The 72089-nt window shown below is 45.9% G+C and overlaps 2 protein-coding genes across 3 annotated transcripts; one reads left to right on the plus strand and one right to left on the minus strand.

Moving 5' to 3' along the window:
• The first annotated feature begins 29518 nt into the window (after window positions 1-29518).
• On the plus strand, window positions 29519-37361 carry LOC133918721 (phosphoenolpyruvate carboxylase 1-like). Its single transcript, XM_062362740.1, has 10 exons — window positions 29519-29882; window positions 29968-30359; window positions 30468-30552; window positions 32164-32386; window positions 32707-32810; window positions 32899-32986; window positions 33932-34086; window positions 34166-35164; window positions 35729-36115; window positions 36837-37361. Exons 1-10 carry the CDS (start codon window positions 29712-29714, stop codon window positions 37128-37130), a joined length of 2898 nt encoding a protein of 965 aa, XP_062218724.1. The 5' UTR covers window positions 29519-29711; the 3' UTR covers window positions 37131-37361.
• A 3498-nt stretch (window positions 37362-40859) lies between these two features.
• On the minus strand, window positions 40860-45453 carry LOC133918722 (polyadenylate-binding protein-interacting protein 8-like). 2 transcript variants are annotated; one of them, XM_062362741.1, is made up of 10 exons: window positions 44854-45453; window positions 43905-44015; window positions 43780-43824; window positions 43522-43594; window positions 43327-43439; window positions 43159-43218; window positions 42665-42712; window positions 42507-42575; window positions 41303-41364; window positions 40860-41221 (listed from the first exon to the last, which is right to left on the minus strand). In XM_062362741.1, exons 1-10 carry the CDS (start codon window positions 45235-45237, stop codon window positions 41164-41166), a joined length of 1023 nt encoding a protein of 340 aa, XP_062218725.1. In that variant the 5' UTR covers window positions 45238-45453; the 3' UTR covers window positions 40860-41163. The 2 variants fall into 2 exon arrangements, with proteins under 2 accessions (XP_062218725.1, XP_062218726.1); XM_062362742.1 differs by lacking the exon at window positions 43159-43218.
• Window positions 45454-72089: the final 26636 nt, after the last annotated feature.

The raw sequence follows: 72089 nt of genomic DNA on the forward strand, positions 1-72089 counted from the left end.
GCGAGATGGTTGTCACAAATTTGATCGACGTGATCAATTTGTGGCAGCCCGCACACCATCTCCCCCTGCGCCAGCTTCCTCAGCCCCTGAAAACCCAAGTGCCCGTACCTCGCGTGCCATTGCCAGGCAATCTTAGAGCTTTGTGTGGCGAGGCACACCGGCTTGACGATGGCAAGGTTGAGGACGTAGAGGTAGCTTAGCGAGCGCTTCACCTTCGCGAGTAATCACCGCCTCTAATCCTAGATAAGCAGTACGCCGTCCTCGATCATGATCTTGCAATTGACCTCATCAAGCTGCCCCAGACTGACGATGTTCGCTGTCAATCTGGGGATGTGGTAAACTCCTGTCAGCACTCGATACTCACCGTCCTTGCAAGTGAACAGCACCGTCCCCCATCCCTCGATGTCGACTATGCATCCATCTCCGAACCTGACGGTGCCATGGATCCCCGTGTTGAGCTCGGAGAAGGCGGAGCGCACACCCGTCATATGATTTTGGCGCCCGTGTTGAGGATCCAATGTGCGCAATCGCCATCCTTATTGTCTCCCAGCTGGACGAAGAGCTTGTCCTCCTGGAGGTGGACTGGCGAGGGAGCCGTCGGCGGCGCAGAGCTTGGGGGCAGCGACGGTGTGGATGAGTCGTCGTCGACAAACGCCACTGCCACTAAGGGAGTGCCCTTCGGATCCTCCTCGACTTGGGCCGCGTGAGCCTGTGCGTCATGCTTCTTCTTGCGGCATTAGCGGGCCCAATACCCTTCTTGCCACAGTAACGGCACTCATCGCGTTCTACTTGGCTGCCGCCGGCGCCGTTCTCCTTAGTTGCCTTGCTATTACCGCGGTTGCCACCCTCCTTGCCGCGACACTGATTCGAAGCCGAGCCCTTGTTCTGCTCCGAGGAACCCTCGCTGGAGAGGCGCAGCCGCGACGTTAAGCGCGCGAGCCACTCCTCCTCCGAGAAGTGTAGCTTGCTGTTGTTGTTGCCGGAGTTGCTCCCGCCACCGAGGTCGTGGCGTTCTTCCACCGCCTTGAACCGACCGATTAGCTCCTCGACAGAGAGAGTGTCCAGATCCAGCAGGGTCTCAATTGACATGGCAATTTGAGAGTACCTAAGCGGGACAGCCTGCAGGAACTTGCGGACGATCATCTCCTTACTGTAGACGTCGCCGAGAATCGCAAGTTGGTTGGAGATGCCGGTAATCCTCATCCCGAACTCGTCGACCATCTCTTCGTCCCGGAATGACAGGGCATCGAATTCCCAACGAAGCGTGTGCGCTTTCGCCTTGCGCACGAGCTCAACGCCGACGTTCATTGTCTTGATCGCCTCCCATGCGGCTTTGGCGTTTTCCTTCACGGCAAGATTGCCCACCATCTCTGTCGGGACAGCCTTGCAGATGGCCTCGAGAGCCATCTTGTCCTGCGTGAACTCGACGTTGCCATTATTGACCGCCGTCCACAGGCCCCATGCCTGCAGCATGACGCGCATCAACACTACCCAGTCGCCGTAGTTCGTCTTGGTAAGAATCGGGTATGACGCGCCGCCGCTGACCTCCTTGACGACACGGTGTACCACCAGCTCGTGCTCAGCCGCGCTCCCGCCGCTACGCCTAGTGCGGCCGCCAGAGCCTGGAGATGACGAACACCGCCGCCATGGTGGCGACGATGAGCTCGCACGCGGCATGAGCGTGTACTCGATGGTTCGATCCCTCACCCAGAAGCGGTAACCTGCTCTGGTAGCAATTGACGTCGCCGTGGATGCTTTGACTTGTTGCAGAATGTCAACACCGGACAATCCGGCGGGCTGTAGGTCTGCGAGAGTTCACGCGTACTGTGGGGAAGCTAGTACTGTGGAGATGCAAAACGCGAACACAGATGAACCAAAGCTGATTTTGGTGCCGCAAAAACGCGACGTTTTCTTGACTCTATTGCATACTTATAGGAAAACAAAACAACTTCGTGGCCACACACACCACGACGTGCGCGCACCATGATCCGAACAAACCGCGCCATCCCCTGGCTCTGGATCATGCCACGTGCCATGGACGCCAACGACTCGTTCTAGCGAGTACAAGTAATTTGAACCGAAAACAATGCTAAGAGCTTGACGATCAGGAGCTGTGAACGTGCCAGGATTAAGTAACAGGACATTCTGTAACAGGGTCCATATAAGGAGTATGCCACCATTGGCAAACACATATAACTTGTCTGCTGTGCTGACCAGTTTTGCGCCCAGCTGATATCCTGTAGTGCTTTATAGACCGTCTTTCCTTCTATTCGCTAAACTGTAGATCGATGGCGCGATGACTTCACGGGTTTGCCTCATGAGCCATCTGTTCTCCCAGAAAATTGTCTTGCTGCCATGGCCTAGCTGAATTTCTGTAGATGCATCGAAAAGATCTCATATTTTTTATCCCAAGGGACTGATATAATAAGATGGGGTGTTCAGAGCAGCTGGAGCCATCTCAATCTTGCTTAGTGATTTGACCAAAATAATTGCAGTTTAACTAGTGATACATGCTATTGTGATAATTCTGGGTGAACATTCGTGGAGTTTAAGTAAACATGCTTTGCAATAACTAGTCGTTATAAGTTTGATCTAGTTTAGTGATTTGACCCTGTGCACATATCATAGCTGAAGTTCCATGAATTAGGCCATGACAGGGTAAATGCTGTACGGAAGGGGTCAGCCAGGAGCCCAGCATTGTCTGAATGGTATGAGAAAGCGTACAGCGAGAGGTGGATTGAGACTTCGGTCTATTTGTTTGAGTTTTTGCTTTTAAGATTTTCTGAAAAATTATGTTTTTGATTTATTTAAAGAAGCTAGAAGCCTGCTTCTGAAGAAAATAAATTAAAGCTGATAAGCTCGCTAAGAGATATTTTTCTGAGAAGCTAGGTGCTGAGAAGCTAAAAAATTATTGTAAAAACCAACAGACTATTTTTAAAAGCAACTTTTCAAACCAACCAAAATTTAACTTTTCAAAAAAACTTAAAAACAAAAGCTCAAACAAACATACCCTTAGTCGGAGGAGATCCTTTTGGAGAGAAAACAGAGAAGATGGCATGGCTAGGAGAAAGACCTTTGCAGAGAGATGGCATGACCTCTTTATTTATTAGGGGCTCGTAACAGATTCGATCCAAAAACGTGGAGAGACCGACCTATAAGCTCCGATCTCAAATCAATCCAATGTCAAGGAAGTAAGGCTCCGCTTGAAATGCATAATTTTTCCTTGCTCTTGCTGGAATTGAATTGTCTCCTTCGAAATTCCTTAGAAATTACTTCCAGTCATCCATTGTTTCAAACAGGCCCTAAACTAATATCTTGCTGAATATACTATGTGGATAGAAAATGCACAGCCGCAGTACTTGTTCGATTGACATAAAATTGGCTTTTCTCGAACCGTATATAATGTTTGATGGTCCAAAGTGTCCAAACATGACAACTATGTCTGTGAACCCTTTTGGGCGAAGCAAGGGCAAGTTTCGCTTGAATCATAAAGGAGATCACGTCTGGACGACTTAGTTGCACGTTTGGTATCTTGCGAGCGTTGATGATTTAGTACTGGATTGATAGTTCGGCTCGCGCTCAGCCTCCGGAATGTCATTCTGGGTTTTCTCACGTGTGCAGGTTTGCCCTGCATGCAAATTGTGTAGAATGCATCGTTTGGACTTTGGACTGCCACCATTTCTGTGCTAGCAAAAACATCCTGACATGGGCTTCGTTTCCCAGTCGCCAGTCAGGTGAACGGATTCTTGCAATTCTTTGCAATGCTGTATGTTCCTGTGCCGACCGGCAACGGCCGGCTCAATCCGCCCAAGCGATACCAGCCAGATGGTGAGGCCGTCAGAACACCGAGGGGCTGTTTGGTTCTCACCTCTAATAAGTTAAGCCAAATTTGGTCATATTAAAATTGAGGTTATGTTAAAATTTGGTTATGACAATTAGTGTTTGGTTTGAGATAAAGCTAAAATTTTAACTGGCTAAAAATCAAGATGGTCATTTTGAACATCAAAATCTTAAAAAAAAAAAAAAAAAAAAAAAATTGGCCAGCCAAATTTTTCGAGATGCGGTCAAATTTTGGCTTGGTTTCTGCTGATACCATTTTCGATCTGCTGATTGGAGGTGCAGTGCGCTGATACCGCGGCTCCTCCTCGTCATCGTCCTCCTCTTGGGATCAAACGCCTGCAGGAAAGCAGATTGGAGGTGCAGTGTGCTGTATGCCTGGGACCGTGTTGGTGCCATGGCGTAGCATCTGCTTTAGCGCCGGTAGGAATTGGGAATGAGCAAGAAGAATTGGCAGACCAGGTAGAATGCTGATGTGCATGGTGCGCTTACCTGAATCTGAATGAAAACGTCTCCATCTGCTTTATAGAACCGACAGTCTTTACCTCTTGAGTTCCCTTTGTCTTGTCAGTGAGGTCAGCTGAAACACTGAAAGTATGTTGAGATGGAAAACACCTCAGGCTGCTGCTACCCTCCCCTATTTCTGTTGAGATGTATGCCATCCGATTTGACATCGCATGATTTTTTGCAGCAGTGACCAGAAACACTTTGTGGCAGTAAACTTGTTGGCACATTGACACTGTAGGAATTCTTTGAGCATCGTTTGGGTAATTATTTCGTTTGCAGTACAGGATGAGCCCAGTACTTATTTTTAGAGCTTTTTTATGGTGGTTTATACTATATATAGGTAGGAGGTAGTATAAATTTAATCCGACGATCCACGTAATTGGATATTTTGGTAATTATGATAATTTTATTAAAATTACCCATCATGTTTTTGCTAATAGAAAGATCGACGCCGCAAACGCCGGATCGCTAACTCTAGCCGATGGGTAGCAAATGAACTCTCATGCCGAATGTAGATTAAAATGTTAAAATGGCAATGAAATATTACCCTATTTAGAGATATATAACTGCAGTTAATTACTTTCATACTACGTATTTTTCTCCACAAAATAACCTTAATATTATCATACTACTCACATATACTACCTATACTACCGGTAAAAAATAAGTAGTATCCTAACTAATCTAGATCATTGAACTTTAAAAATAGATCTCATACTAATTTTGAACCATCGTAAAATTTCTCTACTTTTATGGGCTGCCCTGCAGTCTTCCTTCCTGACATGTTTTTATGGGCCTGGAAGAAGAGGCCTCCAGATCTCAGCAGAGTCACCCTTTCATGAGAAGACCCTAGTGACTAGTTATTGCTATCTTATTATCTAACTAATGATCCTGATTTGCTTATATAAGTTGGTATAAATGTTTATGTAAAAACCTACTCGCTACTTAAGCAAATAACCCCATTTATAGTTACTGTTTTCATTTTGGTACTCCAGATATCACATGGCATCGCTACTCTTTTCCAAAGCGGCAGATGGCAACACGGGGAAAGGCACACCACGGGAACTGGAACAGCGCTGCCCCTGCTTTTGCTTTGTTTAGCAACTTGGTCAGGTTCTTTTTCCTGCTTTTCTTCCAAAGGCGCATCCTGATCGTTGCAGACAGTGCAAAGGCTGTGGTGTGCCCCAATGAAGCATACCAGGAGTGTCAATTGCTGAACCTGATCCCCATGTGATGCACAACTATCAAATTGGAAATAGGAAAGTTGTTCACAAGAAGGTCTGTCTGTGTCCATTCGTTTCTGCATCATTATGGACAGCTCTTACTAATTTTTTGTGATTTAATTGTGGCTATGACTAATGCAGTAGGCTTTGGTCCAGCTCCAGTCTTACAATGTTTTATATTTCTCTTTCATTTATTTAACCGGCTAGAAGCGAAAAAAAATACAATTGTATCAGCTTGATGAAACGTTGAGAGTTAATAAAGTTTTCATTATCGAAATTTTTTTACCGGGAGTAAGAGTTATTTAACCGAGAGTATGTCAGAAGTGAAAAAAAATTATAGTTATATCAGTTTGATGAAACGTTGAGAGTTAATAAAGTTTCTATTATTGTATTTTTTTTACCGAGAGTAAGAGCCTGTCAACCATTTTAAAAGGTGAATATATCAAGTTGTGTATTTCTTCCCATAGGAATTGCTATTAGTATATTCAGTGCATATATGATACCATGAGAGTGCAACGAAGCCAATGGAGCTGCTGTGACGAGCGAAGGCGATGGGAGAAGAGCATCGATCACCACTTCACCAGCTCACCACTTAGGCAGCTACGAGGGAATGACAGGGAAAGACGACGATGACGCATAGAAGCATGCTCCTTGCAACTGACAACCAGAATTCCAACTCACCTTTCCTTTTCATCCTCTGAATATCCTTTTTTTTTACGAGGGGACGACAGGGAAAGCCGTCTCTTTCCCTCTTGCACATCCGAGTAACAGGGGACAATGACATCTGCATGCATCTTCCGATCCTCTTGCCAAATTTCTCACCTTCGTTTTTTTTAAGGATTACAGTGGGGGAAGCACTGTTGTATTTATTAATATAGATAGCAAAATAAAGCTTAAAAACTATACAGATCTCAAGAACTGGGAAACGAGAGATCCACATACTATACAAAGGAAAGCGAGCTAAAAATGGAGAGAGCACTATACAAGAGTGGAAAGTCAAGCCGAGATAAAAGCAGCCAAGGTGGAATTCGTTCTATTTAGATAGAGATTGACTGACTCCATAAAGTTTGATTTCTAACTGTTGAAGTTTGTCGCCGAACCCTGAAACATCTTAGCATTCCTTTGCTTCGAGATTTCCCATGACACAATCATGGAAAAAATTTCGCCCACGTTGATCCGAACAGTAATCTTTCCAATCACACCCGATGCTCTGAACATGGAGAAAAACCAAACCGGATAGAGTCTTCAGAGAACGGGGCCACCGAGCAGAAAGTCGAGTGGCGTGAGAGAACAACAGGTTGTCGCTGCGGATCACACAGAGAAGAGAAAGGCGAAAAGGATCCTTCCTCCTCTCAATATTTTATGTTCTACGATTGGTGACACCGATGTAAGTTGGTCATTGTTGTCATCTCTTGAATGATTATATACTTTAATAGTCAGCAAAAGTATCGCTGTGAGGTTACTGTTGGAAGCACGCGTCATGCAAACACATGGAGGCATGTGTTGCATCCACCTGCTACCAGATGGACTAGAATTTCATTTCGTTTCACGGGTGCAGACTGCAGATGTATGGGCTGGATAGTCGATATCTATGAGAGAGGCAAAGCATGCTTTACCAAAGGCTGCGAACTTGGCTGGGTTTGGCCACCTTTTGGTTCGATGGTGCCAGAATTCCCGTGAAGACATCACAGGTCCTTAAAAAGGGTATCGCCTAAATTGGCAGGCACTATTAGTAGCATTGCTCATTTGTTGCCAATTTGGTCACGCCGATTGTGGTACACGTTGAAAATTTGTTTCGTTCTCATGTGCTCAATTTTTCTTGAGAGAATCCACAATTTACTATTGAAAAAGTCCCTAATACACGATTTTCCACGTAATAAGTTTAATTTCTTTCTGTACCATTGAGACTCTAATTTTGTTCCTTATATACCATCGCTATCACACGACTGTTAGTTAGGCGTTGTAAAAAGACTCATGTTTCAACGCGATTCACGCTGGCAGCCTCCACCATTAGCACACTAGGAAGCACAAGTCCGCCCTACATGGCCCCAGTGGCGCCTCTCAGCGTGCATCCGTCACCCAACCAAGTGGAGGAGGCAGTGTTGGGGTTTTTCACAGTGGCCGGATGCGGTGGAGGCCGTCCTGTTGCCCAGCCCTACGCTACGGCTACCCATAGAAGGTGGTTTAACAGTTAGGAAGTCATTAGTGGCAAGATGTGTGCACTATGTGAAAAATAGATAAAAGAGATACGAAATGAGTGATGAGTCATCTTAAATCAGATGTAGGTGATGGATTATAGTTGTGACCTGTCACTTATTACGACTTATAAGTGACGGGTCATTTTAAGTAGTCATTGGTGACGGATTAAGTTATGACCCATCACCAATAACTTGATCAATACATAGAACTATCATTTTATATATTATGTATATATATATACTCGTAAATATTCATACATATATATATATACACAACATTTTTCTCTATACAAAAGTGCATATATATATATAGTCATATATATTAGTAGGCCAAAAAATTATTTTTCTCTTATATTTTTCTCACCTCAGCAGCACTAGAATAGGAATTATTGTTCAATTTTGCTCAAGTTTGATGTAAGGGGTGGCAGCTATGGACACAAACGCGCATTCTGAAAACGGTGTAGAAACTTTCAGGGGCCTGAACTCAATCTTTCAAACCATTTTTAGCCTAAAAAATTCTCCAAACCCGACAAAGTGGGAAAGGAATGGATGTAACTTTTTCTGTAGATGTTCGTAGAGTAAAAAAAAAACATCGAAATCGAGTCCTATGCAAAAGTTATGCTATTTTTACTAAAAACACTCCGGGTCACCTATTTTATTTGTCAAAATAAAAATCAATCATCGGTGACGGATCACTGTTACGACCCGTTACCAATGACCTTCGGCAAAAAAAAGTTAAAATAATGACATATCGGCTTCCTTCAGAATGCACGCGAGCGTGAGGTCATAAGGGCGCTACATGTGTGAGGCAGGTCGCAGGTTCGATTCCATTGGAATGCAAGGTATCAAAACAATATGAAAAATCGCCTATGACACGTGGCCAGTAGTGATGACCTTATGTTGGGATTGGCTCGGGTGAATGTTTTTTTATTTTTTTCGTGTAAAAAACAGAAAAAACGTTCATTAGTTATAAATGATGGGTAAGGATCCGTCACTTATGACTAGTTATCAGTGACGTGTTTGGAGTGACGAGTGCGGTATCCATCATCCATTACGTTTATGACCTGTCACTTTTAAGTTTTTTCACATAGTGGTGGCAAACGTAGCGCGGCCAGCGGCTGCAGCCGAATGAGACGCAATGGCAATGATGGGAGGCAATCGGGAAGGTTGGCTCATAGTGGCGACTATAGGAAGGGGATGATGGTTGGACAAGGGCATTTTTGTCATTTACAAAACTCTAATATGCTAAGAACTAAGCACAGTTGACTATGATCCTACTGTGAGATCTTGCCTATTGTTCGAGACTTAGGCCCTGTTTGTTTCCTACTTCTGGTTCTGGTTCTGCTACTGGTAGAAGCCAGAACAAACGGGGTTTTGAAGAAGTCTGTTTATGAGAAAAATGAACTAAAGCTAAGAAGCTCGCTGAGATATGTTTTTCTGAGAAGCTATGTGCTGAGAAGCCAAAAATTTATTGTAGAAGCCAACATCCTATTTCCAAAAACACCTTTTCAGACAAGCCAAAAGCACAGCTTTTCAGAAAAATTCAAAAACAAAAGCTCAAACAAACAGGCCATTAGACTCGATACGGGTGCTCAATTTCTTTTAAAATTAAATTTTATATAAAAAATAGTATATATATATATATGAGTGTGTTTAGTGGTAAAGCTGGTGCTCACGGAAGGGTGGAACTTCTTTTTTTTTTTGGGCCGCATGTCGTCATACCGTGGAATATCTATGGTGTACTGTGCACTGGATTTCTTTTTAAGAGAAATAGACAGGAGGGTAAAATACAGAGTTATAAAAAATAAAAAAATAAAAAAAAATCTAAACTAAGAAGAGAAAGAAAAGAAACTTTTAGCTCCCGCTATGGTTGACAAGAGGATTGGCAGGGGAGGAAGAATCACTCGTGCACAGACGCCTGGCGGTGGAGGCGCCCCATAGGCGAACGCCAGCGGCGGCTGCCAGCTGCCCTGCAGGGTGCGGGTGGTAGATCCAGTCGAGATTCCTCTCAGATCCCCCCACGAGGGCGGCCCATTGGAACGTCAAGCTCTGGAGTCTGGAATTCTTGATTATAAGGACACCCTTTTGCACATAAGCCCTCGTAAATTCTGAAACTTCTTGCAAGTTCTTGTGTACAATTAATCAATTACGGCTTAATCATAACCTAAAAAAAATTAGAACTGCGAACTATGGTTCTAAAACTTTTCACGAAGTCCTAACGGTTTTACTTGCTAGGATCACCGTGAGGAACCAATAGCATTAGTTGTTGCAGTGATGAACTCATGTTATGACTATAGGTACATATGATATCGGTTAAAATTTTGTTTTCTAGTGATACAGCATATATAACAATTCATATGATATGTTTTAGCCTAACAAATAGGACACGCTGATCCTTAGCATGCAAATTCAGAACATCTTTTTTTTTTCTAGACCGCCACTGGTTGCTTAGTTTGATAGATTAAGATATCCGTTTGAGATGGTGACGAATTGTTGCCTACAATATGCTTTGGACGGTGCCAACTTGAATACTAGTTGAGTTCATATTAAAGAAATATGAGTGGCCGGGATGAAGTGTCCCAAAGAGAATTTCGTTTTAAGTGCTTTTGAGGAGGCTTTCTTATGTCACCTAAATTAATAGTAATGGCTTGGCATGCCATTTGACGCCATCTTAATTGTATGGTCCACCAGCGGCGGAAATCTGGGGTCGTGCAAAAGAAAAATCAAGGAGAAAGAACGAACAAATTCCTCCACGTACGACGTGATGTAGGCTCCATTTTGAAACTAAAATTGTTTTATCGTATTTTACACAGCTGTACTTAGTGTGGTAGTCCACTTGACCTAGTGGTTTGCTATGGCGACAATCATTAGCTCAGAAAAAAGGGCAGTAATCAGCTGGTTACTGAATATTGGTTTCTGCAAAACAAACACTAACAACACCTCGTACTGAATTTTCCTTAGAAGCAACACATCAATTGTCGACTATTAGTAAAATTAATTATACAGATACTTATATAAAATAAGGATAATTGATCTTTAATTGTGAGTATCGAAGAAATAGACATAATATTTTATATAGGTTCAGAACTTTATTAGGATAACAATCCTAAATCATATTACAACGGAGATATATCTAGATATAATCTTAAGGATCTCAGCGAGTTCTCTCGTGTTATAAATTCTAAAGCTCTTATCGGATAAATCTCATCGTGATATGACTCTGTTACAGATCTCAATAGGTTATCTTTGCTCCAATCCAACTAAGCTCGCTCTGTATTTATCTGGCTCCTTGTTGGGAATTTGATTTAGCTTGCGATTTTTGGTTTGGGATCCCGGCATCGGCCCCTTTGACATACCCCTTCCCCCTCCTTCTATAGTTGGGACGGAGGAGTTATACCATACTCGAAAACTTTGAATATAACCTTACTAGATTGTATTAATTCCAAATATTTGAAAGACTACTTTCTAATATTGGGATGGTTTTCATGTAGAATATGGTGAACTATTTGGAATATAGGCACATGTCTTATTTATCCGATGATAATTGCGAAATCTATTGTATCGTGTTAAGTGCATATGTATGATAAATTCTAGTTCTTAGAATATATCATATTTATATTAAATATATATAATCATTAATTATGTATTACTCGTCACAAACGATAATGTTGCAGCTTCTGTTTGATCATCCCTGATTTGCCTGAAGGCTTGTTAACAACTTCTGATTACAGGCGATGATGTTGCAGGGTGCCATTAGGATTTGCATAGACCAAATGGGAAGATGATTGGACAAACTACCTCCAATTATTCAACACATCTACGCACCCAATCACGCGATGCATCCTTCAAGATTGACAGGCGCATTGCAGGTAAGTATTTTTCTCTGCATCACCGTGCTGACTTTTGCACGAAGGTGTCTGGAATACAACGTCACGTCGAACAAAAATTAGAGAACCGCTTAATACAGTTTTGGCTCTGTTTGAAGCGAATGAAATACGGAGGAAATTCGTAGGTTTTGAATCATGCAGAAAGGTTTGCTGCGTGTGCCCTTTTGGAACAAGGAATCCATCTCTAAAATTCCTATGGAATGGATCAACTTATAGGAGCTCATATCACCGTTTGAACACATGCATGTTTGTTGATAAAGGGTTAATATCACCGTTTCAATTTCTTTTTGCACATTTGAAATTATAGACTTATATTTGTGAAAAAGTAATACTAATGCAGGCAAGTAATCTATGGTCTGTGTGTCCCCGCGTCGCTCTTGAGGGGTGTCCTTAAACCCCAAAACCGCCGTCCCTCCCCCACCACTCCTCCTGCCTCACCGTCGCCCGAGTGCGCCGCTGGAAGTCCACGAGGCCGCAAGGATGGCGGCAGCGGGGCTTCCCCTCCTAAGGTTGGTGCCCTCGTGGCTAGATTTGGGCGAGCCCGGTGAGGCGCTTGCAGTGCGATAGCGCGAGTTTGGTTGGCACGTGCATGTGCAGGTGCTTTGCCTGTGGTCAAGCGTAGCTGAGTACGCTGATCGAGCGGGCTGACACGTGTGCGAGGCAAGGACAAAGGTGATCAGGCACTTGCGCTAGTGAGGACAGGGGTAGAGCAATGGAGGAGCATGAGCCCTGTGGCTCCGACACCCCTCCACATGCAGTTGACGAGATCCGAGTGCCAGAGGGTTGGATCCACGTGGGGGCAGCCAGTTCCACACGGGGGTGGCTAGTTTCGCCACGCAGCAGGCGGGATTTGTGTGGGGGCATCGCGACATGGTGGCCAATGCGATGGCCGTGGTGTTCGAGTGTGAAGCATCTAGGCCCCTAATTCGTGTTTTGATAATTAATGGCAATATGTATTTTGTGGACTAACATGTTTAAATGAGTTATGAAAAGATTAGTCATAAAGATGTTACGGAGCTAGAAGATACATGAGTGAAAAATATGTAAATGGCTAGTTCAAAACAAAGGTATAATTGTAGGGTTTTTTTTCTAGTAAAATGAGATTAGAAAAGAGAAATTGACCGAATTGATAGGATAAGTATCGTACTATTAAGAAGGATTGATATGCGTTTATTTGAGATATCTATAATGTCACAATTGCTCAAAGTTGTTTTTTATATAGAGTGAGAAATTTAGTTTGAGAGAAACTGAGGAAATGCTGTCTTTGGGATGTTTCTAAATTGTGGTGGTCTGACCGTCGGAGAGGTCGGTCTGACTACTGTATAAACTTGGTCAATGATTAGTAGAACTCAGTCCCGGTCTGACCGAAGAGTGTGTCGGTCTGACCGTAAAGGAACAGAGGGGTTCGGACCCTCTGGTTGGCTGGCAGTCTGGTTGCCGGAATGTCTGGTCTAACCGCCCTAGGAACAAAGAGTTTTGGCACTCTGTTCCCTGCTCATGGTCTGATCGCTCTGAAAATAGAGAGTTTTGGCACTCTAATCCCTTCTTGTGGTCTGACCGTGAGGGTCGCGGTCTAATCGCCAGACGTGTATCAGAGTCATCATTACGTCTTTTATAGTCGTTGTATTTGCGTCGGTCCGACCGTCATTTGAGCTGCGGTCTGACCATCCACTGCGCAAAGATGTCAGATCAACAACAACGACTATATTCTTGAGTGTGGATTATAAATAAGAGCTTTACTGGTTCAAGGAAGCTCTCTAGCACTTCACTACAACTCATTAGAGCTCTTGCCTTCCTCCTCTCCCTCTCGTGGCTTAGTGGTTGTATTTTTTGAGAATGTGAGAGCATCTAGTGCATAACTTTGAAGAGTTTGAGCATTAGGACACTAGTGATCATTCAAGCAAGCATCATCGACTTGTTACTCTTGGAGGTTGCCGCCTCCTAGATAGCTTGGAAGTTGTTGCGCTGTTGAGCCCTTCAAAGAAAATTGTGAAGGAGCCACAACGCTGACTGTGAGAGACTTTGAGCACGCATTGCGGGAGAGGCTAAGTACTACTCTAGTGGAATTAAGGTTGTCGGTGTATTTAGAACCAGGGGTCCCTAAGTCCCGAGGCCAGGCCGGTCATCCACCACATGTCACCACCCTGCAAGGTAGGTAGAAGCTAAGTCCCGGGAGAAGGTGCTCGGGGCCGCCGCTTCTGGTTCCCGAGCACCCTAGTTCCCCGATGATCCGCAGAGCCCAAATACCAAGAAGGAAGTGCTCGGGAGAGAGTGCTCGGGGCTGCACGTGGCAGCTCCCGAAGACTCGGTGCCCCGAAGGTCCCACCGAAGTGCTCGGGAGAGAGTGCTCGGGGCTGCACGTGGCAGCCCCCGAGGACTCGGTGCCCCGAAGGTCCCACCGAAGTGCTCGGGAGAGAGTGCTCGGGGCTGCACGTGGCAGCCCCCGAGGACTCGGTGCCCCGAAGGTCCCACCGAAGTGCTCGGGAGAGAGTGCTCGGGGCTGCACGTGGCAGCCCCCGAGGACTCGGTGCCCCGAAGGTCCCACCGAAGTGCTCGGGAGAGAGTGCTCGGGGCTGCACGTGGCAGCCCCCGAGGACTCGGTGCCCCGAAGGTCCCACCGAAGTGCTCGGGAGAGAGTGCTCGGGGCTGCACGTGGTAGCCCCCGAGGACTCGGTGCCCCGAAGGTCCCACCGAAGTGCTCGGGAGAGAGTGCTCGGGGCTGCACGTGGCAGCCCCCGAGGACTCGGTTCCCCGAAGGTTCGCGCAAGATCATTCAACGACCCGAAGGGTCCCGTCGTCAGGGTGTCATCCAGTCAAAGGCCCAATGCCGCATTTAATAGGCACGTGCGGTCTGACATCCTGACATTCTCAGCTGCCCACGCCCCAGTGTCAGACCCTGCCATGCACTGGCAGGGGGCCGTGGGTCCATTAAATGCACGGGTCCCGTCCCGTTTCATCCAGGTGCCTCGGGATAACGTTGCCAGAATCGAAGCGCTCCGCCTGCCACCCTGCCCTGGCAGAAGAACAAGACAGGGTGGGCGCACTGGGCACCTCTGAGGCTGCCCGGTGGGCCCCTTTTATGGCGCCCCGAGGCTTCCGCAGCGGCTGGTGGTCGAATGCGCGCCGCATTTCTCCACCGCCCCTGTCACTTCGCCAAGATGAAATGATTACGCCTTTCTCCGTGGCACCTTGGCATTCGCGTCCCCTCTTTCCCATTCAGGATATGTTGAGGTCGGCGCGCCTATAAAAGGAAAGGATGGAGAACACTAAAAGAAAAGAGCAAGAGCCCCCGACCACAAGACGACCAAGAGACCAGACAACCAACAATCTCCGGCGAACCAGGCCAAAGATAGATCGACAGACACTCGAACCAGCTCAAGTTAAGCTAGAACAGAAGAGCCTCAAGCTCTTTGTAAACAGTTCTCCCCTTAGAACCAGATATCTCCTTGAAGAATCCCCTTCAAGGATAAATATAGTGCTCATACAGGAGTAGGGTGTTACGCCTCCGAGCGGCCCGAACCTGTCTAAAACCCGGCGTACCCACTTTTCCTTGCATTAGGGTGATCGTCTCCCACCAGCCATCGCATTTATTTCCGTTCCCGATTATTTCCCACACAAAGCTTTTCTAGGATCATCCCCCCGGCTGAATCTCTAAAAAGGGGTCTCTCGGGATCCCTGCGACAGGAGTTCACTCTCCGACAGCTGGCGCGCCAGGTAGGGGGGAATATCCCTGGATTGTTTGTTTCACTTTTTTCTCCACAGGAAAAATGGCCGGTGGGCACCGTCTCCAGCGTTCCGGCTCCACTTCCAGTAGCGGAACGCTGCCCCACGAAGAAAGCCCCGTCGCTGCTGCGTACCCGCGGCAGCCGCCATCCACGCGTGCGGTTTTTCCCGCCCAAGGGGATCAAGGCGCTGGGCCCATCAGTGCCGCCGCCGCTGCCGACGTACTTTCCGACCCCCAGCAGGTGGTCGGGACCCCGGCCGCCAGGTCTGCCTCTGGACCACGTCGGGTGCCGCCTCGGCGCAGGCTCGCTTTCAGTGAGGCCAGCCCAGGGAGCACGTTGCTTGCGGCACAAGCTCTCCTCAGACACCCGCCCATTCAGGCCACGCCAAACACTCCGGAAGGGGTTGGGGCAGAGGACCAGGCTTCCTCTCTCCCGGCCCATGACCACCGGGGATCCCCGGCTCGCCGCTTCTCGCCACCGAGAACCCCCGCTCGTGCTGCGGGGTACGGCACCGGTTGCCGTGCCTTCACCACCGAGCTCCGCCGGGTGAGGTGGCCTTCCAAGTTCCGCCCCGAGCTGCCGGAGAAATACGACGGGTCCATCGACCCCGTCGAGTTCCTCCAGATCTACACGACGGCCGTCCAAGCGGCCGGAGGCAGCGAAAAGGTGATGGTAAACTATTTTCATGTTGCCTTGAGGGGTTCCGCCCGCTCTTGGCTTATGAACTTACCCCCAGGATCCATCAGCTCCTGGGATGACCTGTGCCACCAATTCGTGGCCAACTTTCAGGGCACGTTCGCACGTCCCGGTTTGGAGTGCGACCTCCACGCCGTCCAACAGCAGGAAGGGGAGACGCTACGGTGATTTATACAGCGTTTCAGCCAGGTTCGCAACACTATTCCGCGAGTGGCCCCCCATGCTGTTATTGTTGCTTTCCGGCAGGGCGTCCGTGATGAGCGGATGCTCGAGAAGCTAGGTACGCACGAGATCGAGACCCCTGCGGAACTTTTCGCACTGGCCGATAAGTGCGCCAAGGCTGCGGAGGCCAGGGCGTGGCATGCTCCTCGCCCCGCTCCCGATCAGCCAAGTTCTTCCCGCTTTGATAAGCGGGAAAAGAAAAAGAGAAGGAAGCGCGAGGCAGCTCCCGTCGAGCCAGCCCAAGTCCCCGCTCACAGGGTACCGCAAGAGCTCGATCACCGGCAAGAGCGTCAGCCGGGTGTCGATCGGCGCCCCGTCAAGGCCCCTGCTCGGGCTCCTCCTCGGGCCTCTGTGCCCGCGAGGGCCCCGGCACCGTCTAGGGCGCCAGCTCCAGCAAGAGCCCCGGCCCCTGGCCGAGCTCCTATTCCAGCAAGGGCCCCCGCTCCCGCGGGGCCCGAGCCAGGTAAATGGTGTCCCATACACCTGACCAGATGGCACGACCTCACGGAGTGTCGTACGGTCAAAGGACTCGTGGAGCAGCGCCAGAGGGAGCGCGACGAGTCCCGCGGAGGAGGCGATACCGAGGTCGTCCCCAACAACGCCGAGCTCGGCTTCCAGGAGCCCGAGCATGCGGTCGCCTTCATCGACGGGGGCGCTTACACACCCTGCTCGCGCCGTGGCATCAAGGTCATGCGGCGCGAAGTGTGCTCGGCAACCCCGAGCGAGGAGGCCACAAGACCCCTGAGGTGGTCGGATGCTCCGATCACGTTCAGCATGGCTGATCACCCCGTCAGTACTGCAGCCGTGGGACGACTACCTCTGGTAGTGTCTCCCACTATCTGCAATGTTAAGGTCGGCAGAGTGCTGATCGACGGTGGTGCCGGCCTCAACCTCCTTTCCAAAGAGGCTTTTGAGAAGCTGCAAGTATCTTCCCGACGCCTAAAGCCGTCCCTCCCCTTCTGTGGAGTAACTCCCGGGCACTCCCTGCCCCTCGGGCAGGTTGAGTTGCCTGTCACATTCGGGAGCCGGGACAACTTCCGCACGGAGTGCGTCCTCTTCGATGTTGCGGAGCTCCCTCTCCCCTACAACGCCATCCTCGGGCGCCCGACGCTCGCCAAGTTTATGATGGCCGTGCATTATGCATACCTTACGGTTAAGATGCCCGGCCCCGCAGGCTCTATCTCCGTGATCGCCGACTCCGGCGGCGCTGTCTCCTGCGCCGAACAATCATACATGGCTCTGGTCTCAGCGCAGGCCGAGGTTGATGGCTCTTCAGGGGGCCCGGGACCCTCTTCATCTAGACCCCGACTCGCCGCCGACACCTCTGTTCCAACGAAGGAGGTCGAGGTGGGCGAAGATGCTACCCAGGTTGTCCGTATCGGCAGCAACCTGGGCAGCAAATAGGAAAGCGCGCTCGTCGCCTTCCTCCGGGCTAACGTGGACGTGTTTGCCTGGCAACCGTCCGACATGCCCGGGATCCCTAGGGAGGTGATCGAGCATCACTTGGCTGTGCGTCCGGACGCCCGCCCAGTGAAGCAGAAGGTCCGGCGGCAGGCGCCAGAGCGCCAGGAGTTTATCCGCGAGCAGGTCCGCCAGCTCCTCGACGCCGGATTCATCCGAGAAGTCCTCCACCCTGACTGGCTAGCAAACCCAGTCATCGTCCCGAAGGCCAACGGCAAGCTTCGCATGTGCGTGGACTACACCGACCTTAACAAGGCTTGTCCTAAAGATCCCTTCCCCTTACCTCGCATTGATCAAATCGTAGATTCAACTGCGGGATGTGATCTTTTGTGCTTCCTAGATGCAAACTCTGGGTATCACCAGATTCGCATGGCCGTAGGGGACGAGGAAAAAACTGCTTTTACTACCCCGGTGGGGACTTATTGCTACATGTCAATGCCTTTCGGCCTGCGCAACGCTGGATCATCCTTCCAGCGTGCCATTCGTATCACTCTTAACTCGCAGGTTGGCCGCAACGTCGAGGCTTACATCGACGATCTCGTGGTCAAATCCCGAGATCGTGCCACCCTGCTCAAGGACCTTGCCGAGACTTTCAATAGTCTCCGCTCTACCCGCCTCAAGCTCAACCCGGAGAAATGTGTCTTCGGGGTGCCGGCGGGCAAGCTCCTTGGTTTCTTGGTCTCTGGCCGAGGAATCGAGGTCAATCCGGAGAAGATCCGGGCCATCGAGCAGATGCGACCCCCGGTTCGACTCAAGGAGGTCCAGCGCCTCGCCGGCTGCATGGCTGCCCTCGGGCGCTTCATCTCCAAGCTCGGGGAGCGACGGCTCCCCCTCTTCAAGCTTTTGAAGAAATCCGGTCGTTTTGACTGGACGTCGGAAGCCGAGCAGGCCTTCCACGACTTAAAAAAGTACCTTACCTCGCCACCCGTTTTGGTGGCTCCCTCCCAAGGTGAGCCCCTACTACTTTATGTTTCGGCCACTCCTCAGGTCGTGAGCATAGTGCTGGTGGTGGAGCGTGACGAATGTTCGGGGCCGGGTGCTGGGTCCCAGCTCCCAGAGGCCCTCGACCGTTCACTTATCCTCGCGGCTCCCCCTGGGCAAGGGGTCGAGCCCGAACACACTGCTCTTCCTAGCCAAGGAATCGAGCCCGAGTGCCCGGCTAGCCCCGACCATACCACCGACCCTGGGGGCTGTGGCAGCCCCCCGGGTGGGGCCACCATCCGGGCCCGTCGGGTACAGCGACCGGTGTACTTCATCAGCGAGGTCCTCCGGGAGGCCAAGACAAGGTATCCCCAGGCGCAGAAGCTACTCTATGCCGTGCTCGTCGCCTCCCGGAAGCTGCGCCACTACTTCCAGGCGCACAAGATCTCGGTGGTTACCACTTATCCACTGGGACCCATTCTCCGGAACCGGGAGGGCACCGGGCGCATTGTCAAATGGGCGGTTGAGTTGGCGGAGTTCGACCTACACTTCGTCTGTCGCCAGGCAATCAAAAGCCAGGCACTCTCCGACTTCTTGGCAGAATGGACGCCCGTCCCCTGCGTCATCCCAGAAGAGATCTCTGCCTATCCTGGGCACGACGCGCCCGGGTACTGGGTTATGCACTTCGATGGCTCCCTCTCGCTGAAAGGCGCAGGGGCCGGAGTGGTTCTCACCTCCCCAACAGGTGAAGAGCTCCGGTACGTCGTACAGTTGCAGTTCCGCGCATCCAACAACATGGCGGAGTATGAAGGTCTCATCGCCGGCCTCCGGGCTGCGGTGGGGCTCGGGATTCGTCGCCTCCTGGTCAAAGGGGACTCCCAACTGGTCGTCAACCAGGTTTCCAAGGAGTACCAGTGCACGGATCCTCAAATGGCAGCGTACGTGGATGCAGTCAGAAAGCTCGAGAGACGCTTCGACGGCCTCGAATTGCGGCATATCCCTCGCCGCGACAATGCTCCGGCCGACGAGCTCTCTCGCCTGGCCTCCTCACGTGCGCGTGCCCCTGCCGGAGTCTTTGAAGAAAGACTCGCACGGCCTTCCGTCCTGCCTGCCGAACAGGATGAAGGGGAAACCTCGAACTCAATTCAGGGGACCCCGGCGGTACCCTCAGTGGGAAGCCCCGTCAGGGCGCCGCCGTCCGGCGAGTGCGCTATGCTCGCCGAATGTCCTCAAGATGCCTCGTGGATGTCTGACATCCGAGGGTACTTGAAAGAAAAGTTCCTACCTGGGGATGAGGCGTCTGCCGAAAGGGTTGCTCGGCAGTCCAAACGCTATGCCATAGTAGATGGGGATCTCTACCGACGTAGCGCAGGAGGTGTCCTCCTGAAATGCATCTCTCGGGCAGAAGGCGGCGATCTTCTCGCTGAGGTCCACGAGGGCGAGTGCGGTGGCCATTCATCGTTCCGTACGCTGGTCGGGAAAGCCTTCCGGCAAGGTTTCTACTGGCCTACAGCTCTCCAGGATGCTTCCGAGCTGGTTCGGCGCTGCAGGGCATGCCAGTTCCATGCAAAGCAGATTCACCAGCCAGCTCAGGCTCTCCATACCATTCCCCTGTCATGGCCTTTCGCGGTCTGGGGTTTGGACATTCTGGGTCCGTTCCCCCGAGCAGTCGGGGGCTATGCATACCTATATGTCGCTATCGACAAATTCACTAAGTGGCCGGAGGCGGTCCCAGTCGTCAAGGTGACCAAAAACACGGCGCTCCAGTTTATCCGCGGCATCACCAGCCGCTTCGGTGTCCCCAATCGAATCATCACCGACAACGGCACCCAGTTCACTAGTGCCTTGTTCGGGGACTATTGCGAAGATCTCGGCATCAAGCTTTGCTTCGCTTCCGTCGCTCATCCCCGGAGTAACGGGCAGGTCGAGCGCGCCAATGCGGAGATACTGAAGGGCCTCAAAACCCGGACCTATACCGTACTCGCTAAGCACGGAAAGGGATGGGTAGACGAGCTGCCAGCCGTGCTATGGGCCAATCAGACTACGCCAAGCCGCGCCACCGGGGAGACTCCGTTCTTCCTCGTCTACGGCGCCGAAGCAGTCCTCCCCTCCGAGCTCACTCTGGGCTCCCCTCGAGTGCATGCATACTCTGAGGGTGAGCAGGAGCATCAAAGGCGCGACGACGTGGACTACCTGGAAGAGCGCCGACGGCTTGCTGCTGTCCGAGCGGCTCAGTACCAGCAGAGTCTGCGGTGTTATCATCTGCGCCATGTCCGGGCCCGGTCTCTCGAGGTGGGGGACCTAGTTCTCCGACGCATCCAGTCGCGCGAAGGAATGAATAAGTTGTCCCCTGTGTGGGAAGGTCCCTTCACCGTGATCGCGGTCCCCTGGGCAGGTTCTTTCAGGTTGGCGACGGAGGAAGGACAGCCACTCCCGAATCCGTGGAACATCGAGCATCTTCGACGCTTCTACCCGTAGATTGTCGTGTTCACGGTTCAGGTTAGTAAGGCCGGGGGCTTCTCCCTGCCCGAGCAGTATGAAGGCTTCGCCCCGTGGGGTAAGTCGCCGTCGCCCAACCTTGTAAATATTGCACATTAAGTTTTTCAATAAGCAATCGCTATGTCAAAATACTTTTTCTGGATTCCGTATGTTTAATCTGTCTGGTGAGGAGCTCGGTTGTGCGAGAAAAAGTTCGCTCTCTCTTTTTTTTTCCCGGCTGACAAAAGAATCCCGATCGGTATGCATGCGAGCAGTCGCCGCTGATTTACGTCCGCCATGGTAGGCTGTGGTGTTCGGTGTCATGACAGGCTCCCAGGCACTACCGAGTTTCGGGGTGCTCCGGGTAATCCCATCGCTCGAGCTGCTCGAGTAGTCCGGAGCTCGGGCCCCCGGAGCGAGCTGTCGGTGCTCGGTCTGGTCTGTCATACCCGGGCGCCACCAAACCATAGGACCTCTGGGTTATGCCTCTGCCCGCTCTTGTCCGCCGGTTTGGGTGTTCGAGAGGTCTCGGGTCGAAAACGAGAGCAGTCTATAACAAGTACCGCACTGGCAAAGCGCACCAGACAAAGAAATCCTATTTTTTCTCTTAAGTCACAGGCTGGCGATCGCAAGCAGCTCGGCCGCGAGGGCTTTAATGCCCCGGCCTTTGGTCGGCCCCAAGGGTCCTCGGGTGGTCCTACCACTTAGGCTCGGGTGGTCGAGATCACCCGACCCTAGGAGCCTCGTATGCCTCTGGGCACTCGGGCACTCCGTTGAAAGAATCGAGTCCCCGGGCACCCGAGCTCAGAAGCACATCCCTCCTGGATCGATGAGCTGGAAGGCCGACAGCTGTTCGGTGAGTGGTTATATTCAGACAAGTCTGCTTTAAGTAAATTTATGTCCTCGAGTCACTCTCGGGGGCTCTCGCGGTTTAATCTGTTCGGCGAGGTGGCCTCCTCGCACGCAAAACCCTGCCGCGTGACTATTTTTTCCCAGAACGACAGAACGGTTTGCAGAAAAGAGTAGCGTGCTCGCGATAACGTCTGACCGAAGCCCTTCGTGGTGGTCGTGGTGTTCGGTCCGCTTTTAAGGACCCCGAGCACTACCGAGTCCTCGGGTGCTCTGGGTAATCCTATCGCTCGAGCTACTCGGGTAGTCCGGAGCTCAGGTCTCGGGGGCGGGCTGTCAGTGCTCGGCCTGGCCCGTTTAAAGCCCGGGCACCACCGGACCGCGAGGACTCTTGGTCACATTCTCGCCCGCACGCGTCTCCCTTCTACTAACTGAGTGGTCGCAAAGTGAAAAAGTGTTCATCAGGCACGGCGTGTTCCGCGCGGGATCAATCCATCTCCCGGACAAGGAAGTCTCTGTCTTTGTTCTTAACTTAGGCAATACGGATTCGTGAGAGCTTGAAGGCCGACTGTGCCAGTAGCAGCGATCAAAGACAACTTCGTCCTCGGGGACGGGAAGGTCGGGAACGGCCCGACTGAGTACTCCCCGGGACTTCGAAGTAAAACATCGGAAGAAGCATCGAACACATAGAGAAACTGGAGTTGCGAGCCCAGGGAAAAACAGCCATTTAATATTCACAGGATACTCCCAAGGCATTTTCTAAGGGTTCACTCATACATCTACAAACAAAAAGGAAAGAGGCTACAAAAGATCTAGTCGGCGGCAGAAGCGTCGGCTGAATCCTCTGAGTCATCCCCGGGGGCTGGCGGCGGCGGCACCTCTCGCCTGAAGCCGGCCGCCACCTCAGCGGCGGTGCTCCGGACCGCTGCCCGGGCGACCTCCCCCTCAGCCTCGACCACTCCCTCCCGCGCCGGCTCCAGTGGGAAGTTCGGGTCCCTGCTTCGGTAGCAGGCCAGGACGTGCTCGGCCACGGCACGTGCCAAGCCACGTCCCTCCCGGGCAGCAAGTTCCTGGACTGCCCAGGGCAGGGTCTCGAGGCGCTCGCAGACCTGCTGCAGCCCCAACACTTGTCGTGCGGGGCCGTCGCCCTTCTTGTCGTCGACAAGCCATCCAAGACCACCCTTCTCCACGGCCCGTCGCATCCGCCGGAGTATGTCCTCCAGCATATGCTCGAGGTTGACCCGCGAGACAAAGGCAGTCTCGATTTTCTCCTTGGCGGCCCGCAGCTGTGCCTCGAGTCCCTGGTCCCCGGCCGGACCGGGAGCACCGCCAGCCACGGTGGGGACGGTAGCCTGCTTCGTCTTGGCCACCATCTCGGACAAGGCGCGTTCGCGCTCGGCCAGTTCCGCCTCGTGCTTCGCATTCTCCTCCGCCCTGGTAGCCGCGGCGGCCGTCGCAGCAGCAGCTTCGCCCTCTCGGCGACTCAGTTCGCCTTCTCGGCGACTCAACTCATTCTCCCGCCGGGCCAACACATCCTCCTACTGGGCCACCGAATCCTCCCGAGCACCAAGATCCGACGCCGATAGCTCGTTGTCCACTTCCCGGACGGAGACGTCCTCCTCCCAGCGCTTGATTTCTTCTCTGATCTTCTGGAGATCGTCTTCCCAGCGCTGGAGATCGGCGCGCGTCTTCTCGGCCGCATCCTCCCGGCGGGCCAGCTCGGCTTGCCGCTCCTCCGCGGCCTGCTCCCGGGCTGCGACAGCCACCTCCCTCTCCTGCGCCTGCCCCATCCTGGCAAGGGCCTCGGCAGCTTGCTGCCTCGACGCCTCGGCCAAGCGGGCGGCGTCTTCTTGTTCCCGCGCGGCCTCTGCCCGCGCGGTCTTCAGAGTTTCTCGTTCCCGCACGGCTTCCGCGCGGATGTCTTCTAGGAGTTTCTGCTCCCGCGCGGCTGCCGCACGGGCCTCCTCCTGGGCGCCCGCCAGCTGCGCCTTCTCCAGTGCCAGGCGGGCGCACTCGGCTTCGAGCTCCCCCTCCTTGGCCTTCACCACTGCCCCCAGCTGCCCGACTGCTACTTTGACGCCTTTAATGGCGGCCAGGAAGGGATCGGCAGGCCGGCCGGGCACTGGGGGGACCCAGGCTTCTCCGCAGGATGCCTCCAGGGGGGCCGAGCTCTCCGCCGGGCCTTGCGCCGCCCTCCGCCCCGGGCTCTGCCTGACCGGGGTAGGCTCCGCCCTGTCCGCCGCATCGGCCGCCCTGTCCGCCGGCCCCGGCAGAACATCCACCTCCACCATTATCCGCCCCGGGCTCTCCGCGCCCGGGGTAGGTTCCGCCGGCGCCCTTCTCTCAGCCGCCGCCTCCGCCTCTCTCCCAGGGGCCGCCACGTCAATTGGCATCTCCGCCGTTCCTATGCCGGCCTCCGCCGTTGCAGCGGGCAGGCTCGGCTCTGGCCCCGGCGCCTGCTCTCTCTCCGTCACAGCAGCGCCTGCAGCCGGCCTACGGGAGGCAAGTGAAAGTTGTCAAAACTCAGTTCGGGCCGGAAATGCCCATGGAAAAGCAAGCAAGAAGACTCACCGATACCGCCATTTGGCCGCTGGGAGCCTGATGTCCGGGTCCGGCGCTGTCGGTCCTGACTCCTCCCGCCGCCTCTTCCGTTGGGGGCTCGGCTGAGCCGCTGCGCGGGGTACGGGCGCCGTCGTGCGGGCCACGGGTGCCGCCGCACGGGTCTCGGTCTCCGCCGTGCGGGTCGCGGGCGCCGATGCGGGCCCCATCCGCACCAGGCGCGGCTCCAGCACCGGAAATGCCGCCGCTGCCGTCGGCGACGGTGGAGAATCCGGCACTAGGATCAAGGCCCGGGGACGCTTTCCCCGATCTCCCGGCGCCAACTCCGCAACAACTTCAGTGGCGCCCTCCTCTCTGGTACGGCGTCTGCCGCTTGCGGCGACCCCTTCACCAGCCTGCGCTGAGCTACCAGCGACCTCATCGCCAAGTAGTTCCTCCAGCCCGGGGAGTTCGGAGGCCTCAGGACTCCGGCTTCTTGGCCGGTCCACGGGCCCCTGGGCATCGAACTCCGGCAGCCCCGCCATAATGGCCACCCGGCTAGGGTTGGCACAGAGCGCCATCTCCGGCCACGGGAGTTCCGCCCGGCTCATATCCTCCATTCCGGTGATCACCCTTGTCATCCCCCGCAGTTCCGCCGCCCCCAGATCCCAGCTCGCGCCAATCTGGGTCCTGGTGATGTCCTCCGGCCCGGTGTAGAACCAGCTCGGCCGGGCCCGTTCTCGCAGAGGCGCCAACCGACGACGCAGAAAATCCGCCACCACCATGACTGAGGTCAGCCCGCCCTCGCGCAGTTCCAGAATGCGCTCCAGCACCGGCTTCAGTCTCGCATCTTCTGGTGGCGGCGCCTCCCACGTTGATCGCCGAGGTTCCGCCGCCTTCTCTGGCAATTCGAGGCGCTCGTGGGGGTCGATGTCGACGAAGAACCAGTCTCGTCGCCATTCCTCCCACTTGTTGCGCATCACCTGGGGAATGTAATGGTCCCCCAGGCCTTCCCGGAGCCGAAGGTTGCAGCACCCCGCGACGTCCGCCGTGGAGTGCCCCCTCTTCTTCCCCACCGACCGAAGGACGAAGAAGTGGCGAAGCAGCGTCGCCGACGGCATCACCCCCACGAACATTTCGCAGAGATGCGCGAAGACCGCCAACGCCACGACGGAATTGGGGCTTAGATGCACCAGTTGAATGCCGTACGTCTCCAGCACTTGCAGAAAGAAGGCGGAGAACGGTGGCACCAACCCCGTTGCCACGAAGGAGGTGAAGAGGACGGTTCGCCCAGGGACGGTCGTCGCCGGCGTCAGAGTCGCCGGCCTCACCGCCACAGCACCCTCCTGACCCTCCGGCACCAGCAGCTTCCTAATCTTATCCGCCGCCTCCTCGTTCCTCAGACGAGACTCCGGCAAGATGCTGTCCGAAGTTTTGTCCCGTCGTCCTCCTCCAACCCTCGTCATCTCGGCAAGATGGGAGAGAGAAGGGAGAATGCTCCGGTCGCCTGGGAGTTTCCTGAGGGCTTCGGAGCACGAAGAAGGCAAGAGCACAAGTGCAAGAGAGCGTAAAAAGGGGAACGGACCGATCCGTTCCCCCTTTTATATCTCAAAATTCGAAAACTGCCGCCCGAACGGTTCGCTCGGCGAAGCGTCGCCTCGATCGGCGCAACTGTCAGGCGAATCTCCCGCCGATCGTGCGATGTCAGCGGTTGCCAGGCGTATTTTTCCTCGATCTGCGCGGCAACCGCGCGTGCCGCCCGTATGGTTATCATATCCTTCGGAAGTTGTGTGGACACGCGTCCACTCATTTTCCCGTTGGAACATACTTGAGGTCTAGGTCCGCAAGGGCCACCCCTCGAAAGCTTGCCACATGGCGTCCGCGCCAGCCTTGGCCTCGGTCGCGACGAAGGGCCCATTCGCAGTCTCCGTCCCATCGGCTACCAACGGGCCCGGGGGCTACTGTCGGTGTATTTAGAACCAGGGGTCCCTAAGTCCCGAGGCCAGGCCGGCCATCCACCACATGTCACCACCCTGCAAGGTAGGTAGAAGCTAAGTCCCGGGAGAAGGTGCTCGGGGCCGCCGCTTCTGGTTCCCGAGCACCCTAGTTCCCCGATGATCCGCAGAGCCCAAATACCAAGAAGGAAGTGCTCGGGAGAGAGTGCTCGGGGCTGCACGTGGCAGCTCCCGAAGACTCGGTGCCCCGAAGGTCCCACCGAAGTGCTCGGGAGAGAGTGCTCGGGGCTGCACGTGGCAGCCCCCGAGGACTCGGTGCCCCGAAGGTCCCACCGAAGTGCTCGGGAGAGAGTGCTCGGGGCTGCACGTGGCAGCCCCCGAGGACTCGGTGCCCCGAAGGTCCCACCGAAGTGCTCGGGAGAGAGTGCTCGGGGCTGCACGTGGCAGCCCCCGAGGACTCGGTGCCCCGAAGGTCCCACCGAAGTGCTCGGGAGAGAGTGCTCGGGGCTGCACGTGGCAGCCCCTGAGGATTCGGTGCCCCGAAGGTCCCACCGAAGTGCTCGGGAGAGAGTGCTCGGGGCTGCACGTGGCAGCCCCCGAGGACTCGGTTCCCCGAAGGTTCGCGCAAGATCATTCAACGACCCGAAGGGTCCCGTCGTCAGGGTGTCATCCAGTCAAAGGCCCAATACCGCATTTAATAGGCACGCGCGGTCTGACATCCTGACATCCTGACATTCTCAGCTACCCACGCCCCAGTGTTAGACCCTGCCATGCACTGGCAGGGGGCCGTGGGTCCATTAAATGCACGGGTCCCGTCCCGTTTCATCCAGGTGCCTCGGGATAACGTTGCCAGAATCGAAGCGCTCCGCCTGCCACCCTGCCCTGGCAGAAGAACAAGACAGGGTGGGCGCACTGGGCACCTCTGAGGCTGCCCGGTGGGCCCCTTTTATGGCGCCCCGAGGCTTCCGCAGCGGCTGGTGGTCGAATGCGCGCCGCATTTCTCCACCGCCCCTGTCACTTCGCCAAGATGAAATGATTACGCCTTTCTCCGTGGCACCTTGGCATTCGCGTCCCCTCTTTCCCATTCAGGATATGTTGAGGTCGGCGCGCCTATAAAAGGAAAGGATGGAGAACACTAAAAGAAAAGAGCAAGAGCCCCCGACCACAAGACGACCAAGAGACCAGACAACCAACAATCTCCGGCGAACCAGGCCAAAGATAGATCGACAGACACTCGAACCAGCTCAAGTTAAGCTAGAACAGAAGAGCCTCAAGCTCTTTGTAAACAGTTCTCCCCTTAGAACCAGATATCTCCTTGAAGAATCCCCTTCAAGGATAAATATAGCGCTCATACAGGAGTAGGGTGTTACGCCTCCGAGCGGCCCGAACCTGTCTAAAACCCGGCGTACCCACTTTTCCTTGCATTAGGGTGATCGTCTCCCACCAGCCATCGCATTTATTTCCGTTCCCGATTATTTCCCACACAAAGCTTTTCCAGGATCATCCCCCCGGCCGAATCTCTAAAAAGGGGTCTCTCGGGATCCCTGCGACAGGAGTTCACTCTCCGACAAAGGTATTATATAATTCTTGTTCTATTCTAACTTAAAATCAAGTTTCTTAGTGTGAGCTCTTTCTCATGTGAGAATTGAATACTTGATAGAGAAGTGGTTAGAAGCTTGAACTCACCTAAATATGGATTAGGGGTGATCGAAAAATCACCGATACCACAGGATAAATTTCATGTGTTATCCTTTGAGCAATTTATTTTTATGCAATTTATATTCTTATAGTATAAACTATTGCATGTCACCTTAGGATTGCAAACTTTGACATAGCTCTTAGTTGTTTTTATATTTCTATAGTGATCTTTAGTTTGTTTCTGCAAGTTTCATTAATCACTTAGCAATTAGTTTTAAAAACTACCTATTCACTCTACTCTAGTCGATATCCTAGATCCTATAGGGTGCATGGTGGTGGCCGCACCGTCGCCCCCTCCACGCGTAGGCTGCGACCGCTACCATGGTTGTGAGGCTGGCATAACAAAACATGGAGTGTTGCTGTTGGAGAGGACCCGGAGCGGCTGTGCAGGAGCGTGTGGCATCAAGGCGGCACGAAGCGCGAAAAGGCTCCACACAAAGGCATGACGGTGTGGTGTGTAGAGGTGCACAAAGGCGCATAGTGGGCAAAGGCGCGCAGGGGCAAGGCACGCAGAGGTGCGGATGCACGTGCTACAACACTGGAGTTCTTTCAAGTGTTGGATGTCTGCCAGCGTTGAAGCAGATTGACGGCAACGATGATACCTTCTGGTGAAGGTTGAGCTTCCATCTAGCTGTGGTACTAGATTGACGTCTTGGGGTCTGCGAGCCTCGTAGCGGAAGTCGGTGGTCTGTTTGGATCACATGACAAGGTTTTTGTCTCCTTAGAGCTACGCTTCACGGCGGGTCATCACAAACGACCGTGTTTAGGTGAAGTCTAAGCTGTTACATCGTGGGTATGCGATGAGCTTGGCAACGATGACGTGAAGTGGGTTTGTTCTTCGGGGGTCGTGAGCATGAGGTAAAGCGATATCGAGGCGAAGGCTAATGCCCGCCGTGGTGAAGTCGGAGTTGTATTGTCGCATAGCGACGAGCTTGACAACAATGACACGCGATGCACTCTGTCAATAATAACAGTGTTATGATTTTTTGTTTAATTTAGACGATTCTAACAAGCTCCTTTATCTATGGGGTTGTTCTTTGTTTTCACTTCCTACGACTCTTCTCGGTTTTTTATTCTTTGTTTCTTCTAATAGTAGTGATTGAGCACCTTCCTGCTCTTTCCTATTTTTTTTTAAATAAAAGATTAATAAATGCTAGATAGAGTTGTACTTGAGGATCTACAAATTTCGACGAAACTAGCGTCGCACAAATTCTCTTCTACAAGGACTAATCCGCAAAACTACTTCTCATCATCCAATGAGACTCGAAACATAAAATTTTCCAAACCTGGCCCCACCATACCCCTCTCCCGTACAAATAGACGCACACACTTCGGCTTCCCCACCCATCTCCGCGCCCATCCCCCACCTCCTCCTCCTCCGCCGCCGCGCTCCGACGAGCCGCTGCAGCCGCTGCCGCCACACTCCTCTCTCACACCCGCCGCGGGCGCGCGGGAGGGGGGAAATTTCTGCACGGATCGGTGGGGACTTGATTCGGTCGGTTTTCGCGGGGCCGCGATGGCGGGGAAGGCGCCGGTGGAGCGGCACCAGTCGATCGACGCGCAGCTGCGGCTGCTGGCCCCAAGCAAGGTCTCCGAGGGCGACAAGCTCGTCGAGTACGACGCCCTTCTCGTCGATCGCTTCCTCGACATCCTCCAGGACCTTCACGGCCCCCACCTTCGCGAATTCGTACGCCCCGATCGATCCCCTCTCGCTGTCTTCGCCTCGCCCCCAGATCCGCGCGTTTGATTCATTGTTTTATTCGTGTGAACAGGTGCAGGAGTGCTACGAGCTCTCGGCGGAGTACGAGAACGACAGGGATGAGGCGCGGCTCGGCGAGCTCGGGAGCAAGCTGACCAGCCTGCCGCCGGCGGACTCCATCGTCGTCGCCAGCTCCTTCTCGCACATGCTCAACCTCGCCAACCTCGCCGAGGAGGTGCAGATCGCGCATCGGCCCCGGATCAAGCTCAAGCGGGGGGACTTCGCGGACGAGGCCTCCGCGCCCACCGAGTCCGACATCGAGGAGACGCTCAAGCGCCTCGTCTCGCAGCTCGGCAAGTCGCGAGAGGAGGTCTTCGACGCGCTCAAGAACCAGACAGTTGATCTCGTCTTCACGGCGCACCCCACGCAGTCCGTCAGGAGGTCCCTGCTCCAGAAGCACGGCAGGTGCGGACGATAGGTTATGGTTCCTTCGATCGATCCCCCTTACCACCAAGTGTGCGTGGAAGCAAAGCCATATGTTCTCTCTTGTGTTGACCTGATTTTGTTGTGCAGGATCCGGAATTGCCTGAGACAGTTGTATGCCAAGGACATCACTGCTGATGGCAAGCAGGAGCTTGATGAGTCTCTTCAGAGGGAGGTAAAAGATCTCTACTCGACTACTTGGAATGAAAAATATTATAAGGGAAAATCAATCATGGCGTTTAATTATCTATCAAGTGTTCACAACAACCTTTTGATTATTTAACTTTTTTAATTGAAAATAGGTTTTCATTATTTAAGCGATCATCATCTCTGTGACTTTTTTTTTGGTTGATGTCTGGGACTCTAGGTTTAACGAGTGGATCCTGCAAATATTCTCATGCCAAAGCATAGCGATCTCCACATTATTGTTACTAGAATTTGGTCCCGTTCCTAAAAGACAAATTAGCTGATGTTGCATTTTTTGCCTCTTTACCTGTGTGGTGCCTATCATATTCCGAGATCCTGTCAAATCATTTGGTTAGAACTCTATCAATGTAGTCTGTACACACCATTCTTTTAACATTAGTTTATTGGACACATAATATCTTGAGCAAGATAAGGTAAACGGAAGAAAGCGGTCAAATATGTACTACAGAGATTAGTTTCTTCCCTTGAAAAAAAGGCAAGAAGATATGACCAATGGAGATTAGTTGCAGATACCACCGACAGAAGGCTAAATTTTTGCAGAAGTTGGAAGGTTCTCTGGGTGCTGTGCTACTACATAGCTTTCTGTATGTGGAATTATAGAGATGGTTGTTATTCCTACAGATTTTATCTCCAGTTTTTCACTTTTGTGTTATCAGAAGTAGATGTCAAACTTGTGAAATCAATTTGTTGAAGAGCACACAATTTTTGCTTTAACTTAGTTGCGAGGCTACCATTGCTGTATTCTGAGATCCAATCGAATATTTGAAAGAAAACTATATCTTGATTTTATCTACATTTTTTGGAAATGTTATTTAGTTGAATGCATCTATGTTTGCACATGACAAGGTGAAAGGACAGAAAATAGTCAAAAATATATACAAGAACTGTAGATTGATGCTACAGTTGATAAAAGGCATGCCTTAAACAAAGATTCTAGTATCCTGTTGTCTGTTGAAAATATGGTTCTGTATTACTGCAGACTTTTTGTATACAACACTGCGGTTTATTTATCTGATGTTCTAGTCTTTCTTTATGGAAAAGCTGAATAAAATGCTTTGAAAGAACTGTAGACTTCATATTTGTATGATCAGAGCTCAGAAGTGTTTAGTATTACTGTATCCTGGATGCTGTTAGCTATTGCATTCATAAAGTTCATTCATTGATCACTTGTGTATTAGTCATTAGTCAAGATCTGGAGAAAGCTATTAGCTAAAGCATTCATCAAGTTCATACTTTAATCACATGTGTATTAGTCACTAGTCAGATCTGTGTTCTGGAACTGCCCATTTCCTAGTGTATGACATTATGTTCCTTCTTTTCACTGCTAAAAAGGTCACCTGATATTTATTATGACAAATTCAAAAATAAGAGCGCTCGTGGTATATGATCTACATAAAAAATTGAGTTACGGTCATGTATTCGTTTTCAGTCAAACAATTGCAATGGAAATTGAAATCCAACTTGTCAGCATATTATCAGAACGCCCACAGTAATATCTATGTGGAAATGACCTGTTTTTCCCCCTACTATTCTGCTCTCAACGTGCTTCTGCTGATGTGTTGTTTAATACACTTCGCAGATTCAGGCTGCTTTCAGAACTGATGAAATCCGCAGAACCCCTCCCACTCCTCAAGATGAAATGCGTGCTGGTTTGAGTTACTTCCATGAAACTATATGGAAGGGTGTACCAAAATTCTTGCGCCGTATTGACACTGCTTTGAAAAATATTGGCATCAATGAGCGTCTCCCTTACAATGCTCCTCTCATTCAGTTCTCTTCCTGGATGGGTGGTGACCGTGATGGTACCTTCTCGTTTTCATGTGCCACTTTATGCATAAGTGTTTGTTTGAAGGAAAAAAATTGAAGAGTTTTTATTTAAAAAAAGTTTGAGTATTTTTTACATTTTCCAGACTCTAGTCGCATGTATAACAGAAAATTGTTTCTAGGGCCTTCTAACTGTCATTGTGACATCAGTTCTCCTAGCAATTGGCTACTTGTTCTCCATTTTTAGGCAACTAAGTTTACAGGTCCAAGTATTTTGGGTAGCACTTTCCTTTCTCGTTTTTGTCTAATGGGTGTAGGAAAAAAAGTTACGAACTTCCCATAATGTATTGTTTTCTAGGAAATCCAAGAGTTACACCAGAGGTTACACGGGATGTATGCTTGCTGGCAAGAATGATGGCTGCTAACTTGTACTTCTCTCAGATAGAAGATCTAATGTTTGAGGTATCGTTATAAAAAAAATATTTCCCTTACATGCAAAGTGCTTCAACAATGTCTGTTCCCGTGCTGATGACATAATATGCTATTCTAGCTCTCTATGTGGCGTTGCAGTGATGAACTTCGGGTCCGTGCAGATGAATTACATCGCTCTACAAGAAAAGCTGCAAAGCACTATATAGGTAACAGAACTGTAATATGTGGATGTGGTAACAAGGGAATTTGGATTAGTTTGCATATCTGTTGATTAGCATATTATTCTAAAAGAATAATGGATTATCTTGCTTGCTTTTCTTTTGACATATGAAGTTATTCACTTAAATGAGAGTTCCGATCTGAAAACTGTGCAAACAATAACCTTTAGAGTATGAGGGCAAATTACATCTTGACTCTCTGTATTTTTTGTACTTTAGCACACCCAATTTAAGATTGTGCATTCGTGCTTTTGCACTACAGAAATGTGCATGCTAATTACAGCTTATAATTTAATATATGGTTTAAATACATCACCAAGTTCTAGTTCATCAGATAATTCAGAAACTGCATATGTTAGATCAAATCAGCTAAAATTTGAGGTTTGAAGCAAATAATTTCACTTTAATACTATGTAGCAAAGCAAGGTGAAACAGAAGGGTTGACATATTCTGGAGGCTGCAAACCTCTTTTATTAGAATCGTCAATCTATTGGACTATAGTTACAGCGGAGTTAGATATTCTATATTGTTATGTCCTTCCATGGATGCATCACTATGTTGACTATTTCAATCTCAATATTTGTGCCCTAGTTTGTTTACTCCTTTTAGGATGTGTCTGTGGTTGTTGTGTTGTGTTGCTCTGTGCTACGAAATCTAGTTAGTTAGACGAAATATTTGCCAATTTAGTGGGATTTTTGCTGTTGCATATCCAAAATGGATGTTTCCAATTAACAACTGCATCCAAAGTTAGAAATAAATTAGCGCTTTTGAAAAGCCACCACAATACTAAACAGAGCCTTAGTTAGCAGTTTGGAGGCAAGACCATACATTCTCTCATAGAGTGAAAGATTTATTACCTTTTCCCCGCAAAGTTTGTTTGCTTACTGCATTTGCCTCATTGACTGTATTACTAATTGAATGTTGTTCTCGCAGAATTCTGGAAGCAAGTTCCTTCAAACGAACCTTATCGTGTCATACTTGGTGATGTCAGGGATAAATTGTACAATACACGTGAACGTTCTCGTCATTTATTGACAACCGGAATTTCTGAGATTCCAGAGGAGGCAACCTTTACACATGCTGAGCAGGTTAGCTCTTTGTGATATGCATAATTGTGATTATTACCATCATTTTATAGTAATCTAATTGTCACCTTCTATCTTGCAGTTTCTGGAACCTCTTGAACTCTGTTATAGATCATTATGTGCTTGTGGTGACAAACCTATAGCTGACGGAAGTCTCCTTGATTTCTTGCGTCAAGTATCAACTTTCGGGCTTGCTCTTGTGAAGCTTGACATCAGGCAGGAATCTGATCGGCACACTGATGTCCTTGATTCTATAACTACACATCTTGGAATTGGATCCTATGCTGAATGGTCTGAGGAGAAACGCCAGGATTGGCTGTTGTCTGAACTGAGGGGCAAACGTCCATTGTTTGGTTCTGATCTTCCTCAGACTGAAGAGACTGCTGATGTTTTAGGCACATTTCATGTCCTTGCAGAGCTCCCAGCAGATTGTTTTGGCGCCTATGTCATCTCGATGGCAACTGCCCCATCTGATGTGCTTGCTGTCGAGCTTTTACAGCGGGAGTGCCATGTGAAACAGCCACTGAGAGTTGTTCCACTCTTTGAGAAACTTGCAGATCTTGAAGCAGCTCCAGCAGCTGTAGCACGACTCTTTTCAATTGATTGGTACATGAATAGGATTAATGGCAAGCAGGAGGTCATGATTGGATACTCAGACTCTGGCAAAGATGCTGGACGTCTCTCTGCAGCGTGGCAAATGTATAAAGCACAAGAGGAACTCATCAAGGTGGCAAAGCATTATGGAGTTAAGTTGACAATGTTTCATGGAAGAGGTGGAACAGTTGGCAGAGGAGGTGGTCCCACTCATCTGGCCATATTATCTCAGCCACCAGACACGATACAAGGATCACTTCGTGTAACAGTTCAAGGTGAGGTTATTGAGCACTCCTTTGGAGAGGAGCTCTTGTGCTTTAGAACTTTGCAACGCTACACTGCAGCTACTCTTGAGCATGGCATGCATCCTCCAATTTCCCCTAAGCCAGAATGGCGTGCTCTGATGGACGAAATGGCTGTTGTGGCAACTAAAGAATATCGATCCATTGTCTTCCAAGAACCACGCTTTGTTGAATACTTCAGATCGGTAGGTTCACCTTTATCCAGTATTCTTACAAATATAACACTTTGCATTTGCACAATCATGATGTTGTACTTTGTTTCAAAGCTGCTAAAAAACGTAACCTATACCCAAAAAAATGCCCTTAAAATAAGGTTTCTGCTTATTTCAAAAGCGTAGGTAAAACATTTGTAGTCGTATCATTTGTTTCTTTAAAAAATTTAAATGCCTGTGGTTTTCTGCAAATCTTGTTTAACTGAAACAACCCTAGAACACTCTTCAAGGGAACACTTAACAATTTGAGAAAAGTCAGACAAATGCTCCCATTTTTTAGGTAGAATATCATTTTTAATTATTACACATTGGTGTTATACAAGTCAATGCACTGAATTGTATTCATTGACCTATCAAGAACCGCTATTATGAAAGGACTTTAATGTTTTGCTTGAGTTTCTCTTATTAAGCATGTATGTTTCACTGCATGGTGATTCAGTGTGCCTTCTGTTAAGCTGGACCTAGAAGTTGGTGGACAAGTATGTGAACTTGTGATACGATGCGTATAACACTGAAGTCGATCATATGTTCTTTCAGGCTACACCTGAGACTGAATATGGTAGGATGAATATTGGTAGCCGTCCATCGAAGAGGAAGCCTAGTGGGGGAATAGAATCTCTCCGTGCAATTCCATGGATCTTTGCTTGGACACAAACAAGGTTTCATCTCCCTGTTTGGCTTGGATTTGGCGCAGCATTCAAGCATATCATGCAGAAGGACATCAGGAACATTCATACTTTGAAAGAAATGTACAATGAGTGGCCATTCTTCAGGGTCACCCTTGACTTGCTTGAGATGGTTTTCGCCAAGGGAGACCCGGGAATCGCTGCTGTATATGACAAGTTGCTAGTGGCTGATGATCTGCAATCCTTTGGAGAGCAGCTGAGGAAGAACTATGAGGAGACAAAAGAGCTACTCCTTCAGGTAAAATGCTCTAATAGTTTATACCTCAAGATTTAGTTTTGGTTGCATTTCAGCTATTTGTGTCTTTATATAACCAAATGTAAGCAGTCAAACTTCTATGCATTTAGCTTAATTCCATAGGATATATAATGCAATCAGTTGCTATCAATGGTGATACTTGCAGAGTTTAGTTAATCTCGCATTCAGGTATAGATGAAATGAACCTGAACAATTTATTGAAATATTTCCTAAAAAAATGTACTTTTAATGACCGAATTTTGAAAGACAACTAGTAGTTTTCATTCATTAAGAAAGCTGCTACTTCTTCTGAATTAGAGTGCATAAAGGACTTAGGATTAGTTATCAGTCTTCAGAGGTTCATATAATTGCTGAATCATCCAGCCGCTTACAACTGTCACAACTCACAACCAACAAGTGTGGAGTGAGCAAGGTTTTCATAACCGGAAATGTCCGTGATCCAGTATCTTGATAAAAACCGGCCAAATTTTGGCCTGTGAAATTTCTAAAATTTGAAAAATCCCTTTGGTAATTTGAAGCTTGGAGCATAAGCTAGTGGGAAACATTAGCATTTTTGTTATAGAAGATTCAGAGGGAGGGATTTGAGGGGTGAACCGAGGGAAAACCTCAAGCTGCCTGGTGACCGTCCAGTAGCTGGTGGTTTTGGGAACCCACTAGTGAGTTCCTGTAACACATGATGCTAACCATTGTCGATTCTCCGCAGGTTGCCGGACACAAGGACGTCCTTGAAGGCGATCCTTACCTGAAGCAACGGCTGCGGCTGCGTGAGTCGTACATCACCACCTTGAACGTCTGCCAGGCCTACACTCTGAAGCGGATCCGCGACCCCAGCTTCCAGGTGAATCCGCAGCCGGCCCTGTCAAAGGAGTTCACCGACGAGAGCCTGCCCGGGGGGCTGGTGCAGCTGAACTCCGCGAGCGAGTACGCGCCGGGCCTTGAGGATACGCTCATCCTCACCATGAAGGGCATCGCCGCCGGCATGCAGAACACGGGCTAGACGTAGTATAAATAACTTCTTCTACCATCAGATGGTGGGTACTTCGCCAGCGCTAGTGGATTCTGGAGGAATTTTTAAGTGCAAATGCTTTGGTTATGTGCTTGATGTAAATGTCAAGAGGAGCTTATTAACAGGCTGTTGAAGCCTGATCCGAAAAATAAGATCATGAACAATGGTTTTTGTTTGTCTGATAATAAGTGTGCTCGACTATAGATCATCCATTTTTGAGTACTCCAACCTTGCAATGAAGATGCTCTTTTACCATGTTCAGGGATCCGTATCAACTGCAGCTCTGAAAACGGTTGGGTGCACACTCGCCCGCCTATACACGCTCCTACTCCAGACCGCTGCCACCTTCGGCGCCCGGTTTCCCTCTCTGCTGCGGTGCTGCCGAATCTACTGCCGTTCGGCCGGCGAACGCGTGGCAGAGGGACCTCTGTCGTCCCACCGCCGTCAGAGTCGACGCTGTTGCATTTGTCCCTCCGCTTGTCAAACCCCTCTCCCCGGTTGCTGCCCTCCGTTTCCCAATGGATTTCTCGCCATTTTCAGCTGCAACGAGCTGACCACAGTATTACTATTATCGAAAATTCGTGATAACCGCAATAACGGCTCGGAATTTAAATAAAATTTGGACAAAATTCGTTTAATTTTTTTTAAAATTTAGAGAAAAATTCGTGAAATTGACCTCTCGGTTACCGAGCGGTTTTTGCGATAAACCGAGCGGCGAATAACCGATCAATTTGCAGCAAAAACCGATCGATTTTGAGCGATTACCGAGCGGTATGGATGCGTTACCAATAATTCTGTAGGAAAATCATAAAAGACAAAAAAAAAATCACCAATAAATCAGGAAAAAAATGTATAATACCATGGTATGCTTTATAACATCAGAAATTTTTTTGGCATGACATTTACTATATTTTGAAAGTTTCTAAGGCAACAAATAGATACTAATAACAATACGAGCACGAACATATAATTGTTTCATCGAATATGTGCGTATATTACATATGCAACGCCTCAAATTAATAAATATATATCGAATTATCCGTAGTAAAACTAAAAACACAATGACATGCCATCCATCAGTACTTACCAAAATGATGGTCGATACTTAAAATGTAGTTTGCATAGTATCCACGCCACGTGCAACCTACGAGATGAAAAAAATTAGTATAATACCATAATATGGAAATAAAATAGTTGCAAAAAGTAAATTTTCATCACCTTTAGAACCACTAGCTTGGGGGGCGATTAAATTCGGCTATATTATACTTCTCGGTGGACATTAGCATTATCCATCGTGTAGATAGCAACTCCGCCTTAAACTCTGCTCAAGTTTGCCCGTCCATGCAGAAGTGGTTGATCATTGTTATTGTAAAATGGCATAAAACTCAGGGTCTTGCTACTCATAGACCTACTGAATAGGAGGCTCTGACTGAGCATCGGGGATAGGATAGTGGTACGGATACGATCCAGAACTACTCTCTATGCCATAGCTGCTGAAATAGCTTCCACTATCTTGTGGTTCATCGTGGCCACCCTGTATGATATACCTTTGTGAGGATGGGGCACCTTGGTCCTGATCCTGTGTGGCATGCGAAAACTGACTCTCACCATTGAATTGCACGGGAGGAACGACAGAGGATGGGTATGGAGGAACATCGCCGCCCTGACCATCATCATCACCGCTATTTGTCTTTGAGCTGCTATCATTCGATTCTTGGTAAATTGAGCTCTTTGGGTCACTATCCGTGCTCTCATCGCTTTACACTTATTTTTTTTTACCCTTACCCTTATTCTTCTTGCTCTTCTTTATATGCATCATTTGCTTCTTCCTCTTTCCCATGTGTGTCACCAACCACTGTAGCAGCACACTGCTATAAGTCTTGTGTGGTCACTGTGCCTGTCACCAGGTGAGTAGGCAGGAGTATGTTGCTATCTGTGTCCTTCTCACCATGCCAAACCAATAGCTTCCTTCGCTTTCTTTCCCTTCGCACTCTATGACCTGGTGTCAATCCTCGGCTGCACAGGAGCTTTTGCTAAAGCAACATTATAATCTCTGACACTTGGTGGTGACTCCCTTGTTGAAGATGCTCTCCTAAGCATCCTCTTTAACACAGAGCCCCCTCTGTCACTACCACTACCACCTACATGCTTGTAGGACTCGCTTGCCCTCCTCCTGAACTCTTCCTCGTCCCTCGACTGAGCCATGGAACGTTGCACCTGTTCCTCTTTCGTGTCCTCATTGTTGCTTGTCAAATCTACCTAAACTCTTGCTGATTCTTGCCTCCGAACCCTCTCCTCAGCCTTTCCCTTCCTCTTATCTCTTTCCCTATCCAGCTCACATCTGAAATAATCACGCACATCTGGAGACACCCTATCACAATGTATAACATTCGATCCGCGCCCTGCCAAATGTTCTTTCAACCTTGTGGCACCACTGCCTTTCTTTTCCTTATTGCAGTAATTGCACCTAAACCCTGGGGCCAAATTGTCCCCGTGCTACAACACCACATCTCTATCTGTCATCGATTAGTTTACGATTTCTCTGTTGGAAGAAGAAAACTCAATGGTTAGCCTACTAATAAATATCTCCATGCATGTTAAAATTGCTAGTAAACTCAATTGAACGAATATTATCAATGGTTAGCCTACTAATAAACTCAATTGAACGAATATTAGCAATATTTGCACATAAAATCGCTAGTAAATGGTCGATTATCTTGCATGAATATTAACAACATTCGCATGTATACGATAACCGATGTAATAAGGTTGATAACCGAGCGAATCAACAACTACATCTTCCTAATCGACTACACAACGAACTGCCACCCTTCTAACACCGATTACCGACCATATTACACGAAAAAGCGCTACTAAACTGTCGATAACCGAGCGCATCATGCACTGCATCGTCGGAATCGACCGCACACATCCCGTACCGACCCCATAGCCACGGTTACTGATCGAGAAACATGATAAATCGCAGAGGTTAGAGCGGTTACCGAGCTACCTTCTTCGGTTACCGATCTGCGTCATGGAGTCTGCGCAGCTCGTCGAAGTCGATCAGTAACCGCTGTGATGCGGTCAGTTACTGAGCCCAGGAGCTCGATAACCGTTGCTCCAACGCCGGAATCACGCAGGACAACGACGGATTTGGTCGGGCGGGCGACGAAGCTGCTGCTTCGGCTGCGAGAAGGAGTGTGGGGAATCTCTGCTATTCACAGCGCTCACCACACCGCCAGCATCCTTATCCCTTCCATGTGGACCAAAACGGGCCGCAAATTACTGTGCATTTGACCCATATCAGTCTTTTGCACATGTCGGCTCATTTAACCGAGTTACGTACTTTGATCGCCAATTTGGTGCTGCAAACGAGATTTGTTTTGAATTTTATTTGCACAGATACTCTTAGAACTCGCTCTAGTTTTTTATGAAATATATTTTTTTGGATTTTTTGAGTTTTTCAAAATCGATTTAAATTTTTTGAATTCAAATTCGGTTACCGCTTGAACTTTGAAACCGAGTCGGACCGAGATGCCCGGTTATCGTGCATTTTAATCGGTTACCGACGAATTTTCGAACCCTGGTTGTCGGCAGCAAAAATGCAAACGCTTGCGCATTAACATCTGCAATACTACGCCAGCCCAAAATGCAGGCTCGGAAAAAGACCACAACGGTACGAATATCATCAGTAAGAAATGCAACTTTCTGCCAGAGTGCTAGAAAGAAGAAATGCAATAGACATTATTCTTCCAATGCCAGAAAAGGCTGTTATAGAAGAATCCATCCGTAACTAACACAAGGATACCGAGCAAAAGAAACAGAGATGCATGGGTCTCCGACAGAAGAACATTTGCAGCAAGTTGGCTTTCCTACGACGACTAGGTGCTGGGACACTCTCGGAACAACGGTTACTCCGCGAAGCGACGGCTCTAAGGCGATCATGACGACTAGAAGCAGCCCCGCCTGTGGTGATCTGCCATTGATGGCACCCTCCATGGCGACTGCTTGCAACGGGAGGGGTTCAGTTAGACATCACGCGAGGGGACCGCGGACGGACTGGTGTCTTGGAAGGGCTCACCCTGCGCAATTTGATGATATGATTAAGCACGTGATGACTCATGATGCTCTTGCAGAACTCCAAATGTGGACTGAGTGTTTACCTGATAGGAAGCGAACCAAGGACCATGCCACTGAAGTTCAGGGCTAGAATTGCACTTTCTGCCTGCAAAGAACACGTAAAGGGAGAGTAAAAAACGCTGTCACAAGTACAAAATCATGGGTAGGAATGGCCTTCATTATGCATAAATAAGACTGCTTGGAAACACAAATCAATAAGAATTCAGTATTCTCTGGACTCGACTGGTTAGAACAGGTTGAGTATGGCAACATCTGGATTTGGAAAGTTCCCTACCTACTCAGGACATAACACTACTCTCTCCATTCTTTTTTATTTGTCCTTTTAAAATCTGTGTTGTCAAACTTCTAAAGGTTTGACCAAAGTTCCCTACCTACTCGGACATAACACTACTCCCTCCGTTCTTTTTTATTTGTCCTTTTAAAACCTGTGCTGTCAAACTTCTAAAGGTTTGACCACTATTAAGTTTAAAATTATCAAGATTAACTATATGAAATTTACATCACTAGATTTGTCTTTAGAAATGTTCTAATAGAAGTACAAATTTATTAGTATATATTGATATAAAGTTATAAAATGTAGTAGTCAAAGTTACGTTTCGAAGACCACGAGAAATCAATAAGAACAAATAACAAAGAACAAATGTAGTAATAATAAGATTCTTCTAATTCAGGGACATAAACAGAAGTACCTGTGAATGGATTTTTCCACAGCAAACATAAACAAAGGTTTGAGTAAAATTAAGGGTAAAGAGAAATATAAAAAAAAGCTAAAAAGAGCATCTAAACATGTACTGAACAAAAAAAAAACTCGGAACTAGGTAGCATTATATTAAAAAGAAATAGGCATCCAAGTTCGAGTTGAAAGGACTCGAACCTAGGTGGTGGGGGTGTACACCCACACCTCCCACCAACAAAGCTAAGTTCAGTTCCTATGTACTGAACGCAAGATAATCAAATTTGGAGCAACACATGCAGCAGCTGCTTGATGGTAGTATGAACAAATATGTTCAAGCAGAAATCTCTTTCTTTGAGTATGCCACTTCAATTGGTATTGTTTATGGGGAAAAAAAATCAGTATGGCAAATGAGAAATCAAAACTGTTTCAAACGATTCTCACTCCTTGGGCGTTATTGCGTATCAGTGTCACATTAAAATTTACTAAAATCTTAATTATATCAAAATTTACTAAAATATTAATTACATCAAAATATAACAGTGATTACTTACTTGAGCAAACTCAACAAAAGCAATGCATGTGGAGTGTACATAGTCACCAAGGAGCCTCAGTCGAGAAACCTAAACAAAAAAGTTAAGGTGCCAACCATTTCAGAAAAGAATAGAAATAAACTAGAAACGACTCCAAGTACCAACAGCTTTATGCATACCTTTCCACACACACGCTGAAAGAAAATTTTCACATCATCCTCCGTAACCTACACATATAAAAGAGCATGAACACATAAACTATAAACCATAGCCTTTCAAACTATTGTGTCTTCACTGATAATCGTTAATGTATCATAGTTCAGCATTCACCAATCATTCAAATGTTCATTGATTCAATTAAAATAACATGCCTCTCAAAATAAACTAAAGTTACCCAGAATCCCAGATTACAACGCAATAGTACAAGGAAAAGTGCCTTTTGGCTCTCTAGAAAGTGAAAGGCACATATTTTCAAGCAGATAAGGTATTGATTTGGAATCACTTACTACAATCTTAAAGTACTCATAGAAATTGCGCAATTTAGTTTTAGGAGAGCATAAAAGCACTATCAAATACAATACCAAGGTTCAAGTTTCAAGAGTAGCATGTTATGAATAATCAAGTATTACATGTTTGCAACCACATGCACAGCCAACAAGATAAACTCACATACCTTCTTATCTATGTTAGTACAATATACAGTCCTAGAGACCATTTCTTTCTCATCTTCAGTCTATACAGGCATTAGAACTAACATTAGTAGAAATCTTTGGCATGTAAAGGAAAACTGGGGTATAAGATTTGATCTAAATAGAAGTCTGTAAGGTCACTGTCAACTTACTCGAGGAAGAAATTTAGGGTTCACAGGTAGAATTGCTGTTTTAGAAGGTAAAACTCTAACAGGATAATAACCAAGCATGGTTCCCCCAAGTGTTAATGCTGCTCTTGCACCAGCTGCAGACAAAGGAGAACTTCATGATCACTGTTTGTTTTTACCCAATAATGTAAATGAAAAAAAATGTCACAAGGATGCTACCATCATCAGCAAACTCGATGAAGGCAAAGCGCAGGATTGAATGTGGGTCACCACAGATACGACAATCTACCACCTACAGGAGAAGAAAGATAGTTGTACAGACATGTTATGTTATTACAAAGAGCTAAAGTACATAAATTCGTCTATTATGTTATCTCAAGGAGGTGAAAGGTCACCACGTTGCTGTAATCAGCTATCATATTATTAAGCGAAGAAAGACCAACCACCACATTTCCTCACAAGAATCATAGAACTTACTTGTCCGCAGGTCAAAAACACTTCAGCGAGCTTCTGTTCGGTCACCTGCAGAACAAGAAGAAGAAAATTACACAACACGACACAAAAACAGCAATTCCAAAAGCCACTGTGTTTAGCGTGCTCACATGCTGATCAATGTCAGAGACATAGACGGTCCGCCGCACACTATCCTCCCTATCAGCCCGTCCGGGCCGGCCCCCCATCCTTCGCCTCCCCAGGTTGAAGCTATTCCTTCGCTGTTGTCACTAAGGCAAGGTCAATTTCTTATCATACCACCAGAATCAATAAATGCGCACACAAAGATTATCATTTTATTCTGGAATTTTAATAGCGAAATAGCGGTCCACAAAAAATCAATTGTTGACATCAAGCACAGTAGCCCATCACAATCGCATCGATTCACGAATCAAATTCTTGGCAATCGCCGTACCACTACCACGGATCATTCAACACTCTTCAGTTAGCACCGATCAATCATTTATTAACAAACTAGTAACACGACCAAATTGTCATTTTGGGCAAAAGGTTCTTCACATCATAATCTAAGATGATTCTGCATGAGTTTATACCTCCGTTTTCATTTACTTATCACCGGTTTTTTTACTGTAGCATCTTTAATCGGGTGTTTTTCCTAGAAAATTTTATAGATATCTAAAACTTTCTTATAATTATGTTCATCGTGAAAAATACTTCATTAGTATTGTATATTTTTAAGTATTTGTAAATTTTTCTAGAAAAAACACAGGTCAAAATTACTATAGCAAAAAGTTAGTAACAACAAAAACGGAGGTAGTACAGAAGAACAATAAAAATCGAAATTACAAACCCTCCCTCGCTGCTCAAGACTTCAATTTTAACATGACAAAACAAGAAAAAAGGAACAATGAAATCTTGCGAAGGAGAAGGCGATCACTATCGCCTAAAACCCCATCGATTCAGGCGATCGCAATACGCAAATCACCTAATGCTTCGGCGATCACAGGAACGAAAGGTCAAACAGAGACCAAACCCCGTCAAATCAAGCCGCGTAGAAGCACAGAACCGTAAAGAAACCAAAATTCACAGCTCACCGACCCGGCGATTCAGCGGGTGGCCGCCGCCGTTGCTGGATCCGTCGCTGCTGGAGTCCCTGCTCCCGCCGCCGACGCCGAAGCACTCGGCGGCGGACACGAACACCGGCGCGTCGGCGGAGAGCACCCCTCCCCCCGTCTTCGCCGCCTGTGCCACCGTGGCCGCGCGGCGCGACGACGGCACGAACTCCTGCGCGCCGGGGTTGAGCTTGGACATGAGCTCCTCCAGCTTCCTCATGTCGCTCTTGTACTCCCTCTCCTCCTCCACCACCTCCCCCGCCGCGGGGGCATCACCCTTCACCTCCACCTTGGCCTCCGCCTCCGGCGCCGCCGCCACCTTGGGCTCCGCCCGGATCGGGCCCTCCGCCGCCGCCTCCACGGCCACCATTATTGCCTCGAGCACTGACCTCAAACAAGGAGAGATCAAACTACGAGTAGTATTCTACCCAACTCACTGCAATCAAAGTTCCTTTTTTTCTCCTTTCCGGGTTGGTGTTTGGTGTGTGTTAGCGTCGTTGTTGATGATGCAGGAGAATGGAGTAGCAGTGAAGAAGAAGAGGAGGAAGGAGGAGGTCCAAATAGAAGCACTGAAGCAGGCATCGCTTTCGGAATGGTTGCTTATAAATACAGCGCAAAATGCAGTTATTTCCCCTCTCTTTTCTCGGCTTTTCTACGACTATTAATGTTGTCCCACATGAACTTTTCAACACATGAAAAACGGAGCACGGGCAAGACGGAGTGAGAGAGGCACCGCAGGAACACTGAGATTTTTACGACTTTATTTACTATTACTTTGGATAACAATAAAAATGCTTTTGTTTTTAAAGTAAACATATGTATTCTTGGGATTTTAAAGAAAGAAAAAGGAAGTGAAAAAAAGAAAGTCAGGAAGACTGATGAAGGGGTTGTTGGGGGAGCGAGAATCGGGAGGCGCGAGCCTCGGTCAGAGGCGGGGACGAGAGCCACGTCACCGGCCCGCGGGACCCACCAGCGGGGCAGGGGTGGCATGCGCCTGGATCCGCCCGGATCTCCTGCGGCTGCGGCTAAATTTAGGCGACCCCTGGGAGGCTGGGATCTTTCCTGGGTGTGGTTTTCTAACCTCCGCTGCGGCAACGTCTTTGACTGGCTGGCTGCTTCTTCCTTGCATCTTCTTTAGAACGGAACGGAACGGTACGTAGCCGGTGCTGGAATTCTGGTTTCACAACTGGAACTCTAGTTAGTTGGCTGACCGACCGTGATGGATCGGTAGAGGGTGCAACGTTGGTTTTTTTTTTTCCGTGGATATTTGTTGGTTGATGGGTAAATCGGTTTCTCGCCGGTGTTATTTATTTATTAGGGGTAATTGACTGTGTGTCATTAAAATTGTTCTAATTTTATTATTTCTTATTGATAAAGTTCGATTTCACTCTATACCATTGAAATACCAGATTTTTCGCTTTATACCATCCCGTTACATGATGTCTATAGTACTGATGAGAAATAATTTGCTTCTTTTGGCTATATAAAAAGTCCATAATACCTCTGTTTTTAAGTTACCGGAATTTTTTACGGTATTATAGCATGAAAAATAGCTTGCAACTAAGCTAAAAAAATGATAACCAACATGTGTCGTAGCATTAGGTATTATTTTTTGGCACCGAGTTATATTTTCCCAATCCATTAATGTCAATATCGGACCAATTTTATTTTTAAGTCAAGCGCAATAGAAAATGATAATTAGCGTATACGATAAGTAAAAAAATTATTTCATACGTGGGACCGTGATAGTATTTTCAGTTGGTAAGTTTCGTGCTACGGTACCACAGCATTATATTTTCGCACCACAGTCGTTCCGTTGCAATTTCGCGATGTAGATGCTACAGTAACAAACCATTATACTTTTTTGCTATAGTACCACAGGGAAAAAAAATACATTCCTGCAGTACTGTATTATTTTTGACATTTTTTTCAAACTGTGTATTAATTTTTAAATATCATAAAATAATATTATTTGAAAAATCCTTCTGATTTGGTCTAAGTGCGATACAATTATTTTTAGAATGTCTGACATACTTAAATCACGGTAATAATATAGAGTAAAAATTTTAATTTGCCAGTGATACATAGTGAAAACGAATTCCGTCGATAGCAAATCATGAATTAAGGTACTTGACATATAATCAATTTATTCTATTTATTACGTGCACTGGCTCCATATAGAAGGGCTCATAGTATATATTGCATTGATTCATTTTGTGTTTAGTCTACCCTATGTGATGATGATAAATCGTTTCTATCTAATGCATATTAAAATATTCAATTGCAACATTTATTTTGGCAAATTGGTTTCGGATCACCACTCTAATTCTGACCAAAAAAAAAAAACAATACTTTACACATATGGCATCGAAAGACTAGATGCATTTTAATTCCACCGAATCACATATCCGCTACCACTAAAGGCGGTGCTTGTGACATTATTAGAAGTCGGTGACGAGCAATGAGGAGGGGTGATGGGCAACGAGGTGATGGCTTGTAATAAGCGTGTGGCGGATGGGACGTGATATACATCTCCAACGGACAAGAATTCTCTGACTTACTGTATAATTATAGAATGCCTGCTGATACGTAGGATTTAGACCAATATATCAAAGTGTATAGTAAGTTAGAGGATCTACGTCCCATCTCTGACATGGCAGCCAGGTACTCACTCTACTTCTGCTGCCTATTGGTAGTGCTGGTCAATGTCGTGACTTTGTTTTCTTGTATCAATCATGATTTTGTGGTTTCCACATGCCGCTATCGGTCACCTAGGCTATTGCCACCCTTATGCTATTAATTGTTAATATTGGTGTTATCGCCGATTTATGGTTGTTCTTGATAAATACTTCATCTGATTATAAATGTAGATTATTTTAGATTTATCCATAAAGATTAAGAAATTAGATTAAATGATATTGTTGCTCTTTATTTATTCTGTATTGAAAAAGATAACTCATTCATTTGTGAAAGTGATAGCATTTATTAAATAAGGACAAGACAGAAATAAAAGAGAAAATAATGCATAGAAGTTCGAGAATGACTTATATTTAGAGAATAGTTGAGAAGACTAAAATGACCTATATTTACAATAGTTGAGTAAGAAGTTATTGGCTAAATGAAACTAAAAGAATTATCACAAATAGTAGCCAATATTCACATAAGAGAATCAAATATTTTGCACAAAGATGCGAACTTTGCATAAAGAATCAAACATATGTGATCCTAAATATCTCTCAAGGTGACCGTGAACACGCAAAAGAGCCACCAGGGTGATTAGTGTCAAAATAAAGCACCGGAAGAGAGAGAAAAGAGACAATTCTGATACTTAACACGGAAAGTTCTTTTCTTGGACTGTACAAGGAAGATACATGCAGATATGTCACTTATGAAAGATCAGAGCGATTACCATTGCGCTTAAAGAAGGGAGACCGGTTGTCGTATATTTGCACACTTAACTATATGGGGCTGGATTTTTAAGTTTGTTATATTGAATGATGCATGTATATCAATTAAGCTGACAACAATTTGAGTGTCCATAGCATCATACTTTTTTGCATCGTTATAATCAAATATCGAGAAGACCAAATTTGTAGGAACGAGATTGATAATCAGAAGGAGTAAATATACGCTAAAATAATTTTTTTTAAATCGATAGTCTTCTCCTATTTAAATCACTCAACGCATCTTAAAACTCAAACAAAAGTAAAAATCGAGAGAAGTTTTAACCAGAGAAAATCGAGACAACATGACTTCACGGATGATATATAAACCATAGGTTTTATTTAAGATCAATTCATGTGTCTTAGCTTTTGAAAGATCACAACTAGCAAAGAAACAAGAAAAGATAAACATCAAGCAACAAAACTCTCCAAATTGATTGTGTAGAGGCAAGATAATTCAAGACTCCATCATATAAGTGTGTGTATACGAATTTTATACCTCTAGCAACAAGAAGAGTGACCTCACAAGGTGTTAAAATTTCAGCCAAAAACAAAAATGAAAATCAAAAATAGAAAGAAAAAACTTACACAGTCCATCTCCTTGACATCTTCATCTAGATCAAACACGTTCGAGGTAGCCATCGGTGTTGCCAAGGGTTTCGAATCACTCATGTCGAACTTGTTCAGCAAATCCTTGGTATACTTCGTTTAGTGGACGAATGTACTTTGCTTGCATTGCTTGATTTGCAGCCCAAGGAAGAAGTTGTGCTCGCCCATCATCGACATCTCGAACTCACTACTCATAGTTTCTGCAAATTTGGCCACAAGTGCATAAGAAGAGCCACCAAAAATAATATCTTCCACATATATCTGAACAAGTAAGAGATCATTGTCATGCCTGAGAGTGAACAAATTTTTATCAGCTAACCCCATTACATACCCATGCTATAGCAAGAAAGACCTAACTCTATCATACCAAGCTCTATGTGTCTACTTAAGTCCGTACAAAACATTTTTAAGCTTGTAAACTCTATGTGGGTATTTAGGGTCCTCAAAGCCTGAGGGTTGTCTAACATATACCTCTTCTTGAATGAAACCATTTAGGAAAGCACTCTTGACATCAATTTGATACAACTTGAAATCCTTGAATGTTGTGAATACAAGAAGAATTTTAATGGCTTCTAGCCTAACTACGAGTGCAAATGTCTCTCCATAGTCTATCTGAAAGTGCATAGAGGGGGGGGGGGGTGAATAGGCTTTTCTGAAAATTAAAACTAAAACAGCGGATTAAAACTGCCGGATACTCCGGTGAAGGTCGGATACTCCGGTCTGGTCCGGAGTATCCGGTCTAGTCCAGAGTCTCTGATCTATACAGGAAATTAAGAACAACTATGAATTAAAGCGAGCAGCTAGAATCTAAAGGTGTAGCTATGTCTACTAGTTATCACAGAGCTAAAACAACAGTAATACTGGCAAGATGATCACTAAGGCAACTTATATGTAAATTCACAAATTCACACGATTAAGTAAATGCACAAATAAGAACGTGAGAGATTTATCCCGGAGTTCCGCCACCTCACAAAGAAGTGCCTACGTCTCCGTTGAGGAGCTCACAAAGAGCCGGGTCTTTTCCAACCCTATCCTCTTCTAGCGACCACAAAGATCAAGCTAGAATTTCCTTACTCAATTTAAAGTCGATTACAAACTTCCTGTGGCACTCCACAAAAATTGGGTGCTCTATGGGCGACGTCTTGCCGTCTAGAAGCACAAAGCTTCAAGAGTAAAGATCACAACGAATGCTCGAGGAATAACTCAATGCTCAAGTGGCTTAATCTCACTCCAAACACAAACTCACTAAATTTTGCAAACTTTGCACTAGAGGTGGTTGGAGGGACTTGGAATGCTTTTAGAATGCTCAAGGAGTCTAGAGTTCACCAGCAATAGCAAGCATTTAATACCATGGGGTGTGGGAGTATTTATAGCCCTCTCTAAAAAACTAGCCGTTACTGTTCTGTCAGACTTGACTGGAGTATCTGCTGAACACCGGAGTATCCGGTCCCAAATCCAAAAACGGTGTCAGAACGGTCATAGAACGTGTTAGAACTAGCCGTTACAAATCTGTTAAGTTACCGGAGTCTCCGGTGAACACCGGAGTCTCCGGTCCTGACAGGGCTATTGAATATACTAAGTTCGGAGACTTGCCAGACCCTCCGGCCTCTCCAGGTACCGGAGTATCCGGTGAACACCGGAGACTCTGATCTTTTTATCAAAAAGAATAAATGTTAACTGAGACACCCCTGCCGGAGTCTCCCTCGGAGACTCCGGTTAAAACACTTTCTCCTACCAGAGTATCCGGTGAACACTGGAGACTCCGGTCTTTTTCAATAAAAATAAAGACCTAACCAATTGACCTCTGGCGGAGTCTCCATCGGAGACTCCGGCCATAAAACTCACCAATTACCGGAGTATCCGGTGAACACCGGAGACTCTGGTCTTTTTCAACAAAAAATAAATCGGAACCGAGCACCCTCTATCGGAGTCTACTTCGGAGACTCCGGACTAAATACTAAGTACCGGAGTATCCGGTGAACACTGGAGTATTCGGACTCAATGAACTTTGCAAAACAAACCCAGTGTCCGTGGGGTGAGTGTGTCTCTCAACTTATTGGTTCTAAAGGATATCTTGAGAATTGAGACACTAATCAAGCAATCAAATGCAACCCTCTTAATAGAGCAGCTATCCTAGACTCAATTTCAAAAATAAAAGAATTTAAATCCTATTGAGTACTCCTAGTTTCTCCTCCTTTCTTTTCGAAGGGCATCAAACGTCATATGTCTTCTCAACTTAGACTTAAACCTGTTCATGATTTAGATAAACATATTAGATCCTTAATCATTTTGTCATCAATAAGCCAAAATCCACTTAGGAGGCCTAGATGCACTTTCACTATCCCCTCAACCTAGGTGAAATCCTAAGCCACTAGTCTAGCCTTGTTTCTCACTATAGTCCCATCCTCCCCCTGTTTGTTTTTGAAAACCCATTTTGTATCTATGGTATGCACATTAGGGGTGGCTCTATAAGGATCCAAACTTGATTTCTCTCAAAATTTTCAAGCTCTTCATGAATAGCATTGACCTAACTCGAATCAAATAAAGCATGTCCAACATCATGGGGCTCAAAAGAAGCAACGAATGCAGAATCAATAAAATGAGTATAAGAAGCGGTCTTGGACCTCATTACCCTCTCATCAAGATTTTGGACTCGATGCCATTATCACTGCAAATTGCTTTTAATGCACTAGGGAGTTCTTTGAACAATTTCAAAACTAAGCTCTGAAAGTGTGAGAACATTTCATCCTTATTAACAAGAAAGAAGATCCAAGAGTAACGAGAGAAATCATCAACAATGACAAGAACATACCGCTTTCCGCCCGCCGAACGAACCCGAGAAGGACCAACAGTGTCCATATAGAGATGTTCTCCCGGTCATTCAATCATCACTAGATTGACTGGTGGGTAGAAGGCAGCAACCATCTTACCATATCGACAAGGAGCACAAACAAGATTATTATCAAATTTGAGCTTGGGCAATCCTTGGATCAAGCCTAGGACACTCAAACGAGTAAACAAATCAAAACTCATGTGCTCTAGTCTCCTATACCACATCTAAAGTTTAGAATAAGGTTGAGCAATCAAGCAACGAGAAGAACCAAGAGACACAGAAAAATCAGCTCCAAAAACTTTCTCAACTCGAGAAACTTGCAAATCAAAGCGCCAGAAGAATCGAGAACTCGAGAAGTATTGCATTTGAAACACACTTCCAAGTCCTCATCCAAAAACTAAGATACAGAGAGAAGGTTGTATCTCAGATGCTCTACCAAAGCTACATCCTTAAGAGTAAAACTCTCATTCACCCTTACCATACCTTTGGTTTTCACCCTTCCTTTCTAATTATCCCCGAATGTGATGTACTCGTGTCACTTCATGGGAGTGAGGCTAGAGAACCATGATAAATCTCCGATCATGTGATGCAAATAACTGGAGTCAATGAGCCACTTATTCTTCAGACTTCTGCTTGCCACCTACATATGAGAAGAATAATATGTGGATGTTTCAGTACTCGGGTTAGTCAAAAACCTCTTGAAAATCCAGTACTGGGTCATCCGCCCTAAAGTGGTAAAAGCAAGTGCAGGTAAAAATAGTTCTAATACGCTGAGGATGAGTACCACGATAAGAAAAACGTGGCCCGCCAAAGAATCAAGACTCAAAACCTCTTACACGTGGACCAAAACCATGAGTCATGGCAAAATCCACGCCGAGCAACACCTCTAGGAAGAGACTAAAAAGCGCTAGGGACTCATGAGTGGAAGCGAGAAAAATGCTCATGTACACCAATTTGGTTGTAGATGGAATAATTTGGCTGCATATCTTTAGAACTCCTAACACTCTCCAATCTAGACTCTAGCTCCTTCAAATGCTTATCTTTCAGTTCAACATCCTTTGCAAGCAAAAGAGTAATTCTTACAAGCACCTAAGAGAGTAGACCTAGACTCCTCCTCAAGGAGCTTTTTCTCGGCACTCTCAAGCCGACTGGTGACTTAAGCATACACATTATGAAGCTTGACAAGTTCAGCCATGACAATCAGACAACTCTTACACTCCTCAACATCAGGCCTATACCTAAGCGATGCAAGTTCAGTAGAGACAGATTCATACTTAGGCCTAAGATCCTTTAACTCATGCACAACTCTATTAAGTAACATATCCTGGCTAACGAGAGTATCATTCAAAATATCAACTTGGATGGAAAGCTGGTAGTAGGAAGGCAATACCTCGGAAGGATCCAGCTTGCGGTCGTTGTCGTCGTCGTTGTCATTCACCATGAAGCAGAGGCCAGTGAAGTCCTTGGCCTTCTTCTTGTTCTTTGCTTACGGTTCATCCTCCTCCAAGCTCTCCTCATTGCTGGAAGAAGCGTCGATGTCACTGAGAGCCACCATGAACGCTCTAGAAGCTGCCTTTGCCGCCTTCTTGTCATCTTATCATGGTTCTTCTTGAAGAAGGGCTTCTTGTTCTTATTCTTATGCTTGTTTTAGTCGTGGTCGTCGTCCTCCCTCTTCTTGAGCTTGGGGCAGTCCGTCTTGAAGTGTGTAGTGTCACCACACTTAAAGTAAACACGAGAACCACCCCTTCTCCAGTCTCAACGATTATTGTAGAAGCGAGTGAACTTCTTCACGATCAGCGTAATGTCCTCATCATCCAGCGTGTTCACTTGGTCCTCTGTGACAGAAACCAAGGAAGACAAAGCAAATCCACCTGATGAAGTGTTAGCACAAGAAAAGCCAGCTGCACACTAATTGCCACCACCAGGTTTGGAAACCAAGGCCATGTTCTGAGACAGGGAATTTCCGAGATTGATCCAAGCTTCCTTGGCTATCTTGGTGGATTTGAGCTTGGTGAAGAACTCATCACAAGTAAATGTGTCGTAACTTGGAGACTCCTCAATGCTCGAGATCTTCACTTCCCATATGCTGCGGTCAAGAGTATAGAGAAGCTTGATCGCTCTCCTGTGGTGTTTGGCCTTAATCTGATTAGTGCCTTCATGAAAGACACTCAGAGTATTCTAGATCTCCCAGGCAGTACGGGGGTGCTGGACACTGTCAAACTCATTCTAACTCAGGCTAGTGAACAAAATATTTCTGGCCTTGTTGTTGGCCTCATACTGTTCGATTTGAAACTGAGTCATGCAAGCAACAATGATCTTGTAGTTGGAATTAACTACTTCCAATATTGCACTTCCTTGGCTTAGAAGATAAGCCTCGATGCTCACCTTTCAGTACGAAAAATCATGGCCATCAAACAACAGAATCTTCCTACTTCTCTCTATATCGTCTACGAATCATAAAGCCGATTAAGGTCAACAAGTGATCAAATCGGCACCGATACCAATCGTAGGAACAAGATTGACGACTAGAGGGGGGGGGGGGGGTGAATAGGTGCTTCAACAATTTTTTTTGCGAAATCAATGACCTTCTCCTATTTGGATCACCCAACGTATCTCAAAACTCAAGTAGAAGCAAAAATCAAGAGAAGTTTTAACAAAAGAAAATTGAGACAACACAACTCCACGGATGGTATATGAACCATAGATTCCATTTAAGATCAAAATCCATGTATCTTAGCACTCGAAAGATCACAACTAGCAAAGAAACAAGAAAAGATGAACACCGAGTAATGAGACTCTCTAAGTAGGCAAGAGAATTCAAGATCCCATCACATAAGCATGTGTATGTGAATTTTATGCCTCTAACAACAAGAAGAATGATCTCACAAAGCTCAAAAACAAAAACGAAAATCAAAACCAGAAAGTAAAAACTTGCACACAAGGCAAGAGAACCAAGAGAGAGAAACTAGAAGGAGCAGAATTCAAGCATATGAAACAAAATAAATTTCATTACTCAAATAGATCAGCCCTATTTTAGACGGATTACAAAGATTTTTCTCTCAAAACTCTCACTTATTACATAGGCTAAGCACTCATCCTCATCTCCACCAAAACTCTCACCTATTACATAGGCTAAGCACTTATCCTCATCTCCACCAAAACTCTAGCACAATTGCTCTCATATGGGTGTAATAAGGGGCTCAAATGGCTGGTTCCTCCTCTCCCATAACTCTACCCCTCTATTAATAGGTCTAGGAAAGTTGACTCCTAAGTTTTCTAGTTTTTTTCAAAGTACCCCTCTCTTGTAATACACTTTTACATACCATCAAGGATATTTTAGTCTATTTTCTTCTCCATTCATCGAACGATTGCAGTGTCTTTATGACTTAGCTTCGTCTCAACACAAGCTTTACGATGGTGCTACGTACTCCTATAGCGTTCCCACAATTTTGAGGCCAAACCGCAAAACCCTAGCATGTTTCTCAAAGCATGAATAGCCACCACTTGCTTCCACTTGAAGCAAGCGCTCCGATGATGACACATGTCCTCTGTCTTGCGATCTTGATCGTCGGTAAATCTCTCCCGCTCCCGATCTCTCGGGCCGCATTGTCACTTGCACCGCCATCTACTTCGCTTGACTTTGTTAGTACGCCATATTCATCCTCTATTTAATGCTTTGCTTGACCTTTATGTGTATATCTAGGATCACCCTTGACTCCGTCCGGTCCTCCTTGATCGTCTGACACTAAGCACCTGCTTAGCCCCAATCACCCGCCATCGGCCGTCAACTTGCATCTGTCACCTGCACACCTTGAAACAAGCAAACACATTTCTCTACACTCCAAAACATCTCTAGCTTAGCACATAGTTAAAAAATTCAATTCAGAGCACATCCTACAGAAAACGTCAACGCCGTATGTTCCGATGTGTTCTACTCTGAATACCGGACCATCCGGTGAGTGTAACACTATCTATTCTAGGAAAATTTTGCTCTCTAGAAGAAAATATCCGGTGAAAGCTTCCAGTGATCTCATGTCCATCACCGAATAATCCGGTGCATGACAATCCACCGAACCACCATTCTGCAAACTCTCTGCAACAAAAGATCTGGTGCATTCTTCGGTGTTCATAATCTCACCACCGGACTATCCGACGTACATAATCAAACTTGGCGCCAAAAAATCTCCTCTTTGCAGAAAATACTTGGGCGCTCTCAAAGTCTATCACTGGACAATTCGGTGTTTGCTTTCATTTCTACTTTAGCACTGAAAATACTCCGGTGCTCAGTTCACCGTAACACTAGACTATCCGGTGTGGTAAAAAAATCACGCACCGGATGTTCCGGTAAGATATAATTTTCTGGACTCTGAAACAGTCTGCTCCAATTCAAACTTTGGTTATCCATAAATAAGATCTCACACACACAAGCTCATATTAACTAAAATAATTTCAAATCCAACATTGTCAATGAAATCACTGGATTGCAGAAGGGTGGTTTGGTGGATTGACATATATCGGATCATCCGGTGATGGATATGAGATTACTGAAAGCTTTTACTGGATATTTTCTTGTAGAGAGCAAAAATTTTCTGAAATAGATAATATTATATTCACCGAATGGTTCGATATTTAGAGCATAACACACCGAAATATAGGCTATGTAATATCACATTATACAAACCAAACATATTTCAATTTGATTTCTTAAAATTAATATGTCACCCCTGAAAGAGAAATATTTCTAATCCTGCATGGGATATTACAAAGTTTGTGGTTACAACTAATCTGTACTTGCCAAATTGGAGCACGTGAGTGAAAAAGCAACAGCAGAGAAACCACAAATGCACATAGAGTCTAGGGTCCTTTCTGTCATTTTTCTTGAGTAAAAGGAACAAACCTTTCTTTTTCAGAAAGACGGTGGGACACGAAAACATGAAGAGGACAGGAACATACTAGAAATCAAACCTTAGCATAAATAGTTTAGTATCCCAGACGTAAGCCGTCTTCTATGCATCCTCAGATACTTTACTAGCTACTACTGTAAAATAGATGTGGTCAGCGCCCTAAGAAATAATGTGAATCAATTAGCTCTTGCTAACCCAATAGAATAGGGAGATTCTCATTTTTTAACAAAAAGGTCATCCTTAATAAATGAAAATGAAACTTCGTAAATGGCAACAGCTAATGAAAATTAATATAGTTAACGCCATCAAAATAACAATGCATAATGGAATTGCCTGATCCACCTAGACAAAACAAGCGTCAACTCTCCCCTTCTCCTCCGGTGCCAAAGGGAGGAGGGAGCCATGATTATGACGACCGGTATACACATATCCTCTCCTTCTAGCTTAGTTCTAGATAGGACAGGGTTAGGGTTACCCATGGCAACGACGTCGCATGTTTTTTTTCTACTTTGCTGCCTCGACTTCGTCTCCGGTAACAGAGCGAGTTGCACCGTCATCGTCGGTGATGATAGCGTGAGGTTATCTTTCCAGCTCTGGTTCCTTCCCGAAGGTGCACCTGCTGGTGGTCCTCTTTCTGGTAATAGCCTGGAGAGGATTTTGTTCCTCCAGCGTAGGTCCAGTGACGACGACAACAATAGCAACAGCGACGATACGTGGCCTGAGGCTGTATTTTAGAGGCTAGTTTATCTCCAGCTCCATGCAATTGGGTTGGCGATTCACAACATCCCCTTCGGCTGTACCAGTGGTTGCAGTCTTTTGCTTCTGGACCATTGCCTATGGTGGGTCCTTGGACGATTTTTAGCGAGGTGATTGCCTATGGGCATTCATAAGTATTAGATGCACCCCAATATAGGTTTGAGGTGTTGGTTGTTGTGGCAATCTAAGATTAGGGTCTCTCGTCGGCATCCGTTAGATTCCTAACATAAATCTCGAAGTAGTAGAGGAGATACAGTCAATGCTAAGCCGTGGATTAACGCAAAGCATCCGGTTTTCCAAGGAAAATTTGGCAGAAAACGCGGCTAAGTGTTCGTGACCTCTGCAGGCTGCTGCTCGATTACCACCGCAGCCTTTTTGCGATGCTTATTTATGTGATCGATCCGATTTGGTCGTAGATGCATCGTTATCTTATCCCCAGTTGACTCAACCAGCTGAGCTGACCCAGCGCCAGCCACTGGAGAATCTTCGACCTGGGAGTAGATTATATATTCTTCAGAACACACAGCAGCTTCATTCAATGTTGTCTAATTTTGCTGATCTGTTCCATGAAAGTGATCTGTTCACATCAGCTGCACACAATGCTGTCTAATTTTGCAAATTTGTGTACTCGTAAGTCATCGATTAAGTCTCGATGGAAAGGATACATGCTCCTATTTCTTTGTTAACACTTTAAACTTTTCTCGGATGAAACAGTCAGTGCAACAAATTAATACAGAATCGATACCGAATGGTATTAGGTTCCAAACCTCGTCAACAATTGTATGTAGGGCTTGTTTAGAATATGGTAATTTCACACGAACTTTAAAAGATCCATAGCAAGCAGTTCATAGTGAGATGCTCCCAAGACTATCGATCTTCCCAAGACTTTTGGTACTCCATTGCAAGCAAACGTGTCACGTAGGGTATGGACACAACCCAAGGGTGATGGACGTGACTCATAGTGAGATGCTCGGATAAAAATATCAACTAGAGTGGATAAATAGACATTTTAACAAATTTTTTTAAACAAATGATATTATTCTATTTTAACATCTAATGCACCTCATAAGAGAATCACAACAACATGCAAAAAAGCAATAAAAACTCGATAAAAAGGCGCATTCAAAGGATACCGAAAGATCCAACGAGAAGAGAGAATTCAATGCTAAAAAACAGTGTCCATTGCTGAAAAATACTATTCACAAGAACTTTCAGGTGAATTCGGATTATTCGGGTTCCAGAAGTTCTAGATGAATTTTCGGGTTGAGGTTCTCTATCATGAAGTGACACTTCAATCCAGAAGTTCCGAGTTTGTACTGGAAGTTCCAAGTTGAACCGAACAACAGGTCGAAGTTCAAAATCCACACTTGCAAATCCAACAAAATGTGGATCTCATGGTTGGAATCGAACACTAGGTTCGACAGTAAACCAATACATGACTCATCTCTACACAAATATTAGAACTTGAGAAGAATCACTCAAAGATTAAAAAATGAACACCAGGTGAAGATAGTCTCTAAGTTGATAGATAGGAGGCAATGGAATTCAATACCTAATTGCGTATGTTTGTAAGCGAATTGTATGCCTCTAGCAATGATAAGAACCACTCCAACAAGGTGAGAAATTTTAGTTTAAGTATGAAAACGAAAATCACAACCGAAAGACGAAAAACTTGGAAACTCGCAAGAGAACCAATAGAAAGAAACTAGAAGGAGGTGAATCCAAGCATGAGAAGAAAATTAAACTTTATTACTCACAAAGGTTAACCCTATTTTTGGCAGATTATAAAGATTTTTCTTTCAAAAACTCTTACCTAGTACATAGACTAAGCATTCCTTTCCCTCTCATTTAAAATTCTAACACAAGGCTCTCATATATGTGGCACAAGGGGCTCAAGTGGCTGTTCATCTTTCCACATAGCCCTACCCCTCTATTTATAGCCTAGGTTCCTTGACCTCTAAATTTTCTAGCTTGTTCTCAATATACCTCTATCTTGTAATACACTTCTACCTACCATCGATGATATTTTGGTCTATTTTCTCCTATATACATCGAACGATCATAGCACCTTCATGATTCAATTTCACCTTGATGCAAGCTTCATGATGATGTTACGTACACTTTCATCATTCTCACGATTTTGAGACCAAACCGTGAAACCCTAGCATGCTTTTCAAAGCACGACTCGTCACTTGCTTACACCTTAAGCAAGCGCTCTGATATCGACACGTGTATTTCATCTTGCGATCCTGATCACTGGCAAGTCTCTCCCGCTTCAGATCCCTCGGGCTGCCTTGTCACTTGCACCGGTATCCCTTTTACTTGACTTTGTCAACACGCCGTCTACATCCATCTTTCATAATTTGTTTGACCTACATGTGTACAACTAGGATCACCTCCCGACCTCCTTGATCGTCTAGTACCAAGCATCCCGCTTAGCCACGATCAACTTCTGTTGACCGCCAAGTTGTATCTATCACCTGCATATTATAAAATAAAGATAAGATAGAAAAACTTGCATAAAAAACTTGTTAGCGTCTGCATCTTGATTTTTTCTAAACCGTCTGATCTTATTTTGGTCGTCTTTATTATGGGCTAATGAGTTTTTTATGCAAGTTTTTCCAATTCATTTTTACTCTCAGGTTTTTTTCTAAGCCTGCATCTCGGTTTTTTCTAAGCTGTCCAATCTTACTTTGGTCGTCTTTATTATGGGCTAATGAGTTTTTATTCGCTTTGTGAAGAGGATAGGCACTACGGTACCATGAGTGAACACTAATATGCTAAAGTTAGTAGTATCATTGTAGGACCAATAATAACGATTAAAGGGGGTGAATAAATGTCTTACAAATTTCTTGCAAAATAGATGTCCTACTCTTTCTTCACACAACGCCCCTAAAAAATGCACAAACGGAAACATAAACTTTCGAGAGATGAAGAGAGAAAGAAAGTTCCAAAGAAACATGACTCTATGGATGGAATATGAACCATAGGCTCTATTCAAGATCATCTCATATGTTTTTGTGCACAAAAGCTTGAAACTTGAATGAATAACAAAAGCAAAAAGATAGTCACCGAAAGAAGCAATTCTCCAAGTTGATGGTCTAGAGGTAAGGAAATTCAAGATTCTCTCAATAGATGAGTATATGAACATTTATGCATCTAGCAATAAGAACAACAACTTCCTAAGGTTGAAAAATCATAGTTCAAAGGCAAAAATGAAAATCAACAAGAAAAACACAACCGAAAAAGAAAAACTCGCAAGGCAACCAATAGAGAGAGACTAAAAGGAGGGAAATTCAAGCATATACAAAAATATAAACTTCATTACTGAAAGATGTCAGTCCTATTTCAGGCGGATTATAAGAATTTTTCTTTTAAAACTCTTATATATTAAATAGGCTAAGCACTCATCTTCCTCTCCTCTAAAACCCTAGCACTAGACTCTCATATGGGTGGCACAAGGGGCTCAAGTGGCTGATTCAAGTCCTCTCATATCTCTACCCCTCCATTTATAGGCCTAGAAAACTTGACCCCTAAGTTTTCTAACTTTTTTTCAAAATACCCCTCTCTTGTAGTACACTCATACCTACCATCGAATGTATTTTAGTCAATTTTCTTCTCTATTCATCAAATGGTTGCAACGCCTTCATGACTTAGCTTCGCCTCGATGCAAGTTTCGCGATGGTGCCACATACTCCTCCAGTCCTCTCACGATTTTGAGGCCAAACCGCGAAACCCTAGCATGTTTCTCAAAGCGTGACTAGTCGCCACTTGCTTCCACCTGAAGCGAGCTCTCCGATGATGATACATGTCCTCTATCTTACGATTTTGATCATCGGTAAGTCTCTCCCGCTCCTGATCCTTCGGACCACCTTGTCATTTGCACCAGCATCCTCTTCGCTTGACTTTGTCAACACGCTGTCTCCATCCTCTGTTTTATACTTTGTTTGACCTCCACACGTATGACTAGGATCACCCTTGACTCCGCTTGACCTCCTTAATCGTCTGGCACCAAGCCTCCCGCTTGACCCCGATCATCCCGCCGTCGATCGCCAAGTTGCATCCATAACTTGCACACCATGAGACAATAAAACATATTTCTCCAACTCCAAACCCAGTTAGTTCAAAACCAAAATCACAAATCTTCAGTTCAAAATACATTGTACTGAAAACGTGAACACCAGATGATCCGGCATGTTTTGCCTCTGAACACCAGACCATTCGGAGTATAGCACTATCTGTTCTAGGAAAATTTTGCTCTCTATAAGAAGAGGTCCGGTGGAAGCTTCCGGTGATCTCATGCCCATCACTGGATAATCTGGCGTGTGCAAATCCACTGAACCACCCTTCTGCAACCTCTCTGTAACAAAAGGTCCAGTAATATCCTCCGGTGCTCACACTAAAACATCGGACTATCCGGGGTTTGCTCCCATTTCTTCTTCGGTACTGAAAATGCTCTAGTGCTCATTTCCTATACCACCAGACTATCCAGTGTGGTCATGAACCCAAACACTAGATGTTCCGGTGAGGTGTTTTTTCTAGATCCTGAAATAGTCTGCTCTAATTCAAACTTTGGTTAGCTATAAATAAGAACATGCACAAACAAGATCATGCTAACCAAAATCATCTCAAATCCAATATTGTCAATGATTCATTATATACAAACCAAGGCACATTTCAACTTGGTATCTCAATCTCCCCCTTGATGAGTGCATTGACAACCTTCGAAACACAAAGATTTTGGTTTGAAGACATGAAGCACATCCAAGTGACCAAAAACTCAAGAAAGAGAAAAACACATCACTTGGCATAAGAAGGATTGCAAAAAGCTGAAGAGAAGCAAAGACAAGCCAAAACCTCAAAAGAGCAAGAAAAGCTCAAAAAACACAAAAAAGCTCCCCCTTGATGAATGCACACTTTTTATTTTCCTTTGAGCTTTGTTGAAAATTTTCCCATTTCTCCCCCTTTGAAGCATATTTATGCATATTCTCATCTTTCCCTTTGGCAATGCAAACATTAAGGACAAAATATTATGCAATGCATGAATATGCAAACCTAATAAGCTTTCACAAGTATACCATAAAACATTTGCAAAAACTAAAAACGTCAAAGGGCTATGGGAAGTAGAATGTGGAGCTCATAAGTGCACAAAAGATCAAAAAGATACAATTCCACAAGAACATAAAACTATACAAGTTAAACTAAAGAATTATTGGTGCATTTAAGTTCACATAGCCGAATCATATTAAAAGTGACTACCACATAAGCATTCACTCGTGTCGAGGCAATATAAGCATTAAGAACAAGCTAACAATCTCAAACTAGGAAAACAAGTATTCCGACATAAGGCTTTGCAAATGGTCACATATGAAACCAAGACTTAAATTGATCAAATGATTAAAAAGAATTAAAATTTAGGCACATTTCTGTCATTTTCATCTTATCCTCAAGTTGCCTCTTATCCAAACAAAGTGTCACGTGACTGGGTACATCAAACACCTTGAGGCTTCAAGACAATCATATTAGATTTTATTTTATCACAAAAGACTTGATTTCTTAAAAGAAATCAATTTACACAGGTTATCAAGTTTTTCACAAGATCAAGTTAAGTAGTGCCTTTACGACATAAGAAATGCATGTTCCCCCAAGGTTCTATCATAAGCTAAACATTTGACAAAGATAGAAAATATAGTACAATGTTCCCCAATCTACTATCTTGAACTAAGAAGTCCTAGAGCAAGATATTCATCAAACTAGCATTAACACAAGCATTGACTAAGCCAAAGTAATTACGAATATGGTGATCAAGAGTGTAACATTTCATAGCCTACCTGATTCATAAAATTGTCAAATTTTATCTTAAGGAAAGCTAGCCATCTTGATATGTTTCATGTCAACGCATAAAGAAGAGCCTAAGATTAAAAGGTTTCTTCGCATAACTACTCAACTTAGTCCAAATTCAAGTCTAGCAAGTGAAAATACTAAATATATACAAGTCAAAGCTCAACTACCATAATCATCTTACATAATAAGATGCAATACAAATACAACAAAAGTAAGATAGAGTATATACAAAGGCAACTCCCTCTCACACAATGCTATAGGAATAGCACATACCAAGCTCTCCTCTCAAATAGGCAAATCTAGTAGCATCTAGAGGCTTGATGAAGATATCAGCTAGCTGGTGTTAGGTATCAATGTATTTCAAGTCTATATCCCCTTCTCATTATGGTCTCTCAGAAAGTGAAATCTTATATCTATGTGTTTGGTTATGGAGTGCTGGACTGGATTATAGGCTAGGCTTATTGCACTGGTGTTGTCACACCAAAGTGGCACACTCTTGAAATCTAACCCAAAGTCCCTCAAGGTAGCAACCATCCACAAAATCTATGAGCAACAGCTAGCATCAGCTATATATTCAGTTTCAGTAGTAGACTATGCAACGCTAGACTATTTGCAAGAAGACCAACACACAAGAGAAGTATCCAAGAAATAACAAGTACCAGATGTACTCTTCCTGTCAATTCTACAACTAGCAAAATCAGCATCGAAAAAACCTCGAAGAGAAAGCGAAGAGGCAGCACAAAACCAGAGTCCATACTCGAGAGTGTGCTTAAGGTACCTTAGAGTGTGTTTCACTGCTTGGCGGTGAGACGTCCTTGGTGAAGCTTGAAAGCACGCGTAGAGGCAGGAGGCAAAGTGGATGTCCGGTCTTGTCGCCGTTAGGTACAGGAGAGAGCCAATCATGCTACTGAACTCCCGCTGGTCCACTGCTTCGCCATCTTCATCCGAATCAAGCACAGTCAAGACCTAAGCCTACCATACCAAGCCCTAGGTGCTTGCTTAAGCCCATATAAAGTTTTCTGAAGCCTGTATACTCTATGAGCGTACTTAGGGTTCTCAAAGCCTAAGGGTTGCTTGACATAGCCTCTTCCTATATAAAACCATTTAGGAAAACACTCTTGACATCCATTTGATACAGCTTGAAACCCTAGGATGCCACAAATTCTATGAGGATCCTAATGGCTTTTAGCCTAGCTACCATGCAAAGGTCTCTTCAATCCCCTCAATTTGAGTGAAACTCCAAGCTACTAGTCTAGTCTTGTTTCTCACTACAGACCCATCCTCCTCTGTTTGTTTTTGAAAACTCATTTTGTGCCTATGATATGAACATTAGGGAGTGGCTCTACAAGGATCCAAACTTGATTTCTCTCAATATTTTCAAGCTCTTCATGCATAGCATTGACCAAATTTGAATCAGATAAAGCATGCCCAACATCATGGGGCTCAAAGGAAGCAACAAATGCAGAATCTGTAAAATGAGCATGAGAAGCAGATTTAGATCTTGTTACCCTCTCATCGAGATCTCCGATCATCATATGTGGGAGATGTGGCCGCTGAATGTGTTGAGGGGACTCACACCGTGAGAGAACCTCCCCCTCAAACATAGTTGGTGCAGGCTCGAGAGCAGCTGAAGTGGATGTAAAGGCTGCGGGACCCTCTGCTGAAGTAGAAGTAGGAGCCAGCTCTGGAGAAGGTGTGGTTGAGGGAAGTAGTGAATCATTCTCGTCATCACCGAGAGCTAGAAGGTAACCATCTATAAAGATGCTCTCGCTCATCTCCTGATCTCCTGCACACTCAAAGGCAGAACTAGCATATGAGGTTGTTTCATCAAAAGTCACTTCATAAGATTCCATGATAGTGTTAGTGTCAAGATTATAAACCCTGTAAGCAAGACTATGAACAGAATACCCTAAGAAAATACCATCAGAAGAACGCGACTCGAACTTGTCCAGATTGCCATGCTTTAGGATGAAGCACCGACAATCGAAAACTCTCAAATACGAAACCTTCGGCTTTCTCCCAAAGTATAACTCATAAGAAGTCATATTGAAGATCGAGCGCAAGAAAATCTGATTGGAGATGTAGCATACTGTGCTTATGGCCTCTACCCAAAACTTCCTAGGAGTCCTATGCTAATCGAGCATCATCCTAACCATCTCCACCAAAGTGTGATTCTTTCTCTCAACCACGCCATTCTACTGAGAAACGCGTGTGATAGAAAATTGATGCTCAATACCATATTCAAGGAAGAAAGCATTAAAGAAATAGTTTTTAATCTTGGTGTCATTATCACTGCGAATTGCTTTCAATGCACCTGAGAGTTCTTTGAACAATCTAAAAGTTAAGCTTCGAAAGTATGAGAACACTTCATCCTTGCTTATAAGAAAGAAAATCCAAGAGTAGCAAGAGTAATCTTCAAACATAACAAGTACATACCAGTTTCCACCCTCCAAACGAACCCGGGAAGGACCAACAGTGTCTATATGGAGAAGTTCTCCCGGTCTTTCAGTCATCACCAGATTGACTGGTGGGTGAGGAGCGGCAACCATCTTGCCATGCCGACAAGGAGTACAAACAAGATTCTTCTCAAACTTGAGCTTAGACAATCATCGGATCAAGCTTAGGGCGTTAAAACGAGTAAGCAAGTCAAAGCTCATATGCCCTAATCTCCTATGCCACATCCAAAGCTCAGAAGAAGGTTGAGCAAGTAAACACTGAGAAGAACCAGAAACCTCAGAAAAATAGGCTCCAAAAACTCTCTTAACTCGAGAGATCTTGCAACTCAAAGTGCCAGAAGAATCAAGAACTCGAGAAGTATCGCGCTTGGAGCGCACTTCCAAATCCTCATCTAACAACTGAGATACAGAAAACAGGTTGTATCCTAGATGCTCAACTAAAGCCATATCTTTGAGATTAAAACTCTCATTTACCTTTACCGTTCCTTTGGCTTTCACTCTATCTTTCTGATAATCCCTGAAAGCGATGTACTCGTGATGCTTTGTCAGGGTGAGGTTGGAGAACCATGATGAATCTCCGGTCTTATGCACAAACAACCAGAGTCAATGAGCCACTTGTTCTCCAGGTCTCCTCCTGCCACCTACATAGAAGACGAATAGAAGGTGGATGGTTCAATACTGGGGTTAGTCAAAAACCTCCTAGAAATCCAGTATTGGGTTATCCACCTTGAAGCAGAAACAGTAGAAGTATGCAACTCAACACCAACACATTGGGGACAAGTATCACGATGAGGAACACGTGGTACGCCAAAGCGCTAGGATTCAAAACCTCTTACACGTGGATCAAAACTATATGGGCCATGGTAAAATCCACCCGAGGCAACACCTTTAGGAATAGATTGAAAAACGCTAGAGACTCGTGGGTAGGAGCGAGGAAATGGCTTATGTACACCAACAGAGGGGCGATACATGTCCCAAATACTCCACTCCCACTCACGCCTCTCATCTCTCCTACGGCGAAAGCAAAACTTAATAATGTGACCCTCTATCTGGCAGTAGGTGTAGTGATAGCGTCTCTCGGGAGTTCGATTGTCAGTCACTCTAGGCTCTCTCATAGGTGCTCTCATCTTAGGCTGTGGATCTCTCTTGGGTGTGGGTTTCTTCTTTTTAGATTGAGGTGTAGGCTTTTTCTTTTTTGGCATGGATTGTGAGGCATTGATCTTAGCTTTCTCCGCCTCTAGGGTAGTGGGTAGGGTGAATACAATCTTGCCAGAACTGGTGTAAGCAACTCTCTCAAAGCTCAAACCCAAAGCTAACCCAGCTTTATCAGCACATATCTTAGTCTTGGCCAAGATCAAATCCATTTTGCCCTTACCTTCTAAGAATTTCTCCACAAGAGAAAGGAGGTATTTATTCTCAACTATGAGCTTTTCAACTTGCCCTCTAACCCAGCTGAGCTTGTCCTTAAGGATCATACAGGTGGGACACTTAGGCTGCACATTTGTAGAACTCTCAGTACTCTCCAATCTAGACTCTAGCTCCTTTATGCGCTTGTCTTTCACTTCAGCATCCTTTGAAAGCAACAGGCAATTCTTGCCAGCACCTAAGAGAGTAAGTCTAGACTTATTCTCAAGGAGCTTCTTCTCGAAAGTCTCAAGCCGACTAGTGACTTGAGCATGCACAGTTTGAAGCTCGACAAGCTCACTCATGACAACCAAGAAAGTCACACAATCCTCATCCTCAACCTTGGTCCTAGACCTAAGCACCTCAAGCTCAGAAGAAACAGAATCATACTTAGACCTAAGCTCCTTCAACTGACGCACAACTTTCTTAAGTAACCTATCTAGGCTAATGAGAGCATCATTCAAAGTATCAACTTAGATGGAAAGCTGATCGTAGGAAGGTAATACCTCGAAGGGATCAAGCTCGGGGTCACTATCATTGTTGTCATCTACCATGAAGCAGAGATCGGTGAAGTGCTTGGTCTTTTTCTTATTCTTCGCTTGTAGTTCCTCCTCCGATCTCTCCTCTGAGCTTGATGAGGTGTTGATATCGCTGAGAGCTGCCACGAACGCCCTAGAAGCCGCCTTCTTGGCCATCTTATCATGTTTCTTCTTGAAGAAGGGCTTCTTGTGCTTGTTGTAGTCTTGGTTGCTATCCTCCCTCTCTTGAGATTGGGGCAGTTCGCCTTAAAGTGAGTGGTATTATCACAATCAAAACAAACATGGGAGCCCTCTCTCCTCTGGTCTCTCCTATTGTTGTAGAAGCGGGTGAACATCTTCACGATGAGAGCAATGTCCTCATAATCCAATGCATCCACCTGCTTCTCTGTGATAGAAGCCAAGGAAGACAAAGCAAAACCACTCAGTGAGGTGTTAGCAAAAAAAGCTAGCTCCAGCCTTATTGCCACAATTTGGTCCGCAAACCAACGCCATGAGCTTTTCAACGCCAGGAGTTTCTGAGGCCAATCCGAGCCGCCTTGACTATCTCGGTGGAGTTGAGCTTGCTGAAGAGTTCATCACAAGTTAATATATCATAACTTGGTGACTCTTCAATGCTCGAGATCTTCACTTCCCATATGCTACGGTCAAAAGCATAGAGAAACTTGATCGCCTCTCATGGTCAGAGTAGGGTAAAACACCAGTGGATCTAAGGTCGCTCACAATTCTATCAAAATGAGCAAACATAGCATCCAAAGATTCACCAGGCCATTGCACAAATATTTGATATTCTTGGTTGTAAGTGCTTTGGCATCTAGCCTTAATCTGATTAGTGCCTTCATGGAAGACATTCAGAGTAGTCCAGATCTCTCTAGCAGCATGGAGGTGCCGAACCCTGTCAAACTCACGCTGACTCAGGCTAGTGAACATAATATTTCTAGCCTTATTTTTGGCCTCATACTATTCGATTTGAACCTGAGTCATGCGAGCAGTAGGGATCTCGTAGTTGGAATCAACTACTTCCCACATTGCACTTCCTTAACTTAGAAGATAAGCCTCCATGCGCATCTTCTAGTACGAAAAGTCTCTTCCATCGAACAATGAATCTTCCCACTTCTCTCCATGTCGCATACAGATCACAAAGCCGATTAAGGTCAATAAGTGATCAAACTGGCTCTTTGTAGGACCGAGAACGATGACTAGAGGGGGTGAATATGCACCTTACAAATTTCTTGCAAAATAGATGTCCTACTCCTTGTTCACCCAACGCCCCTCAAAAACGCACAAACAGAAGCATAAACTTGAGAGAGATGAAGAGAGAGAGAGAGAAAGTTCCAAAGCAACATAACTCCACGGATAAAATATGAACCATAGATTATATTCAAGACCATTCCATGTGTCTTTGTACATAAAAGCTTGAAACTTGAATGAATAACAAAGTAAAAAGACAATCACCGAAAGAAGCAACTCTCCAAGTTGATGGTCTAGAGGCAAGGGGATTCATGATCCTATCAAATACATGAGTATATGAATGTTTATACCTCTAGCAATAAGAAGAACAACTTCCTAAGGTTGAAAAATCGTAGATCAAAGGCAAAAATGAAAATCAACAAGAAAAACACAACCAAAAAAGAAAAATTTGCAAACTTACAAGAGAACCAATAGATAGAGACTAGAAGAAGAGAAATTCAAGTATATGCAAAAACATAAACTTTATTACTCAAAGAGGTCAGCCCTATTTTAGGTGAATTACAAGAATTTTTCTCTAAAAAACTCTCACCTATTAAATAGGCTATGTACTCATCTTCCTCTCCTCTAAAATCCTAACACTAGGCTATCAAATGGGTGGCACAAGGGGCGAAGTAGCTGGTTCAAGTCCTCTCATAGCCTTACCCCTCTATTTATAGGCTAGAGAACTTGACCCTTAAGTTTTCTAGATTTTTCTCAAAATACCTCTCTCTTATAGTACACTTCTACCTACCACCGAGGATATTTTAGTCCATTTTCTTCTTAATTCATCGGACGGTCGCGATGCCTGAATGACTTAGCTTCGCCTCGATGCAAGCTTCGCGATGTGTCTGAACGACTTAGCTTCGCCTCGACGTAAGTTTCGCGATGGTGCCACGTACTCCTCAAGTCCTCCCATGGTTTTAAGGCCAAACTGTGAAAGCTTAGCATGCTTCCCAAAGCGTAACTATTCGCCACTTCCTTCCACCTGAAGCGAGCGCTTCGATAATGACGTGTGCCCTCTGTCTTGCGATCTTGACCACTGGCAAGTCTCTTCTGCTCTTGATCTCTCAGGCTGCCTTGTCACTTGCACAGGCATCCCCTTCACTTGACTTTGTAAACATATTGTCTTCATCCTCCGTTTCATACTTTGCTTAACCTCCATGTGTACAACTAGGATCATCCTTGACTCCGTCTGGCCTCCTTGATCCTTTGGCACCAAGCCTCCCGCTTGGCCCCGATCATCCCGCCGTCGACCACCAAATTGCATCTATTACCTGCACATTATGAGACAAGCAAACATGTTTCTCCAACTCCAAACCAAGTTAGTTCAAAACTAAAATCACAAATCCTCAGTTCAAAATACATTGTACTGAAAATGTGAACATCAGATGATTCGGCATGTTTTGCCTCTAAACACTAGACCATCCGATGAGTGTAGTACTACCTGTTTCAAAAAAAATTGATCTCTGCAAGAAAAGGTCCGGTGGAAGCTTCCGGTGATATCGTGCTTATCACCGGATAATCCGGCATGTGCAAATTTATCGAACCACTCTTCTACAACAAAAGGTCCAGCAATATCCTCCGGTACTCACACTGAAACGCCGAACTATCCGGTGTTTACTCACATTTATTCTTCAATACTGAAAATGCTCCGGTGCTTACTTCATCATACCACAGGATTATCCGGTGTGGTCAAGAACCCACACAACAGATGTTCCGGTAAGGTGTTTTTTTTTTTACTCTGAAACAGTCTGTTCCAATTCAAACTTTGGCTAGCCATAAACAAGAACACGTAAAAAAAAAGCTCATACCAACTAAAATCATCTCAAATCTAGCGTTATCAGTAACTTATCGTACACAAATTAAGCCACATTTCAACTTGGTATCACAATCATAAATGTAGTCACCCCTATGCTAGCTGAATTGCCGAATAATGCGTGGATGACCCTGATCTCTTGGGGAAATAAATAAGGGACGGTTTCTATTTTTCTAATAAATAAAAAAGAAAGCCAAGAGCTTGATTCTCAAGTCGTCCATGAGGTATGCGTGTTAAAGTTCCATGCAGCCATAGTTGTAACTGCAAGGCAATCTCGTTACACCAAGTAAAGTAAAATCCGAGGGTCAATTTGTGGTTGTTACGTTACATTGCATTATTGGAGTCTAGTTAGTTAGAGACATCTTACATACTTCAATAAACCTTTTCTTTTACTGACCCGCACCTCGAATTAAGATGCTCTGAACAACTGGTATATCAAAACTAGAAACAATTGATGATTTCAAAAGGCAAGAACTCTGTGACCATAAGTGATGACTAAAAGAAGGGGAGGAAAAAAAGAGCAGAAAGCGAACTGCATGTTGCTCCAGCCATCAATCTTTGCAGAGCATATATTCCGGAATCACTTCCATTTCCATGCTACCTTTAATTATTCATAGTACAAACTTCAACTATGATGCAGATGCTCCTCAAGATTGTCCATCCACTGTGACCTAGCATAGCAAAGGCAGCATCTGGGTGGTACCCAGCAACCCCACCTTGGCTTCAAGTTGATGTTGTATGGGCATCAAGATGGAGGGATGGGGCTGAGCAAAGAGGCTAGAGCATGTGTCAAAAGTACTGGTCCACCCTGGCACTGCAGGGTGGTCCCTTGAGTTCAGATCCAAATACTCTCTCCGATCACATATATATATATATTGTTTTAGCCCCTTTTACTATTCACTATATGTATGTTTCATGAATTAATACTACTTCGCCAGTGGGGTGCACGGGAGAAAGTAGACAGTGTTTTCACAACATTAATGCATATTTTACATGAGAGTAATTGAGGGTAGCATTGGTATTCCTTCTACCTCTTAATTCTTGTGCTTAACTCTAAAGCAACATATATTTGTGATCAGAAAGAGTATCTAAGCATAGAAAGCCTAACGGTGAATAATCCGCAAGTAGTGTGGTCTGTGTGGTATGATGTCTACCGATGATTAATTCCGCAAGCAATGTGATCTAAAAGATTTCCGACTAGTAACCATATGTTTGTAAATTTTTTGGTGACCTCTAATTACGTAAGCCGTAAAAAATATTTATTTTATTTGAATTTTTCTTAGTTGTGGAGTTTCTTAATAATTCACTAGCTCCACCTACGCTTTCATCCCTGTTTCAAGAATATTTAGGATCTAAATCATCTCGCAGAAATCCAAAATTTTTCCCAAAAA

The sequence above is a fragment of the Phragmites australis genome, chromosome 5 (assembly GCF_958298935.1).
Source record: "Phragmites australis chromosome 5, lpPhrAust1.1, whole genome shotgun sequence".
NCBI classification, from domain to species: domain Eukaryota; kingdom Viridiplantae; phylum Streptophyta; class Magnoliopsida; order Poales; family Poaceae; genus Phragmites; species Phragmites australis.

Coding starts and splice junctions, on each gene's coding strand:
- LOC133918721 (XM_062362740.1), top strand. CDS start 29,712: ATGGCGGGGAAGGCGCCGGTGGAGCGGCACCAGTCGATCGACGCGCAG. Junction 32,987..33,931: donor AGCTGCAAAGCACTATATAG/GTAACAGAACTG, acceptor TTGTTCTCGCAG/AATTCTGGAAGCAAGTTCCT. Junction 35,165..35,728: donor TTGTTGAATACTTCAGATCG/GTAGGTTCACCT, acceptor ATGTTCTTTCAG/GCTACACCTGAGACTGAATA.
- LOC133918722 (XM_062362741.1), bottom strand. CDS start 45,237: ATGGTGGCCGTGGAGGCGGCGGCGGAGGGCCCGATCCGGGCGGAGCCC. Junction 43,219..43,326: donor ACCCTAAATTTCTTCCTCGA/GTAAGTTGACAG, acceptor ATGCCTGTATAG/ACTGAAGATGAGAAAGAAAT. Junction 41,222..41,302: donor CTTGGTTCGCTTCCTATCAG/GTAAACACTCAG, acceptor CAAATTGCGCAG/GGTGAGCCCTTCCAAGACAC.